We start from the raw sequence: 64,437 nt of genomic DNA, 5'->3' as shown, positions 1-64,437 counted from the left end.
AAATTCAGACACAGCTCCGTCCACGCAACACAGTGACCCCAAAAACCTCAGCGGCATGGGCTCATCTCAAGGCCATCTTTTTTTGCTGAGTAAGTGGAGCCAGTATCAGATGAGATGGCTGAAGCTTTTGCTTTAGGATCACGATTCTATGCTGACTTCTCTGCAGCCTCTACCAGCTTTTGGCCTTGAAAGCATACATGGGTGACACTCTTTCCTTCCTCATGCTGATCTACAGATCAATATGAACCTCTTTATTATCTAATTATAGTTGCAGGGGGCTCTTCGCAGCTTGAGAACATTTGTCTCCCTGTGATGTTAATACAATCAGGCACAAAGATCACTTCATTAAAAGATCATCTATGCTCGACCTTATTTGAGCTAAAAAAATCACTCCTTTTTCATACAAACTGCATGGAAAAAAGTGCAAAGCTGGATGATTCGCTGTAGCCCAGCGAGCAGAGTTCAGTTCCAAAGAGCAGCTGGAGGCGGACCTGTCACTAAATAAATGCAGCACTTCCACCATGATTCAGATGGAAGATCCATCCACTGCACAGATAAATGGGCACTCTGCAATCATATACGGTGAGGAAGTGAGGAGTGCATTGAATGTAAGGTGCAGAGTATCTGTGGCAAAACCAGAACAAAGTCTAGCTCTCCTTTACTGTAAAATTATGTCTTTTTTTTTTCAGTCTACCCCCTTCACCTTCCTACTACATATCCCTCCTGAAGTGCAAAATACAGGGTTTGTTTATTTATAGTGCAGTCAGATAGACACTGTCCTCAGAGCAAAGAGGCTCTCAGAGCAAAGTAGCCGGTGGTCCAGAGGGGATGTTGTATGCAAAGGAGGCTGAGAGTGTCCCAGCAAATGCAGTTCTAGGTTGGTGCTTCACAGTCACCTGATAGATGTAGCTTCCAGCTGGTCGCCAAGTGAATATTACACTTATACGAAAGAGCACATCTTCAGTGGTAAAGACTAAGATTAGAGATTAACAGCCAAGAGGAATCAGGTAGAGGAAGGATTTGAATTTGAAATTCTGTTATTGCTAGAAAATGCTTTAGCCTCTTGAGTAGGATATACAATAAGGGGGTAAGGGAACAGCACAACCAGCTTGCCTTCACTAGATTTTTTTCAGATCTAACCTATTTTTGCAGACATCATCTGAGGACACCTACCCTCAAGGCCTGTGGATGGAGAACAGTTTCTTTGTAAATTCTGCAAGGAAATCAATGCAGCCTTTGGACACGGTAGCATGCACAGATAATCTGCAGGCAGAGCACAGCCTTTGCTGCTGTGTCCCAGTACAAAATGGACATCTTAAAAATCCTCCATAGAAACAATCTTGCCTTGCCTACATCTATATTTCTACCAATACTAACCTGTGTTCATATTTCCCTCTACAATACAAATCACTCATCTGAAAAATAGGAGCAACACAATGTTCTTTTGAAAACCTCAGGATGAAAGTAAGCTATTACAGCACTCTCTGTGCCACTAAGTTATTAATAAACACACGAAGTTCTGAAATCTTTTTAGCAGATTCTCACTGCAAAAACCCTGTACTCTAGTACATGCTAGAAATTCAGCAGCAGGGAAACCAGAATCCTTGGTTCGTCATGTGTAGAAGGTTCTGGACATGAATTAAATACACCTGCTTAAGATCAGAATTGCTCATATAGCAGCACCATAATGCAAGTTGCTTTCACCTTATCACCCAAAATAATTTTCAGGAACTAGTGATCACAAGAAGACTCAGGGAGATACAATTATAGGTCACCAGGTTGACACTGGCCTCAGAAAACAAAGATTACTTGTACAGCAGGAACAAGATGAAAAGCTATAATGGAGCACCCTAGTGCTAAAGAAAATAAATTGGCAAGAGGTCTACCATGCAGCACTGGAGAAATAGCTATATCCCCAAAGAATGGTGTCTTGAAACCTCCTTGGTATCCTTCTGGAGAGGTGAATTTTGAAAAGACACTAAGACAGAAGGATTTGAGGGATCTCATTCCAGCCCCCAAGGATCAGAATCAGATGGCAACTTCCTGCAACCAGTGGCTGTGGCTCCCAAACCTGGAGTGCAGCACACATTGCTGACTTCGTCTGAAGGCAAGAGCTGAGACTGGAGCACAGCAGCAAAACAGACTGGAGGGAGCTGTCATATGGCCGGGATGCATCCTAGTAAGAGTAAGAGAGCAAAGCTGGACAGACACCTGTAGCCAGGTTCAGAAGTGCTTTGTACGTGCATATGGCACATGAAGGAGGCAGGGGAACACATTGAGAAGGTGCCATGCATGAAAAGAGATAGAAAAAGAAAAGTTAGTGCTCCCATGTGGGGTCCTCTCTCCAGAAACCATCACATCTTTGCTTTCTGCTGACCAGTGAGGTGGAGATGGTTACAGCAAGAGCCTCCATACATTCAGCCTAAGGCAGTTTGTAAACCATTCCTTGCTTATTATCCTCTAAGTGTAAATTGGGATCTCTGCATTCTCAAACACATATGCAAAAGCAGTGGGACAGCAGTTGTACAAGGAGCCAAATGTGCTGAAGGTAAGAGATACCCAGCAGAGCCATGGCAATGGTAAGGGAGGAAAGAGAAGACGTTGGATATAGCACATAGAGCCAGGCCAGCTCACTTCCAACACATCTCTGCTAGTTAACAGTGGTGGCATTTCCCTGACTCTTCACAACAAAGCATGAAATTCTGGAGCTGCTCAAACACCAACCAGCAAAGCCACTGTCACTCAACACAATGCCTTCCCTTTAAAATCTCACAGAGAAGTATCACCCAGTTGAAGGGATTGCTTTGTTTTCTGTTCTATACACGAGAGGCAAAGTATGTGAATACATTTTGCGCCCAAAGGCCTGCTGAGCTTGAGATGAGTGAGACTATCCCCAAGTTCTGATAATAAATATAAAATATACATTTCATCCTAGGGTCTAACAGTCAGCTGGTCAGCAAATGAGCCTGTTAATGATCTCAGGGCACCAGTAAAAAAAAAAAATCATACACACAGCCTATGACACCTCATAAAGCACTAACTACTTCTTGCTCCAAATTAAAACAGCATGCAAAGACAGGAGAAGGGCATAACCCATCTATTTCATATTTAAAAAATTAATTCGGAGGATGTCAGTGTTTGTTCTGTACCACTGTGAAACTGTGGGCTTGTATGGGAGCATCTGTCACTTGTGCACACGCGTTGACATGTTCACAGACATCATCACCACAGAAGCAACCTTTCCCAAAGGAAATGAAGAAAGTGAGAGCCTGACTCTGGGTTACCAAAAAGTTCCTACCATATTGAAATCAGAAAAAACAACTGCACAGGGAGTGAAGGCTGTTTACATCATCATTTCGATAAAACTTTTTCTATATGTTAGTCTTGTTTTGCTGTAGGTGCAGCTTCCCAAGGATGGCTGCACAGGCAGGCAGGAAGGATAACTATGATACTCCACCCTGGATCCCCATACCTGCACCCTTGATACAGACAGGCCAGATGCACCTTTCAAGGTGCACCTTTCAGCATTCTACAGGAATGCTGGCAGAAGTGACAAATTTGGCTTCAATCAGCCCAATGAAAAAATACAAGACAATGGAACTGTCTGATCTGGAATGCCTGACTGCTTATGAAAAGTTTGGTGTATTAGAGAAATTCTATAGCCCTATGTTGTGACTTCTTTTTTTTTTTTTTTTAAATGCCCTCAGCGAGCAATGCAAGCCTGGGTAATCATTGCTTAAAGCATTCCATTAAGGAACTACAGCTCTAAGACACCTGGATGTTACCTAGAAACAGCTAATGGGTATTAATACAGACTGGTTTATACACTACAAATATGGACAAGCTCCATTCATAGAAGCTACAAGAACTCTCTATTACCAAATAGCATTTTGAGCTGATGACACACAACTGAATCCCAAAAGCCACAGAAAGTCCAAGAAAGAACTTCATTTTTTTCCTTTCTGCAGTACTGTGCTGCTCCTTAGGATCTGGGTGTGTCGGTTTAAATGAATCCTAAGGGAATGTTCTTGATATGATTTGCTCACTTCTCATACTAAATTATATCCTTATCCATTCGATTTGATCCCTCCTTGTCTTGAAGCACTATTTTTTTCAGTTACTATCTAATCCCAAACTGTGTATGTATATTTTGAGTTATCTTTCCATTCTCTCTCAGTTCCCTGAATGCCTTTAATTCATGCAGGGAGCAATTCGTGCTCTACAGACATGTCTGGTTTGCAAATCCCCAAAAGAGCGTAGAGGAACAGCATTCACAGCAGTCATGCAAGCTTTCCTGCACCCTATTGTCAGAGCTTTTAGAACCTGAGCAACCAGGCTGCCAGTTCTTGGCACACCTGGTGATTTTGCCTCAGTATCCTCTGTGCAGTCATTGCTATCCAGAGGAAAACTGGTACAAGGAAGACATCAACTTCTGCCCCATTGGCTGGTTTTATGCTGTCTCTGAGAGCACACAGGAAATCCCCAGAGATTTCAGAAAATCTTTGTACAATGAAGGCTACAGACACAGGCAAGTTATCTTCAGATGCATTTGTTCTTCTAGGATTTGGAAGATGGAGTTGATTGTTTCTTTAAAGAAACATGGCATAGTGCTTCGACTAGGTGGCCTTTAAAGGCCCCTCCCAGCTCAAACTATTCTATGACTTAAAGCCAAACAAAATACAGAATTGCATCCCAACAATTCCGGTCACTCTGCAGCCACTGAGTGAATCATAGAAGCATATTTTCTTCAGTTTCACTCATCCCATAGGAGCAGTTTTTGTACCACTCTCAAACCATCTACAGCCTGGCCCAGAGTAATTTTTTAAGACTAGATACTGGCAACCTAGAGGTCAGATTCCATTACGAGGAAATTCCTGCACAAAAACTCCAGCAGTTAAACTTAAGAGAAGGAAATAATTTGTTTTGAATACCTAACATATATTTCTCCACGTAGCTGTGATTTGTCTTTCAATTCTCTTTACCCCACAGTAAATCTCTGAAACTGCCCACATCTTTTCTGTGAATAACTAGATTTCACTGTCCAGAAGGTAAAGCTGGTCCTGCCTTCCAGCACACACTGATTGTGTAAAATATATGCATAATTTTATGTTCCCTTGATTTCCAGTGGTCCCCTTGGGTCTGTGTTGTTCTTGTGTTTCAAGTTACATTGAACTGTTGGTAGCAAAAGGTTTTTCTCTCTTAATGTTTGTTCTTTTTCACATGCCCTCTGTTTCATCACAGTTCTTACTTCTGAGTCATCATCAGCTTTAAGTTAACAGGGATTATACACAATCTCATGTGCAGACCTTGGGCTATGAGTCATTCAAATGCTAAAGCTCCCATTTCCTGAGGATTGCAGAGAAATCTCTTGCAGACAAGCTACAACCCAATTACGTATTGTCTTGCTGGACTAACCCTATTCCTTCCACATTGATTTTGTCACTGCTGCCCAAAGGGAACTTTGTGACCATTTGCATTTTTAAGTATGTCAGTGTGTGTGTGTCTGGGAGAACTGTAAGTAAATGTTCATTATGTAAAACAGCTCATTCTTTCTGGACTGTGAAAGAGATATAGAAAGGCTGTTCTTTTTAATAATAAGCTTTGAAACCTCATCTGTTTCCTCTCCTTGCCTTTCAAAGTCATTAAGTGGAATAACTGATCCTCCATTTCTCCAGAATATCTCGATCTTTGTCTGTTTAATGTCTGCCTCTCACATATTCCTGCTGCCTGTGAGACACTTAATGGAATTCCCGCTGCTCCACTTCTCCTCAAGACTAATGATCATGTTCTCCTCGTGTCCCAGGGAGCATCACAATAACTTGCTTTTTTCTTCATTTACTCCCACCTCCTAAATCTTTTGCCATAAAACTTTTGCACTGACATACCCTCTCTATATGAAGTCTCATCCAACTGAAGTCCCTCAAAAGTCTTTCAACTGCCTTCCCTGTGAGACACCAAAAGTAAACAACTTTCCCCAATTGCAAAGGGAGGATAATCAAGAGGCAGAGAGAATGAGTAAGTGGCCCCAAATGAGTCTTCTGCAGAACTAGGAATAAAACCCTACTGTTGCTGTCCTCCGCTAGTGAACCAGATTAGCTCTCTTACATTCTTAGGAAATAAGACAATTAAAAAAATTTAATGGAGCTACAGGGGACACAGCCTGTTTCTCTGTTCAACTTCCGGGTTGATTTAGTATTATTAGTACATCACTGAAGATTCCACCTGTTACAGAACACACCTCATCTAGAGTACCTTCTTTATCTCCCAAGAAGCCTGGCCACCAGATCTCACAAATTTTTGAATCATCCCTTTTGATAGAGCCACAGGTCCCTTACAAACAACATGCAGCAAACCCAACCAGCTTAGCTATGCATATGGTCCCTGCAAGGGCAGGTGTCCTCAAGTTTTCCATGTTTGCTAGCCATCAAAAGTGCATTCAGATCAGGGCCTTCTGTGCTGCTCTGCTTGGGACCTAAGAAAAAAAATTTTCTCCCTGCCACCCCCTCCTTTTTTAGTAAGTAAAGGGTCCCTAAACATTCTGATACAGCTCCTGTAACTCTTGTGAAAAGTCACAGAGTACAGGGGGCTATTTCTTCACATTGTGGATGCACTGACTCCATGGGGAGAGAACCTTTATCATTTGACTACTTGCATTAGCAAGCTGGAGAAGGAATTCTCATACATCCAAGCCATGTAAAACTCCAATAATCAGGTATTAACAGCTCTTTTACCTTCCTTTACCTAGCATTATGTCTGATCCACATGCTTCAGGCAAAAATATCTGCACCACAGTTGGTCTCCTCAGGGGCTTGTTCTCCCTTTATGCATTGTCTCAGACAGCAGATAGAAAATGTTTCTAGTTATACCCTACACTGGAGGTATTTCTGTTTTCTGTTAATATCTTGAAAGCTGCAAGATTCACTCCCTTCTGGAGGAAAAGAAAATGACAGTTATTACTGCCTATTATTGCACATTAAAATAGGAAGAAAGGATGAGACAGAGTTGGAACTCAGTAAGATTGTGAAGAAAAACAATCCTTTGGTTTGATACATTTAAAGCAACAGTAAATACATTTCTATGGTCAACCTACTAATTCCATCATAGGCTTCCCAAAGTCTCATAGGAGTGCATACAGTTGACTTGATGCATACAGAGGGGTCCTAAAAATTAGTACACCAGTAAATATATATATGAGTTTGAGTACTTTTTAGTAGTGTGAAATAATTCATTATTTGGTAACAGCAAAACGTACTGTGAGTTGCTGGTAAAAGAGGTTGTTTTGATGGTCAGCAGTTGAGACTTGTATTGGTGAAGCATCAAAAAGCTCAGAATTCATTTTACTATGTCTTAGTCATGCTGGCTTTGCAAAGTTATTGGGAAGAAGCAGCAGATTAACTTCTGTCCAACTTGAGTCACTGAAGTACAATAAGTATGGCCAGAGAAAGTCAGATGAGTGAAGGTTCTATTATAAGGCACTCAGCTCACAGATGCACTAAGGTTATGCCTCGTCCATAAAAACTAGAAGAAGGGACAGCTTTTCTAGTTCCTGTTTAGTTATTTTATTTTCGTAAATGCAAGTACTATTCCAAAACACTAAAAGGGGGAGGTTAGAGTGGGATAATAACCTTTCCACTTAATCAAAACTTGCTACATGGAAAAATATGATTAAATTTTAAGCTAAGCTATGTTCAAATGTTTTCCAAGTAATTTTCTTGTATAGCAAAAAGTATCTCTGCCTCTATTCCAAACTTTTACGCAGAGTTCAATGTGTTTTTTCATCCTTTCGAAAAGGTAAGAGAGGCTAAAAATCACAGCCTTGTCTTTTTTAATGTATCTATTTTAGTTCTCCATATTAGATTATGACAGTATTACAAAAGAAAACTATTCTGGTTTCCTTTATTTTCTTTAGTATGTGTAATCCATTTCTCTAAAACTTTCAGGTTCAGTAATTGCAAGAAAAGAAGAGTCCAAACTGGTGCAGAACTTCTCCCAAAGCTGCCTTCAAAACAGTGCACATAAATCCTATATATATAAACACCACCACCCAGAAAGACAAGTCACCTCTTGCAGAAAATGCTGCCTTCATTTACCAGCACCTTTACGTGGTGGAGGCTTATAGAGAGAACTGTTCTTTTCTATGCAGGAGTTCTTCAAAGCATTTAGAAACACAAGTGTGGGTGGGTCTCCAGTCCCCTGCTAGTACTAGGAACATATTGCTTTTTAAATAATCTTTGTAACCTGCATCTTACAAGAGGGACAAGAAAACTCAGAGGTTTTCCACATCTGATATTCTTAAGTGCTGCCCCGCACTGCACTCCATTACTGTCCTGGTAGCAAGAGAAGAAGAACGAAGACAGAAGGGAAAAGGAAACAAAGCTGAAGGTTGGGTGGAAATGAGTTTTTCTCTGTCACAAACTAACAGCTAAAGTCAACTGCTTATTTCACAAGGTGGAACAAACCTAAAACCACGCTGTTGCTTACAAGCACAGAGGGAATATCTACCAATGTATTTGTCAGTTTAACAAAATACAAGCCAAAAGTCTTCTTCCCAGATTATCCCCAAGCCACATGAGATCACGAGGGAACTCCTCCTTTACCTTCTGTCACGTTCAAGTGAAGAATATAAAGATGGCCCCTGGTTGTAGAATTCACAACTGAAATAGATTCTCCAGTCTTCCACACGTAACTGCTCTTCCTTCCTCATTTTCTAATTCCAAAGACCCTGATCCAACATCAGACAGATAATTCTGTCAAAACCAAAACATCAGGGAAGTTAGGAAGATGAAAATCTACCCTGGCAACTAAGCAGGGTAGATTTCCTCGCATTGGAAATGTTTTCATGGTATGTGTAACACTTTTATGTCACATTCTAAGGACAGAGATGAAGCCTTACTTTCAGAACTCTCCAAACATGTTGACACCATACTATTGACCTGACATTCATTTCAAGTTGACTAGTATCACACAAATCACAAGTCTTCAACTATGTAACGTTTTGGAAGTTATTTTCCACTACTTCTGTGGCATTTTTACAACTGTCCAAGAGCACAAATTGGGTTTTTGAATACAAAAATGAATGAAACCAAACTTGAGAACTGTGTTAGAGTCAGGAGACCCCACTATTCAGCGACAGAGCAACCACCTTCATTTGCTGAATTGATATGGCCTGGATATTTCATATTCATGATACATTGTCACCAGAAGAGCCTGATTCTTCCTCTATGACTCCCAAAACTAGTATTTTGTCCTCTCTGTGGAGTATTCAGAGATTCATGCTATGATCCCAGCTCCCTCACATATTAATTACACTTCCTGGTATAGTACCTCTGGATACTTTCCACCTCCCAATGTCCACACTGGAAAATATTGGTTTTTAGTCCACACTCCTAAGGAAGAGAAGAAGGAAGAGGACCTGCGGACTAGGCAACACGTGATATGGCTGATGTGACATGACAATTAGGCTGTTGGCTGGTATGCTCAGCTACTGGGCCAGCCAAAGAAAAGGAGAAAAGGCTGAACTCTTTATTTCTTGTGTGGTGTTTCCTGTATATTTGCTTTTGAAGTGGACAACTAACTCCTCTAGTGCTTCTGAAGACTGGCAAGTACTGCAATTCAAAATGAGTATTCTCAATGTGAGTCAGACCTACTTAACAGTAAATCAGACTTTATAACTAAAAAGATAAGCTTAAACTAGGTGTAAGATCTTTTCTAGTCATTGAATAAGAACCTCAAAGCTGGCCCTTTGCCAAAGAACAAGTGCAAAATCAGGCTGCTATTTGACAGACCCTAAGTAAGACAGATCAGAAGCTTCTGATAACTGATACTCAGAAGGTTGGGCAGAATGAAAGACACTTTACTTGTCTTTTAAGAATTTGCTTTCACTTGTTTTTAGTTATAAATTCACATTCCTCTCTTCAGTACTATCAACTCAATTACCACACTAAGCCTACCTGTACATACTGTGTTGTACAGGCAGCAATAAGATCTATGCAGCACTTCTCCATGAACTACATGTCTATTGCTTGACAGAAGCAATACACTTTGGAAATGTGGCCAATTGGTGCAAAAGAAACAGAAAGCCCTAATCCTTGTTTTGATTTGCAAAGTAAATTCTATCTCATCTGAGGTCTTTACCAGGATTTTCTCGTCATCTCTACAATATGGTAAAAATTATTTTATTGGGTTGTTGTGAAATTTAGAGTTTGTAAAGAATAGCATAAGTAATTACACTCTGCTTCTGTAGAGGAATTTCGATATTCTGTGTTCATATTGTAGGCCCAGGAAAGGGGCTTTAGATTGTTTCTCTTAGGTACTGCATAGCTGGTCACCTGATTTTAGCAAACACGGTTCTGAAGACGACAAAAAACAATTTTTAAAATATTTTTATTAAACAAACAAACAAACAAAAATGAAGTGTAAAAAACCCCAAACAAACCAGTCCATGCTGTACTCCATAAATTGGCCTTAAAAGACAATCGAAACACTGATCAAATATTTCTTATTTACAGTTGAGAAATATAAAATGCTATAAAGATCTGCAAAAATCACTTACTCCCAGTCATCTGCATTTGAGAAACCCTTTCAATGAACTCACCTGGGACAGGATGCAAGAGAGGGGAGAGCAGGCTGCTGTCAAGGGAAGTAGGGGCAAAAAGCAACTGCTGTTTCCCACAGGGGAGCTGTTGGTCAGTACGAAGTGCAGATATTCCACAACATTTTGGAATTACAGATCATGATTTTTTCTTTTTTTTTTTATGATCTTAATACCATTTTTTACAGTATGTTTATACATTATCATAATGGAATTAATCTGGTTGTAACAAACAAGCATGTGTGAAGGTGTCATTACTGTCTCTCTCATCTGTAATCAAATTTGAGTATCTCTTTCTAAGAAGTATCTGACCACTGGATTGCTCTCCTGGTTCCCAGTGTTAACTATTATCAGTTATCTGTCACAGGTGTCAGTGCACAGTTAGTACCAGGTGTATCTGCAGTAACTGTACTACTTAGAAGTCTAAACAAATCAAAAATCCCAGCACATGAAACAGGAAAAAGTATAACAGAAAGGGACAGACTTAGAGTTGCTGCTGAGCTGACAGAATAGAGAACCTGTAATATAGAGATGACCATAATTACTGATTTGGGTACGGTGTGGCAAAATCAGCACACGTGGCTCTGCTGTGTGCTTTAGATTCTGTTGTGCATTTCAAACTATTACTTTGTGAGTCCCTGGTCTAGAATTTCCTCCTGTTCTCCCCCCCCCAGTTTGTTTTTTGTTCGTTTGTTTTTGTTTTGGGTTGGTTGGGGTTTCTTTAAAAGCATGAAAATAGTGACTTTTTCCTTTCTGTAACCATAATGCTAAGGGGTTACCTCCACTAAAGATTCAGTATGACCTGGTAACCTCAGAGACATTTCTGTCTTCCTTCCCAGGCAATGTAACAAGAATTTCAGGCACCAGAGCAGATTCTCATTACATTTAGTAGTGTTTAGCTGAAAGCAATACCAAGGACAAGTTAGATTCAGTGTTCTTTAAAAAAAAAAAAAAAAAAAAAGATGCCTTAAAGCTATTATTACTTCCCAAACACTTCATTTCAGTCTTCTTTTCTAGTTTTGAAAAGTCAGATGATATTTATACCAGCTGGAAGTGTTTCTGGGATTTCTGCTCTCATTTGAGAAAATAAAGATGGATGTACTGTCTTCTCGTTAGCATCTTTTTTTGTGCCCCATCTCACAGGGAGATCTCTTCCAAAACTTTGGTTGTATAGTCACCATATATTACCCAGTCACATCATGTCCAACTGCAAACAGAAGAAACAGATTTGAAGGGAGCAGCAATGAATTCAAGTTATGTCTTACATGTGTTTAGCACTTAGAATACACAGCAAATTTGGAAATCCTTATCATGTAACATGAATGGATTGCACAGAGCTTATTACTAAGCTTCTATAAAGCACAAAAGCAAACTTAAAAATTTCATCTTCCTATAAACATATGTGCAATTTATAAATTTTAAAAAGTACAATCTAAAAGTAGGAATCTGTCTGTTATTGAAGCTTCTTTAAAACCATCTACACCATCAGCTTAAGCCTTGGAGTCAGACTTGTAATGACTCAGCCTGCAAAAGATGGCTAAAATATTTATTAAAAACCCTCTTGAAATCCTTGAATTTCAGCAAGTCTATATAGAGAAGTTTAATTGAGAAGATTAAAACATCTTTTCTTAAACAATTTTAGTTTTCAACCCACACAAATAGCTGATCAAGAAATACAAGCTTTGTTAAATGCTATTATAGTAAATTATAACAATCCACCATCAAATGAGCAGCCTCACTGGCTGTTTTGAAACACACTAGAGGACACATTTTGCCTATGTAAACACCTATGTTATGTAGTAACATAGTATTTGCCATCATGAAATTACACACCTGGTTAACTTTTACGATAGCAAATAAGTAATTTCATGTGGCTCTTTTCTGACTCAATTCCTTTAGTGTTTTCTAAGCCATGCACTCTAATCTATTGCTTTAAGAAGTACTCGTGCTCTCTCATTGCACCTTTCAGTTACAGATGAACTCTAAAGCCACATCATATCTTTACGGTACTCACCAAATCATCAACATCACCACCTTCATCTGTGGGAGGCAGAGTTTCATTTTTACTTTCTTTTGGAGCCAAGAACTGAAAATACAAATGTATTTATGTGATACTGACAAAGCTGAGAGCATTTCAGGCTATTTTAACAGAATGTCTCCTCTCTGTATCAAAATAAATCCACCCGTAATTAAAAATCACGAAGAAAGTTTTTTCTGGTTTCCCCTCTCCAAAATCATCTTAAACTACAAGAAATTTCCTAAACTTGCTTTTAAAGGATTTTATGGTGAAATGTGTCAAAAACTAGACAAAAGGATATGGTTCTTCAGACAACATATGGTTAAGGCTGTATAACACCCTACAATAAGGATGCTGCAAATATTAGCCCCTAGGCTCAGGGGGAGATGGGGAAACTTCACAGAAGAGAAATCATTTGAAATCTACTAAGTTCACAGAAACAACCTCAAGCATAAAAAGTTCTTGAGACATCAGTGGCTGGAGCCTGGGATTGTACACTTTCCCCTACCCATCTGTTTTTGTCCGCTGTCAAATACGGGATTCTGGGTTAGACGAAATTTTGTCCCCTACCGTTTGGCCATGTTTATGTTCTTAAAAAAATATAATTTTTAAAAGTAATATTGTATGTAGCTACAAAATACTCAAGGATAACAAACTGGTCCCCACTGATATAAATACATACATGAGCTGACCAATGACTTCAGATATTTCCTATGTACAACATTCTAGTTCTGTGTAGAGCACAGAACTAGTTCTGTGTAGAAGTTTCCCTGCTTAATTCAATTAACATTTAACAAATGAACAAAGACATGAATTAAAAAAAAAAAAAAACACCCTCAAACATGCAAGATGGTTAGAATGCCAGCCTTTAAAATTAGAAAATTCATTACATAAAATTGTATTGTTGTAGCTGCTGATACAACTCACCATATGCCCTTCACTTAAAGTATCACATTCATAAACAGAAGAAAAAGGTATGTTGCTCAGACACTACAACAACTGAAATCAAACATATAGACAATACCTGGAGTACTGCTGCCTCTGAATTATTTTTCCCTCAGCCTAAAATAAAAAAATTAGCTAGAATGGTAGGAAAAAATACCAATACTTGACTCCTACTTAAAAAAGCATCCAGTTGTCTATAAGTTTTAGTTACAATCTTTTTACCAATATCCTTAATATAAAATAATATTTTTTCCTTATTAAAATACACCTGAACAAACATACAGAGTCAGGAACAACCCTGCCCAGGATAAAAGACAGATGCAAAGCAGAGGAGGTAGAAAAGCCACATTCCATGACTTTGAGTTCCATCATCCTTAAGAAACAACCTCACTGTAGGTCTAGGTGATGGAAGAGAACAGCTAATTAGAAAATAACCACATTAAACAGGTTACAAATATCCTGCTTAATGTAACTCTTTTATGCAAACAGATGGCTTCTGAAAGCAAACTGCTGTTCAGCTGAGGACCTGAACTGTAACAGCCATGGAGCTTGTGTAAGAGGCCATGGGATACCTACCAGCACCACCAACCTCTGAGACAATATACCTGTACTGTGAAAAGCTTAAATGCTATTTTAAACAAATAAAATATTCTGATCCTTCTCTAGAGGACTCGTGACAGCTTCAGACACGGGATAAAATACCGTGACATTACCCACTGCATCCCACCTGTGGGAAAGAACCAGATATCATATGCACTAGGATGAAAAGCAAATACATTACATTTGATTAACACCAAAGACAGAGGATGCAGACAACCTCTGCCTAGTTGTCTCAGAAGCCAAAGGTCAGACCTTTCCTACATCCTAAAGAGCAACATCCAAGAGGAATGTAGAAAGCTCACTCCACAGACAACACACATGCGGAGTTCAACTTATCATAGAGATTTTGTAGCTGAAAAAAGAGAATGTGACAAGGACAGAAGGAATTAGAATTTCAAGATGCTGTATGTCTGTGTATTTTTTTTGTTGGAAAAGTTCTTAATCTACTAATCTAGTAGTAATATAAAGCACATACTATGAAACTAAAAGCTAATGACATTGTCAGCTCTCGAAGGTTTTTTGTGCCAGATCAAATTTCATTTTTACACACTTAATTAAGAGTCAAATGGCATTTCTGAAAGCAGCACATTTTTCAAAGTTTTCAAAATTAGCTTTCTCACACTAAATTAGGTAAAGAAAGCTAAAAGCTAGAGAAACGTATGATGAAGATTTGCAATAAATTGAAACCTGAAATTTCCATCAAATGCTGAATATTGAAAGTTGGGGTTTTTTTCCAAAAACCTATTTTACATTTATGCAAAAGGAAATTACATATAATAGCTGTGCTGAAATCCATTATCTTCCTCAATGCAACCAGAAAAAGCACTTGACATTTCTGCTCTTTTAACCTATCATCCTTATGCTCTAAAAAGAGTACCTCCACTATTACAAAAAAAAAAACAAAACCCAACAAAACTATCTAAAATCATTTTCTCAGTGATTGGAAAACATGCATGGATAACCTACCTTGGTACAGATGAAAAAAGCAGTTTCTAAAATACAACCATTCCCTGCTTATTAACTAATTCATGGAGAACCTACTTCTACCCACTTCTGGCTATTGCTACCTCAAGCAAAAAAGAAAAAGGAAACTTTTACATGTTACCTGTCTAATAAGCAGCCTTCCTTTCTCCTGCAGACAGCAATCCTATAAAACCTGAAGTCTTAGAGCCTAAACAGTCCTGAAACTACTCTCAGGTAAGAACCAAGATGTAAGAGAAAAGGCTTTTGTGTCACATAAGACCACACTGACAGCCAACCTCGTGACCTACAGGCTTGCACATGACTTATTACAGAGGTGAAGAAAACTTGCCTCTTACCCTACTGAGGGATATTTGAAAAATCCAATATAATCTTTTAATGAAGGATATTGTCTTCAGTACAGAAAAAAAAAAATTAACCACTTCTGCAATCTACTACAGACCTACGAAAATGCTGACTTTGTATCACACAGCAAACCTGTGACTGGGTTTAACTGGACCAAAGAGGACTAGATTTTAGATCAGCACCATAACCTCAAGATAAAATTTTCTATCCCTGCACATCTTCTTCCAAGAATATGCAGTCTTACAGTTTAAGTAAAAAGTCATATGAGCCCCTGATGGACAATGGCAACTTAGCATTCTGGTTTTAGTTTGGACAATGTGTGGGGAGGTGGCTATCTAGTAAGTAGGACTGCCAGCTGCCTAGTTAGGAAAGAGATGCAACCCAATTATTCTGGAATTTAAGGTAAGTGCCATGTTAGAGAACTCTGCTACAGCACTGATTTCTTGCATTCTCTCATTCCCCCAATTTAATGGGAACATATAGCTATTGTATGACCTTCAATCAATCACAAAATAGTTTCCTGTACTGCAACATGAGGCTGATTGTAGGATGATGGTAAACAGAAATGTTAATTTGAAGTCACTCTATAAATGCTTTGTTTCAGCTTAGTCTGGCAGCTGTAAATTAGTCCTTAGTACTTTATATTTTGTGTTGCATTCCTATGCAGGTATAGTATTTTTTAGTTACCACAAGCTCACAGTTAAGACAACAGTATGCTGTAAGGTCTTGATGGCTAGTAGAGATTTCCTTATGGAACAGCTATTTCACACAGCATTAGCATATTTTTTGAGCATCAATGGTAGTTTCAGACTAGAAAGTAAAGCTCTCAAGAAGAATGTTGTCTTAAGAAGTTTCCAAGTAAATTCATAGCACTTGAAATAAATAAAAAACCCTGACACTCTTTAAAACCACCACTGGGGAAAAAAGTTGCTCTGTACATTTATGTCTAATGAAAAACAGCCATTAGGTCCTTCATGTCTAGAAAAATCATCATACTTTGTCATTTGTACCCTGCACACATGCTCAGCTTTCTGGACTCCTAGTCTGTTGGCTTTCCATTTTCATGACATTTCTGTGCCTTCTTCACCTTGAGGTAAACTGTTAGAGATGAAAAAAGCAGTTTCTAAAATACAAACTTTTTCCGCTCATTAACTAATTCATTGAAAACCTACTTCTACACACTTCTGGCTATTGCTAATGGAAGGTCTGAAAGCTGCAAAAATCAATGTGGCTTCTTTTATAAAAGCTACTTCTCTGCAAAATACTTAGTGATTTTAGCCACAGGTTTACCTTCAGGGAGTCTGTAATACGAGGACCTTCTTTCTCCTAAACTAGCAGCCTGATACAATAATCCCCATCTTACCCTCTCCACACAAATACAATTTTTGACAGCAGCTCTGAATTCTGCTTTATTCCAAACAGAAGGCAGCATTCTGCCTGTTAGAATTCAGTCATTTGTAACTGTGACATCCTTCATTCATCACTGCAGTTACTGAAGTGCTATGTATCTGTAGGAATTATACCTGCAAGTACTCCAAAACTCTCATTTCCAAAAGGATCTAATATGATCACAAATAACACCAGCATCACCTATGTCATCCATCAATCACCAGGGCTGCATAAAGTAGAAAATATTGGTATCATTGCATATATTATGAAAACTAGCCATAACAACCTTAACGGCTGGAGTTCCCAACAAGTTTAGACAATAAAAAGTATTTGATTTTTGAGCTCGTGCTACCCGTGAGAAGACATTTCTTTCTATGAAGTTTAAATAGTGATCTTATATGTGTAAACAGTATACTGCTGTTCCACTACATAGAGTTGCTGAAGTTTCTACTCTTTGTAGAGGATATTTTCAGATAATGTCAATACATGCTACTTTCTAAAGACCAATTAAAGTAAAACGTCATTATACATGCTAAAGAATTATTTTTGCTCTGAATTGGGGCAATTTCAATCGTGTGGCAAAAGGACACTCTTATTCCTTCATACTGATCCTGTTTCATTCATCTAAAGGTTTATCCACGTAAGAAAGTCTTCTATTCCACAGCAAGGTCTCTATACAAACAGATGCTCATTAAAAAAACGATACCTTTTGAGCCTCTTCGCTGGTCACTGAACTTTCCTGTGCTTCATCTTTACTGATCAAAGAAATTCTGTCTGAAAAATGAAAAAGATATATAAAAATATCATTAGAAGGCTTCCCAAAAATGCACTTAATGTTACAAATGAAAAACGTGTTCCAAATTCCAACTTCTGAATGTGTCATCATTACCAGCAAAAAAAAAAAATATTGCTCAAAGGAAAATGTGACTTGCATAAATGAGTCAACTATGATATAAACTATGATATAAAAATAAATTAATGAGCATATTCATAAGCTTGTGGAAATATCCATTTAGGAAGCTGCTAATATTATGACAATCAAACTAATGAGACACTGAAATCATAGATCACAGATGAAATGCTGAAAATCTATTAGAAATTACACTTTTAGTCATTCACAGCATGCTCTTAGGTCCTTAGAAGAAATTAACTCCTAGCATACAGACACTTATGCTGTGATTACCTCGAGTCTTAACTACCAAAGTGCTGGTCCTGGCCCATCTGGCTCCTTGCTTGTGCCAGTACCTCCATCCTGTGCAGTGAACCCGCCCTCTCCCACTCCCCCCAGAAAATCTCCTCACTACTTGGCCACACAAATGCTTGTGCCTGAATAAGCAGCTGTGGGCGTGAGAGCAAAGAACTGTAGATTCCTAAAGGTTCAGCAGCAGCACAAATGTAACACCCGTAGAACCCCACGGCAGTTCCATGAAACAAGTGAACTTGTCAAACAGACCTGCCTTGCTCCTGAGCTACTAACTCATTAACTTATATCCATCCTCTTTTGGTGACTGCAGTCACTCATGACAAGGCCCAATGCGCACCACATTTGGTAGAAAAGAAGGGATGGGTCATGTGGCAAGATCAGGGAAAACAGGACTTCTCCTCCTGGTAGCAGCAAGTAAAACACAATTTCAGCTGCCTACTGAGAGCAGTTGGATTATGCATAAAGCACCATGATTTCTTTTCACCATGCTCTCAAAAAGATACCATATTTAATATGAAAATATCATGTCTCTGTCTGTGGGGTTTTTTCCCCTAAAAAATATACTCCAGTTTGTCAAAAACTTGGATTCGTACTACCTAAAAATTATTCCAGCATGGCTTTGAAAGATCTAAGTTTCCTGCTTTCAAAGTTTATTGGTTTCTTTTTTCTAATTTCTTCAGAGAAGGTCCCTTATAACACTACTGAATATAATATTCTTGTCAGTGTTGTCTTGTGCTGGTTTTTTTGGGTTACCAAACAAATTCCCATCTGTATTTTGCAAAAGGTGGATGAAGTAGACATTACAGTGTGCCTGGAGTTTATCACTTTGAAAGGTACTATACAAAAGCACATCACTGCATTTTATAGCATGCACTCTTAAGAGTTACAGCTGGGCATTTAACACATTTTCTTAGCATTGGCTCCAATTAAAAACATGAGTATGATGTAAAAGATTTTTTTTTAGTCTACTGTGTTTCGTATTTGTGAAAATGTTCCTTTATTTATCACTTCCGTAGTCTCTGAATGTCTTTTAGAATGGCACTGCCTTGTATCTCCCAGTTTAATCAGGTAGGTGTCATATTACACATTCTGTCTTTTAGGTTACTTAAATACAAAATGATCAGTGACATATTTCAATGCTATCTATGACTTTTGTGAAGCTTAAATTGGAAGAATCTTTTTAGATCTTTGTTGCATGAGTTTCTTCCATTTATTCTGAAATTCAGCTGAAATTGTGTCTCCTCCTTACCCCGTAACATTTAATTTGTCCCTCTTCTTCCACAATTAATCTACCATTGCAACAAGACTTGGCAAGGCATTATGAATATTGCTGATATGAAACTATTAGTGCAGAAAAGGAAGCTGCAACATGAAAGATTTTTTAGACATTTTTAAACAGGCTGCGGGAATGAACCATATCAAAATACTGCTGTGGGGTAATTTAAGTGTCCCATTGCTAACAAAGTTTTCCTCTTACATAACGGATAAATGGAAAATACAACTAGAAATTGGTGTTTTTTTGGTTTTTCTTAATGCCATCCTACCTTGTATCATGATCTCCCAGAAATCAGCTAAGGCTTTATCTTCCAGCTTTGATTTCAGGGCCCGCAGAAAGTCATTAAAGCACTGCACCTTGGACAGCTGAAAAAAAAAACCGCAATGGTAAACAAGAAATACTTGAACTACTAAAGAGCACTGCAAACTTAATTCTTCATGAGGCATCTAACACAGTGAACGCAAAAGTCACTACAGAATTTGGGTTTTATCTCTATTAAAACTACAAGTTCTAAGGAAAGGTGAGCCACAAAAACTGCCTTTCAGAAAGCTAGAAAGAATTCCTTGTAAATAGCTTTATTGAAGAAGAAAATTGTAGGATTGCTTATTTTTCTTACACCAGCATCAGGTCATAGGCCTTCTGTTTTATGTTTAAAAGAAAATGAACAACAGCAAATAATACCAGAGAAGCCAGTCACCATTCCAGTAAGAATAAAAGCCTGCATAAAATGCAACTCTTTCTAAATTTTCAAACATACTTTAACCTAAAAATCAATTGTTTTTGCTGCAGCAATAAATTATCAAGTTTCTAATACAGCAAACAGGCCTAATTTAATTTGAAAGAGATAAGAGTATTCACATATTAACATTACCTTCATGGCCTCCTCTCTGAAAACTCTGATACAATCGATCCCTTTCATGTAGTACTGTGAACCTTTATTTTCCAGGAACTGATCAATGCGGTTTATCAACTGCTGACTCACTGGAAGACAAGGAGAAATAAATAAATAAATCAAAGGATGCACACTTTCAAGAAAAAAAAAAACACTTTTCTTTTACATGTCTCTTTCTATTCCACGTGCATCTAAATAGTTAATCATACCCACAATGCCTCAAGCTACACAAGTTGATTATTGTTATCTCAGCTACTGAGAATTACTTCAGACTCTGGAATAGCTAGATATACTAGGAAAAACCCCAAGCATGTCCAAGACAAAAGCCTTTTCCCTGAAAGCCAAGGAAAAAAGCGCTCGTCTCGCTTGTTTGATAAAAAGTAAAACCAGAACATTCAGGATCCTAAAGCTTAGGGAGATTATGTTCTACAACACCAGCATATACCCTAAACATCCTTTGAAATAGATGCATATTTCAATAAAAGCATTAAATTTACAAGGAAGGTGTAATAATGTCAAAACAACATCTGTAGGGTGATTGCAGTTAAAAGACTACCTTATTGTTATTGACATTAGAGTATAACTTGTCTCTGTACAGGTAGTTCAATGATTTTTTCATCAGGGCAACACTGTTTATCATTATAGAGATAAGTATTATAACCTGTGCCTGCGTGACAGAAAGAAGCAGAGGTAAACAGTGAGACCTGTACCAAAAAGAAGGGGAACACCAGTTTTATACTTATGTTCAGCTCCTAAAAGGTAAATAGCTGTAAACCACTGCAAACAAGACAAGTAAAAATGTCACTCAAGAGCTCTGCAAGCCCTACTAATTCCTACTGGATTTTATTACTTTACTTCACATTTAATTACAAATGAGGAACTGTCCAATTTTACCCTCTGGCAGACACCTCAGCCTGGGAAAAGACAAATGTGAGGAGGATACAACAGTGATCTATAAACTCAGAAACATTCTGAAAAAGATGAATAGGGAGTTGATAGTTCCCTGCCTCTCTCAAAACAAGAGCCAAGAGTTGGGTTAAGAACTAAAAAAAAAAAAAAAAAAAAACACCAAAAAAACCCCCACCTCTTTAAACATAAACCAGTTAACCCCCTTCACCACAGGTTGCTGTCAGATGCTTGAGGTTTTAACAGCTTAAAAAATGTTTGAACAAGTTCTTATAATTCTTAAAAGAGGATCTCTATCAATGGAGATTAACACTGATGTTGCCATTGAGGAAGAAAATTCAGGACAGCATTCTGAACAAGTCACAGCATCTGCCTGTCCTGTTCTCATACTATTAAAAACCAATTACTGGATTAGCAGAACCTTTTGCCTGACCTACAGCCCTTCCTATGTCCAGATGTTATGGGCACAGTTGTCATTGCAAGTCTTTCAGCTAAGGATACATCAACAGAGAAAATCATCTGCCAGAGTGGTGGAAGAGAAGAAGAACTAAACACATGGAGACATTGTTTAAGTACTGTATTCCACTCTGCTCACTGTGAGCATACACAGCACAGGCTGTTACATTATTTTCTATAAAATGCCCAACTGAACTGAATCTGAAGGACAGCATCTCTGAAAAGAGCAAAACAAGGCATGTTTGATATTCTCCCACTAGTTTTTGACAATTTTTAGAAAAGGAGGCTGAAATGGTTCTGCTCAACAACAGCTATAGCACAAGAAAGTGTGTTGAAGTGCCTACTGCGCCAGAGGTGATCAGCTCACTCTCTATTTATTTCACCAGTAGCTGACAAACTAAATTGAAGCCTCACTACTTAAGCTCCCCAAGTTAAGTCAGTCCATTTTTTTCATGGTTAATGATTTTCTCATTAAATGTTCTAATTTCTTATGAATTGCACTAATAAAAGCAAGTCCTGCTGGTGATTTCAGTGGTGGTGGTGGTTTTTTAAACACTGCCTTTTCATTGATGTGTTAAATTAAAACCCCAGGCACTATGAGGGTGCAATAGAAGTCCTTATTGTCAGAATGATTCCAGCGCATACTGTTTGAAATTATCAGACACTCTACTACTTCTTTTGCATTTATTTTTTTAAAATCCCTTTCCATTTGATTGCCCTGGCAGCCATCAGAAAAAAGACGTCTTGCTACTGACTGTGAGCCGCCTCCTTTTGAAATTTGTTGTAAGGAACCAGAGGAAACCTACAGTGTTTTTCTAGGCATTGAAACACCATAATATATGCAGCAAACAGGTTACATGGCAACAGTATTTTAAGTCAGATTCCTCTAACATCTTGAAACAGCTTGGCTAAAGTTGGTTCTGTCCATTGGTCTCCCTTAAATGATAGGCCAATGAATCTAGAATAGAGAAAATTCCTGTGTTGTCGTTAGACTACCAAATTATTTCAAGGGGTCAAAGACAATACCAGAGACAGTAGATAAGGATTATAACTGGAAATTTTCAAAGTGGACTCTGTTCCTTTACACTTCTAGGTCTGAGAAGTTTGTTGATTTCCTGCTGTCTTTTCAATAGTCTGAATCTTTGGGTCTGGGTGCTGCAAAAAATAGATGTCCCTGTTTTTGGAGCAAGGCATATTCTGCATAAAGATGTCTTTTCAACTAAGCTGTGATAAGCATTAACTCTGATGTGTCCCAGACAAATTTCAGGCATTGAAGTTTTGAAGAGTAGGTCCTTGAGTTACAAACTGATAGCCTATTCAGGCCACTGCTGTATAATTATAACTTCTTTTCCTTCCCCCCCAACTTACTTCATTCCACACACATATTTAAGGAAGTGAACTAACAGACTTCTACATTTTGCATTAACAGGAATTCCAGTACTCTTAATAACCACCACATTCTGCAGAACATCCCAAGAAATTTTAATCTCCTGTTTCCTCCTTCCACCTTGCCTGACTGGTTAGATAACAAATGTAGCTATTAAAGGTTGAAGAATGGCAGGAAAAAAAAAAATCATAGAAGATCTTTTAGTTCTAACAAAATTTAATCCCTTCCCCGCTGGCATTCAGATACATTTGCTACTCTAAAATACATTCAGTAGTGCTGTCATTTCTTGTGAAATATGTCATGAACAATTATATTCACTTGTTATCTCTGAACAGTTATAGTACAGAAGTGTAGTTATATTTTCATGTTTTTTCAGTTTAGTTCTTGGTCTTGATTACTATGCCAACCAGATGACACAATAATAATAGACAAAACTGTCTATTATTACAGTCCAAGTTCAATTCCTTGGGGATTTTTTCCCCCCATACAAAAATAGATTAGGTTAAGAAAACAGTTCTTCCTTAGACAAAAGCCTCCTGTTGTTGTCAATCATTTGATTTATCTGCTGGTGGTGGTAATGATTTGTATTCAGGGACAGTGCTTAAACTAAGAATCACTGACAAATCAGTTAAAACATCTGATAATTTTAAAACACTGCTCTATAAGTATCACCTTTTTATAATTGAAAAGAAGAACTGAACTGAAAACTGTCCTAATTTTTGAGGACTTCATCTTTAAGCCAAGAAATACGAATTTTAACATTAAGACCTGCTGAACTACTCCAATATCCTATGACATGCTGTTCAGTTTTGAAATGATCTCTCTAAATAGCCTGTGGGTATGGATCATAATGATTTAAACTGGATGTCTGAAGGAATATGATCCCAATTCCCACTCAAAACAGGTCACTGTGGATCAGGTGGCTCAGTGCTCCACAGACTTAAGCTCTGCGTAGCTCCAAAGATGGAGAGTCTCCAAGTTCTCTGGGCCCCTCTTTCTTTGTTTGAGTACCATCATTGTGATCTTTATTATCTTTTTCCCATAACATCTAATTCAAATTCTGTTTGTTGCAACTCAGAGCTTTGAGTCTCACCCAGTTGCTGTGCCCTTCAAAGTCGAACCTAGCTTCATTTTCTCTGTGAAGCAGATACACAGAAAACTTCAAAGTGATTCTATATACTCAAGTATTTGGTTTGCAAATACTCTTCTGATGACTGAATCATTTTCAAACCAGTCATTGCATCTGGCCTACCTAGCAATAGAGCATGAATAGTCTCGGAAACACACAAAAACATCCAGTAAGATAAAAATGCAGACAAACTGCAAAAACATGCCAGCAAAAAATGAAATTAAATATTAGCTTTTCTAAAAACTAACTTAGGTCCAGAAAGGTAATTAACTATACCTATTTCTACAGAAAATCTTGCAATAAAGTATCATCTTTGTTCTCATGCAATTACTGACTCCTTTAACTATATTTTTCTAGAAGTGCCTAAGAGTAAAAACATTAACAAAATTTCTATAAATATAAAAATGAGAGTTTGGGACAGTTTGTCTCTGGACATTTTTTCTTATGTCCATAAACCGTTGAGTTGTCACTGCAGATTTCTCTCCCCGCTGACAATCAGTAAAATAAAAAAAAAAAAAAGCTTTTCAACTACAGGACTTCTGGCATCATGTTCTCAGACAGGAGTCCTGTAAGATGCAATGAAATCTGGCCAATAAACTCAAACAAATCAAAGGAAATACTATGCATGTGTCAGTATCTTTTTTTTACTCCCCTGATCCTTCTTCTACAAAAGCCTATGAAAATACAACCCACCACATCAGACACGATCTGCTCTCCAGAGATGCAGACATGGATGGAAACATCTAAATAGTCCAACAGGATGAACTGGTAGTCATGTGGCTACTCCTCTGGCATTAAAAAGACGGCAATCACTCACAGCATTTGAGAATCCTCTGTGCAGCCACAGCAATGAAGAAACTCATTGTACATCCTCGGGAGCAATGATTAGATTCTACTCAGGTAAACTAATCTATTTTATGTGCATTCTTTGACAAAAACATCAGCAGGTATTATCAGAAGACATCTCTTTGTGATGACTGTGTACTTGTAACCTGCTCAAAATAAGACCTGCATAAAATGACATCTCTCTGGCCCTGAATGCAAATAAGAAAGTAAAGATATCTAGAGGGGAACACAATTCTAGTTACATGAACATCAACATTAACCACTAAGTGACACCATATAACACAACTCATCATGTAACCCTTAAGTAGGTCCCTACTGTAATAAACTACAGTTGTCAGTTAAAACCAAAGTCAATTACTGTTTCAGGAATTGAGCTGCCAGTCTCAGAAAACCTATCCCTAAGATCCTTAACAATTTAAAAACCTTTGATTTTCTAAAAATATGCAGGTACATATTAGTGGCCCAGTTCTAACTAACACTGAATGCATCATTTCTCCTGCTCTGGTCTGCTGTGGGACACAGCATCAAGCATGGACCAACTTGCACTTAGGCTTCTCCTGGGAATGGCACAAATCCTGACCATCAAATCCCAGTGAGGGCACAGCGGAAATGTATTGGTACTCGTTTTTGACGATAAATACACCATCAGGACTTCCTACAAGCTGTTTAAAAAGAAAAAAAATCCCCTTGGCATCCTCTGGTACTGCTAACTTTACAGTTTTGGTGAGAGACTCACTGTGGACTGAAAACGATGTGTGCCATTAACCTGTTTACATAACCAGAGTGCAATACACCAAGCCATTAAAAACATCCCTGCAATGTTTTATGTATTAAGCTACCTAAAAGGCCCTAAAGCATAAAAAGGATCAGCCAAAAGAAAGAGATAATATGCAGAGCATGTTTTTATTTATAGTGGCTCCTATCTGTCCTTTAAATGGGTGACTGCATTACATTCTGTTTAACTACACCTTATCATTATAGAGCAGATCACACAGAATAAAAGTAAATTGCTCAGAATTTCAGAACCTTCCAAACATGTACTGCAGTTACCTATCTTGCCCAGCTACCAAGTGAACATATTTAAGCACTCTTTAGTTAAGCCATCTCCAAGGGTAATCACTATACTCATTTCTGCCTTAAAGCTTTCCTACATGATACAATTTATTACTGTAATGAAGTAGTCAACTGTTTCACAGTGTCTGTATTCTAATATGTTGTACAATGCTTTTTTACTGCATCTTAATATGTTTGAGATTTAAGAACACAATTCCAAATATCTTTTCAATAAACAATTTCTTCTGGATCTAATACAAAACCCATGTAAAAAGCTAGCTGGCTGGCTTACAGGTCTGGAACTTCTGGAGAGAAATGGCTGTGTAGGCTTTAACAGACTATATCGCAAGTCAATATACTACTCAACACACTCCTCAACTATGTCTAAAAGGACCAAATGCCTTAATGAAATACCTAGCACCTTACTCAAGCACCTCTGCAAATCTTTCTTTGAAAAGAAACATGACTTTAGTGACTATTTGGCAGATCAAGTTTACGTTGCCACAACCTTCAAACCACCCTTTAAAAGATAAAGGACCCCATCCATCTTGTGCATTCTTTTTAAGATACCTTTGGATTACCTATATCTCTATATAGCTACTCTACTAGGGAAATACCATACAAACAAATGATAGTTCCATTGCATTTTCAGACTTAGGGCATGCAAGACGGTGCCTGACCTGTGCTTTGTATTCTTCCTCTCCTCTGTAACAAAACCCTGTCTTGCTGTATCCTGAGGATAGAGTCAGTGCACACAGAGCCTCCTCTCATCTTTCATACACACATACTACCTGCCTATAACACCCGAAAGTCACCTTTGCTTTCTTTTGCTCACAAGCAGTAAGAAATGATTTTTGCATGTAAAGATTTAAATCCCAGGCATCACAGTCTTTTTTTTTTCTACATGGAACAGAATAAGTAGACTGCAGAAGACAGGTTTCTCACCCTGTGCATACCCAGCAGCCCTCCACACCAAGCCAGAAAGATCCTGGGAATGAGAAGCTGAGATTTAGTTGGAATGAGGCAGTCAGTGAGCACCAAGGGATCTTCTGTTAGAAACATCTGTGGGGTTGCTCAGGTGCCTCAGTGTAGCTGTCTAGTGCTGTTTCACTCAAACACAGGTACCTGAGACTTTTAACTGAGGAAGGTGAGTATGGAAATGGGAATTACGAGAGACACCTTTCTTTGCTAAGTGGCACTAGAAACTAACCTGTAAATTCCAGAGCACCTCACATAGCACTAATTAATCAGATTGCATTTACTGAACCCTGAAGATGCCACCAATATAATTAAGATATAAAACAAAGTCATTTACCATCTTTGAAGTCAGTGTTTTTCTTCCTCACCAGAATTCGGAAATCTTCTGCTGGGTTAACACTTCCTACCTACAAAGGTACAAAAATGATACAATTGTCTGCCAGTATCCATCTCTCTCTTCTTGCAGAGCAACAAGAATCTTGGTATTTCTTTTAGTTTTAATATGGAAACAGAAGCTCTACACTTCTCTGCATGCAGACTCATAAAATGTAAGTCTTCCAATGTGTGTTAATGCACAGTACTCCCAGCAAAGGTTAGTTATGACATGAGCAAGATGAACTTACACTCACTATGCTGCACTGTTACCAGTCAGCCATGTTCTCTGGTGCTGAGAGGACACAAGGACAGTAATTCAGATTACCTGCTAGTTCAGCTTTGAGACCTTCTGCAGCACAGACCTCTTAGACCCCCCTAATCCAGCCAGATGCCTACTGAGGAGTGGGAGCTTCCACGCACATGAGTACAGAAGCAGTGATGTGCCATTCGAATAAGAAGCCCAAAATTAAAAGCTTGCCCTCAAGTCATCTACCATTTCTGGCACATCTTAAAGCCGAAACTCTAAATGAGCATACAAGTGCAGAAACCTTAGAAAGGAACTAAAACCAGGTCAAATATAAATTAACACTTACTGAAAAACGGATGCATTAACTCTAATTAAAAAAAAACCCACACTGCTTAAAATTTCCTATCAGGAATGAAAATTCTCTTAAGTTTTTTTTGAAATTTTTATGCTTTGCTGTCAAAGTAATTTGTGGACTTTTCAGTAAGCTTGCTTGGTCTCATCATCTAAATCTGGCAATGCTACTTTTCAGGAAATATCAGAAATTTATATTAGGAGTACAGAATATTGAAATTGTTTTAGATTTTAAATCTTCTTTAAATATCAATAACGTATTTTTAAAAATGAACTTAAAGAATAGCATGGTTGAAAACAAGGGAAATTATCTCAATACGAAATCTTTTTTTTTCCTCATCATAGGAAAAAAATTCAAATAAAGGAAGGGCACAGTCATGATACAGGTTTCACCTACCTACAGAATTAAGTTAGATCTAGCAGCAAGATGAAGCCAATTTCTGATTTAGAACCCCAACTAATGCAGAGAACAGTGTCTAAAATCTCAGCAATATCTTTAATTAACTATAAAGAGGCAACTTCTATGTTGCAGATTATATGAAAGACAGCAAGAACAAAATTCAACCACTGAACTCCAATTCTGTTTTCTTCAGATCCTCAGGCTTGCCTTTTAGAGTTCTAAACACCGGGAAAGAATTCTGTCCTAAAATATCCAAGACTGACAGAAACCTATGCTAACATATGCTTAAAGGCAGAGAAAGTTGTCTTTATAATCTCTAGCAGAGACTCAAATGTACAAGTAGACAGTATTTCAGGTTTCAGCTAGAAACCCTCCTTTAATCAGGAATTCTGCATATTCACTATAATAGACTTAGAGAATTAATACTCCCCCTTCATAACCAGATTTGTAAAAATATGCTTACAGAGGTAATATTGCCTTCAGCAAGTTTTAGGATGCTAAAGCTCTCTTCCTCATCTTCAGTTTTTGGCTTCTTAAGGCGGGGTTCATCTTCGCTGCTGCAAATGAGAAGGACAAAACTGAATATAAACACTTGAAGTAAATTGTCCTGTCTACTAACTAGGGAGTCAGTAAATTAATGAAATATGCACTAAACTGTAACTTCATTACATAACTGTTCCAAAACCAACACTAAACCATGCCTCATTTTTCCCCATAGACTGTACAAAGCAGACAGTAGAAACAGAGATCAAACTTTATCTTAGTGTAAAGCAAAGGCATCACTTGTTGAAGGTATGAGATTATTCGTGCTTATTTCAGGTGTAAATTTACTTATACACACCTTCACCTTTTTAAATACAAAATACCTCCAATCACTTTATCTGGAACCTGTATGTTGAGTTAACCTTAATAATTTACACTATATATACATGACATTTGGTGTTCTCACCAGACTTGCTTTAAACATGAAATGGCAATGAAAATATAACATTTAAGTAAGCAATTAGTTTACTCTTCAGTCACTACCTGCTAGTTCCTGTCTTGGAATTTATAGGTAATACAAACCTGTTTACACAGTGGTTTTTGAGTCTAACAACCCCTATTCTTCATCAGCACATGACAGCTTTATAAGATTCCACTTACAGTCATCAAAATCTGCTAGACAAGCCCCAATTAAGCACATCACAACTCTCTTATGACATTTTAAGCTACATCTCAAAATGCTTTCCAAAGGACTATTTGTTATTTTTAAAAAGCTAACTGTGATTTTAGGCTTCTTTCTCGCTTTTTCCTTACAGATAACATATACCAAAGTGTACATTCATGTTAGGAACTTAACTGTAACATGGAACATATTAAACTTTAGAGCACATCTTGGCAACAGGAGAAAAATCCAGATAATCACAAAAGGGGAAGAAAATCAGATACTACGTTCTGTGTCACATAATGTGACAGGTTACTGATACAGAAAAATTGATTTTAGTTTAAGAATGACTGAAAGCTACTCAGCAATCAAAACAGCAGGATTTGTGTTCAAGGAATCTCAAAACAAAGTAACAAGTTCTTATGAAAAATTCTACTACTGTCGGGAAAAACAGAAACTGCTTGAGGACACAGGGACAAAGCCAGAGATCCTGGACAAGGTGCCACTTTCTATTCTACAAGGTTAGAACTGATTGCAAAAATTACATTGCACGTTACAGAAGCAATCAACTATTGGAAAGAACTTGTACAGTCTTCCTTTTTGCTTTCTGTAGCACACTCCTCCCCTACTTTACAATCAGCGTCTATCTCACTTTATTTCTGTAGTCTTCTCATCCTTTACTCTATTTTGTCACTACCGAAATGAAATCCCTTCTCCTCAGCAACTCCTGTCATTCAGCATAACCTTACTTATCACTCCAGGAGGAATGATGACTTTAGTTATGCCTCAGGACAAGGATAGGATACCTTGCTTCATTCTCAACTCCGCTGACTTTCTGACTAACCTTGAACAAGTTGCTTGATTGTTTTGAACAGCCTCTGTCTCTCTGTAAAATGGAGAAACTGATACTTATCAACATCAGTGAGTTTAGAACTTCTACTGAAACCAAAAATCTTGTATATTGACATGGTTTGATAGAAAGTGCAGAGAACAATGAAAACTCTCTTTTAGAATATTTTTCTCCAAAAGGTGTGTGGCAATCAACTGGAATGTCCTGAAACCTTTTTCTTCCTGCGTTATTTTTACTGATTCAAAATGCTTTGGGATTGTAGGAAGGAGAAAATAAATGATGACGCTACATTTAACTGCCTAGGACCAGATCTACAGTTGTCATTAATCAGTGCAGCACAGCAGAAACTAATGAATCCATACCCATTTATACCAGCCAAGGATCTGACATTTAGAATATGCGCTGATTAGCGGTATTTTTAAACTGTAAAACGTGCAATTACTATTTGACAAAAATTAATAAAATACAAGATTAATTTAAAACACCCACTTCTACATTAATATAGAAGCTTCTCACATGCTGCAAAGCTGGATGAGGTAATAGCCTCTCCACAGCCAACCTAAGAAGGAAAAAGTAAAATGCTTTCTTTTTTACTGGATTTTTTTTTAACTAGAGAGCTTAGCAAAAGTGATACAAATGAATGCTGAATACTGAAATCTGTATTAAGGTATGATGTCTACAATTATGCTGCCTTAGTCTCATTAGACCTTAAAAATTAAGCAGAGAATAATCTGGTTAATATGATGATAGGAGACACAGATCAGTTTTAGGAAACAAAAATAATGGTCAAGAGATCTTCTAGCCAACTTTTTCACAATACTTCAGCGCGAACTGCCTATGTATGATAGTTTTAATAAGTTGAATCTCACAGAATACAGAATTTAGAATCACAGAATGGTTTGGTTTGGAAAGGAACTTAAGTATTACCTCATTCCAACCCCCTGCCATGGGCAGGGACACCTTCCACTAGACCAGGTTGCTCAGAGCTTCATCCAGCCTGGTCTTGAACACCTCCAGGGATGAGGCATCCACAGCTTCTCTGGGCAACTTGTGCCAGTGCACAGTCGCAGAGTGACATACTTGTCTTTATCAAGTGAATAAGTTATATCACTCAACTTTTCCCCAAACACAGAACAAAACCATACAGTTAGCACTACTGTTGTAGCAATGACAATACTACTGCTCCCATTCATTACTACAGCAATACCATTTTTATTTGCAATGTTTTAAAATCTTATTACCATTCATTCTTCTGTTAATAGTTGAGTCTGTATTCTTTCACTGCCTTTACAGATTTTTTTTAAGAATCATTTTAATGCCCTACAATTTCTATCTCAATTACTCTCAATTAATCTCAATTTCATAGCTGCTTTTATCATCTCTCTAAAGGAAAACAGTTTTTAAGCAAAATAGATTTCCTTCTTCCTTGTAAAATAGATGCTTTTGGGAAGATATATTTTTAAGCAACTACCAAGAATAGGTCACTGCTTCTTGTTTAAATTCTCTCTCTAGCTTGCTTGAACCCAAATTTGCCCCCCCCTTTCATTTTTTAAACAAAGGGTTCTATGCCTTTTTAAAATACACATATAAATGTATGTATGTACACACACAGAGAAACTGGGGCACGGAGTAAGGAAAAGAGAGTTTAATCAGTATGAATTCACAGACACGCCAAGGTAACACAGGCACACACTGAAATCAACAACAACAAAAAGTAAGGTGTTTCCCAGTCTGTATGGAGAAATGTGGTCATTAATCTTGAGCGGCAAAGTGAAGAGTCTTATGTCATTTTTTCCCAAAGATAACTGGCGAGGAGGCTCTAGCCAATCCAAGGTAAAGGATATATGACAGGCAAGCTAAGCAAGAACTCAAAACACCTCAATGACGTTCCTAGTGCTGAAATGACTGAACCAAAAACGACAAAAAGAAGGGAGAAGGAGCTAACTGAGAACACTCCAACATCCCAGGGGCCCCACTAGTTATATTACAGATCTCAACAAATTAAGTTCTAAGAAGCAGATTTTGTTTGAGCAAATTGATTTGGCTGGGTAGCAATGCAGTAGCAATTCAGCATTTATTCTTCCTATTTGCAGCACAAATAAACTAAACACAGTATATTCAACAATAACAAAAAATCCTACCTCGAAACTGTTCAAACAATAGGTATTCCAGGAAGAGTCCATAAGTTTGATTTTTTCCAAGAAAACCACATTAATTGTACAGCTGATAATAATGAAGCTGCTTTTCTTGTAATTGGTATTCAAAATGAAAGCTACAGAATGACCTAAATCAAGCATGCTAAGATGACTCCACTTTATGGCTAATTTAAAGCTTCATGGCATTTATTCTAAACTAAATTAGACTCCCTTAGTGCTGTTTGAACTACTTTATAACCACCAGTAGGACAAACTGTCTGATCAGAAGACAGTAACCAATGCAACAGGTTGCCCAGAGAGGATGCACAGTCACCATCGTTTTCAAGATGGTTTTCAAGACCAGATTGGATGAAGGTCTGTTTAGACCTCACAGGTGATCTTGCTTTGAGCAGCAGGTTGTACAAGAAACCTCCTGAGGTCATTCCAACCTGATGGATTTTGTGATTCTGTGACAGGAAATACAGACATATGGAAGTTACAAACCGGTTGCTGGTGTGTCTAGCACTGTAACAGTATGACCACCACTATTCACAAAATACTCCAGACACACTGTGGCACCACAATATTCTCCATCCATCAGCACCTTTTCCAGTGTGTAACTCATTGATTTTCTGTTAAAAAGACTCTGAGCCTGCTTCATCCAGCAAAAACAACTTGAAGTGTGAAAAAAAAAAAAAGTTTCCAAAAAATCCATAAAACATCTCCAACTTACTTGTCTTTGAAGATGTCTTGAGCAGTCTTCTCTTCTTTTTTCTTGCCAACTTCCTTCAGGGGAAAAAGTGCTTTTACTCTTTCCAGAGGAGCCTGACACCTTTCTTTTACCACAGAGGGCATCTCCAGCATCTCTAAAAGGTGCTGCTCTATTGGCGGCAGTGGCTTGTCAGGGTGAAAAGCCTTATGCTGCAAACACTGCAAGAGACAAAACAGTTTGAGCAAAGTAAAACTTTCAAAAAGTAAAACTTTTATGTGCTTTTAATATAATGCCCATATGCCTGACATCATATGGTACATGCAAAATATCCTCCATATTAAAGAAACTACTTTTGTATTGCTAGAAAATATTCCAGCTCACGAGTGCATTAAAAGTGATCAGCTGTTTAAGGAGATTAATAATGATATTAAAACAAGAATACTGATGCAGATGAGTGTTTCCACACTCACTGGAATGAGTTCTACGAAAATTATTAGGAAAATCCCAGGAATGAAACAATCACCTGCAATTGTTCATATTTTTAACTTCATACTACCTTTAAAATGCAGTTCTATTACTAGAATAGTAATGACTATTCTAGTCATTAGTAGTGACTAGAATAGTCACATAGGAAAGATTTCTACACATTCCAAAATTAGGCAATGAGATATATCTCAACCATGTATTCCAGTTATTGTCACAGTCCATTGTCCCTCAAAGAAAATTTTTCTTCTTAGTAAGTAAAACTTGGTATGCACACAGGAGAAACTTTCACCAGTTTAAGAGCAAATGCAAAGAGAGAATGCTAAATGTGCACAGGTGAGGCACAGAATATATGTGTGTTTAGAACTCAGCTCTGAAAGGCGAAGGGAATGAAGGAGACTGACAAATGTACATCAAAGTTGGAACAGATGGAAGGAGATACAGAGGAGGCTCTTTCACCAAGTGTGAAGTCAGTGCACACACACTCAGGGAGCCAGAGGGCGAGAGACGAGATTAATGAGGAGGGCTACAGAAATTCCATTGAGAAATTTAAAAGCAAAGTAGGTATCTTTACAACTTTGTGAAGTATGGGATAGCATTAGAGAGGTGTGTGCATTTACAAATATATACACAGATACCAGAGCATGCATACACATACATCAAAACATGTGATGCACATGGGAGAAAAATTTTTTCCACTACCATTGCACTGGGTGCATTAGACACCAGTGTGAAGGTAACTATTCAGTAAACTAGGAATACAGTAGATTTGCTCCCTTGTTGGTTGTCAGGCATGACATTAATTCAAAAAACAAAATCAAAGCAAGTAAAACCCCCTATTCACTTTGAAAAGCTGCCAATAAAGAAAATCCAGACCATATGCTACACATCAATACTAATGTGTTTTCATGCTGCCATTAAGATTCCAATCCATACTAGAGAACATAGTGTCCAAAGGAGGCAGCTGTATAAGGCTACCCATTTGGAAACACTTGTAATGATTTAAGGCATAATTATTTTGAAAGAGAGTAAAAATGTTGCTGGAAGCTGCAGTAATGGCTCTTCTGATACACCCCCCCCCCCCCCAGTATTAAAAAAACATTAGGGAATTGAATTAAACTGACAAAGCAAACAACCTAATTACCCTGTTGTGAATATGTTTTTCAGGCTTTCATATCTGAAATCTTTATGTGTGCAGCTGTAAGAGCTGAGCAAACTGCCACAAATAGCCACAGTCTCCGCTTGTACCTGTTTTTAAAGTAGATGATCTGAGATAGCAGGTACCATCAAAACTCAGATACTAAATGGAGATAAAGCTAAACAGACAACCTGGGGTTTCTAAACCCACACAGTCCCCCTTGACCTTGCTTCCCCTTCCTTCTGTGCCCAGCAAGAACTATTCCTACCTTCACAGGCTAGAAGGCAACCCACACTATCATTGCCTTCCAGACTTGCCGTTCTGTTCACACATGTTGTCACCAATGCACCGGTTCCTCATTGCTCTTCTTAATTTCCTTACATTTACACTTTAGAGACATAGCCAGCTTTCAGGAACAGAGGTCACACTAAGATACTGGTCAACAGATGTAAAAGTAGGCTTTTCACATCATTAATTCCATGATAAGGAATGGCACAAATGCACAAACATGCAGAAATTTACTGCAAGAGAGCATTCTGCCTTGTTTCCTTTTGAATCACATCTAGGAACATGCTTTTGTAGAACTATATTTTAGCAAATCTATAAATTCTACTGGAATCTGATAGTACTTAAAGCCTTAGAAGATGGGAGAGAGATTCAGCTATCTAAAAGATAAGCATTTAGTCTCTATCAGTCACCTACTCACTCTAAAAAACCACAACTATCATGTACTTTTGATCTCTAAAATAAGAAGGATCAATCACTTGGCCCAAGTTCTTTTTCATAATTATGGAGTTGATCTGGACAACTCAGTTTACACTGCTAGCTGGCTTTTGAGGTTAAACCTGTGTGAACTGAATCCCAACACAAATGTCTTCAGAGTTCAGTTTACACCCAGTTTGTGACGATTTCAAAATGACCTCCCAACAACAATTCAACCAAAGATAAGATTACTTCTGAGGGCTGAAAGCCCTCACAGACATCCATGAGCAACCTCACCTCCCCAGTTGCTCTGGGTTTTGAAAGAGAATATTCACACAGTCCAACCACTTATAAACCAGCTTCATCCTCTAAGGTCACTTACCCGTGGTTTAATGAGAGCCATGATGGCACGTTCAGATGGAGACTCTGCAACCGGATTCCATGAACTATGAAATGCTACAGGGCACCATCCCAACAAACCTCTCCCCATGTCTGTCTCTGCCCAACCACTGCTGAACAACTTGTTTATTTGGCTAGCAAATAAAATGCACTGCATTTCCCAAATATCTTAGGTGCTTCAAATCCCTGTATTTAAGAGGGACAACTTAAACAATAACGTTGGAAGTCTGTCACTACAAAGCTATGGAAGTTCACTTAGGCTTTTCTGGAAGCAAGGAATAAAAGTTGAAACTCTGGATATAGGATATTCCTCATCTTCCACTCCAGCAAGCAATAACAACTACTTTCCACCCACTCTGTCATTTCCTAATGCCTACCACTACTTCTAGAGATATAATTTAGCGTGATGTTTCTGTTTAAATTCTGGCTCTTGTCACTTATCATTCCAAATATCTTCATGAGGCAACAAAGCAAGGAAATGAAGGAGGAGTTCATCCTTTTCTTCAGAGTTATTTTTTGAAACCATTTATAGGTCCTGTTCAGCCCAATCAATTTACTGGCTATAACCAAAAGATGGTGTATAATTTTTCTTCATAGTTCTTAAGGAACCAGCAGTGGCACTTGGCCTAAGAGCAAAATACTAAAAATCCGGAACATTTTTGCAGCAAAGAAAAGAACAACTTACATGGATTAATAGTAATTTTGTACTAAGACACACAAATGGGGCTGCACGTAGCCAAAAGAAAGCACTAAGAGGACTAGTAATTTAGGGCTTTCTAAACAGCAAGCATTGTGGACAGAAACTGTATCCTACCTTGTACATTCAAACAGTCAATAAATACTTTTCCCATCAATAGCATTCACCCTTACAAAATCCCATTATCCTCTAAGGAAACTGGTGAGCTACACAGTTACTCTCTTCTAGCAGCACTTGACTCAAATGCTGGGACAACATCATCATACTGTTTCAGAAGACAAACAGCACACCTATAAAATCCTCTCTTTCATTGATAGGTGGCATCCACTAAACCAAAAAAATGCAAAATTGCATCTAGCAATATAAGACAGGAAATTCTATCCCCTATGTGTTTCATTTACAAGAAAAGCCATATTTGTTTTGCAACACCCAAGCTTAACAATTCTTCCTAGAATAAGAGTTGTGCAGAGGTCAGTTCATTTTAAGCTCTTGCCCTGCAATAACCTTCTACTGATCAAATCTTGCATTCAGTTGCACACTTGTCTTGTCAATATGACTGGCAGAATTTGAAGAGAACACTGAGTTCTTCAGGTGTCAATCAGAGTAGGATTTGAAGACTGGGCTTACATGTGTTCCTAAAACACACAATGACCTTCAGATCCTTTGGTTCTTTTGACAGTACGAGGTAGCAAGGGTTTGGGAAGTTAAGGTAAGTTTTCTTAACTTAGAAAGCATCTTCTTCCTACTTGTAAACTGAAATAAATAATTCGGAATTGCTGAGATATGATGAACATAGTTGCTATAATACCATTTTTGGTCAACTTTCAAAGAAGAGTCACACATTCAATATATCTCCATGGTTCTGTATACCACACAATTCTGCAGCTGCATAAATTGCAACATAATTTTCCTTATTTTTAAATTTGCTGTGTCATTTTTTGAACACTTGAATTCCAATGTATAATTAAGTCTCTCATCCTCACAGTTGCAATGAAAGTCTTCATTATATGAAAGGATGTAAATCAAAATGTAGACAGCTTGATACAATAACTGCAAGAAGTGTAAACCATTCTGCTTGCCCATAAAGTGCATCAGCTTAGACACCCAAATGGAACATTTTAAATGTCAACAATGTTAACCATTTACTACTGAACAAGTTCACCTCAGACTGACCTGGTTTGAAATCACTGCTAGATGCAACAATGCACAGAAAAGTGATAGGACACAGAATGAGAAGCTAAAGAGATCCATGATTTTCAGCTCATTTTTCTCTTTGCCCAAAAGCTGAAGACAGTCTATGTCCACACTGTGATCACTGCAATACAGTCTGAAGATTTAAGTTTTTATTTGTCTAGTCTAAGTGCCTGTGAATATCACTGATGCTGCTGCAGAGACCTCAGCACGGGTATAATTTCTCTTGCTTCCTGGGAACTGGGAATTTTAAAAATAAATCTATGTCAGGGACAACATAAAAGTCACCAGCTACCCCATACTTAAAATGCAACAGATTTTATAGCTGCATCTTCACAGTGCAGATCTTTCCAATGTGAATCAGAGAAAGACAGAAAGATGAAAAGTCTCAACAAAAGAAGTTTTTAAAAAATGTCAAAGAGTTCACCTCACCTGATATAACCTCTGAAAGTGAGGGTTTGGGATTTTGCTGGGCTTAAACAGGTCCTCAAAAGTTTCTCCATCTTCATAAACCAAATTCATAGAATCAATCAATGAGTCAACAGCAGACAACTGATCCACTAAGGCAGCAATTACATACAAAGAAAAATTAAATACATTTCCAGATAGATGCATTTCTTGAAACAATTTATAAATGAAGATTCGGTTCACATGAGATCACAACATGAGATTTTTACCAAGTCATTACATGCCACAGAATACACTGCAGTTTTAGATGTACCAATAAAGACTGTGGATAATGGACAGAATAATAAACCCCTGCTGTATTTAAGGACTACAGTGTAAAGTCATAAAGCCTTTTCTTTTTTTCCCCAAGACCTCAATTATTGTTGCCTTTCTGCTTTAATTTTTTTTTTCTTTTTCAAGATGTTTTCATTTGCAACAGAAGGTTTATAGGCCACTTAGAAAATAAGGAGAACAGTTGGTTTGAAAAACTAAATGGCACAATATAAATTTTTAAAGTTATGACTGCAAATTAACACAGTTCGCAATAGCCAACTACTGCTTTGGCAAGACAGGTTTTAAATTTGTTCTTAAACTGCTGGTTACAGGCAAGAAAATAGAAACTGTTTCAGAAACAAACCAGCATGCTATGTATACTCTGATGTGCAGGTGCCCATTTAATGGATCTCATAACAACTGAAAGAAGGAGGAGTGAATTTTAAACTACATCCATTTAGACTCATTGCTATACAAAATTCTCAGAACAGTGAGTCAAGTTTTGTGTGGCTCAGTGTTCTATGGTTCTCCAAAGATGCCCTCCATCTGAATCTGGACACCAGTAAGCGCATAGTTTAATAAACAACACGCCACAGAAAATACAGTCTTTGCCTTTTTGCACTGTATTAACAGGCCACACTGCAACTGGCTGCAGGACCAAATTTACACCAATGGAGCAGCTGCCTCTGTTCTAATTCTAGCCTGATAATCACACACTGTAGATCCCACAAGGTTTGGCCATTTAGTCTCAAAATTAGTTCAAAGATCAAAGGATACAGAGGAGTAAATCTCAGATCTGTCACAGAGATCCTGTGAGACTGATGATCCCACAACCAGAGCCAGAAGTCATTTAACAGAACAGTTTAAAGGACAGCCTGCAAACTTCAAGTCTGCTGAGCTTGCAACTTAAAGCGGCAAAGCTTGTTACACACTTACACTTCAAGATGACATCACCATAAATGATGCCCAAATGGCTGGGGTTTTTTTCCCCCAAGGCAAAATAATGACATAACTTATGTTTTCATTGGACAGAGCATTTTCATTGGATAGCGCATCTTAGAAGACGACAAGAAGGTTACTCTTCCAGTTGACCAGCAAATACCTCACCTGTAGGAATGTATTTTTTATTGTTTTTCAAGGATGAAAATATGTACTGTCTTAGGTCTTCCATGTAGGGTAGCTGCACATAGATGAGACACTGAGCAAGAGGAAAGAAGAAACAACTAAGCCTGAAGAAAAACAAACATCTGTATCCCCAGAGTGCCATATCAGGACAATATAAACATAAGAAAAATCTGAAGACCTAATGTTTGTGTGTATTAAAATATTTAAATAAAATATTTACAGAGCAACAGTTTTAATCAGAATAAAACACACCATTATATTTTATAAGACACTGATGGTTGCACTCCTCATTTTTCTACTGGTGGAATAAAGACCTGCGAGACCATCTGATCCCTTTTTCTTGTGCAGAGTTTCAACCAGCCATGCTTTAAATAACCCATATATTGGCGCTTTGGGAGGTTTTATCATAGCTTACTGTGTTTCAAAGTCAAAAGCTGGTTTTGGTTTCTTAACATTCTCTGCCTCATTTTTTCTTTACTGAAATACCTCCTCCAGTTCATGCCACCCTAAAAAATTCCTTTCTATCCTTTATGTTTATACCCTTCACAAGTCTGAAGATTGTTGTGTCCACCCCCACCCCCGTCACTGCTCAGCCATATACATATTTAGCTCTTTCAATAGTCTCTCGTAACTAAGATCAGTTGAAACATATGCTGCAAAAATTCTGACATACTGTGTTGCTTCTGGGTCTCTCAGAAGGCTCTCTGCAGAAGGGTAAGAGTGAAAAATTACCTCATATGCTTCCTTAATATACGGAAAAGCTACTCCAATCTGCGGGTTGCTCCTTCTATCATAAGCATAGCGCACGATAGCTACCACTTTCAACTCATCCAGTGCACGAACAAGGGCAGAAAAAGCAACTGCTGCATTCTAGGGGGGAAAAAAGAGAGGCAACAGAACCATGCAAGTTCTTATTCATCTGCTGAAATACGTCTTTCACAGTGAATTTAAAAGCACTTATTTAGTCAAGACTAGTTCCCATTTCAGCTGTAACTTGAACACAAGCATTTTTCACGTTCAAAAACTGAAGAAGCAGAAAGGTCAAATCTCATCCTGATAGTGGATCCATTCAAAGCTCAGTAAACTTCAGATCCAGCACATTCCACCTTTTTCACCAGAAGAAGAAGAGCTCTCAGAAGTATTACAAGAGAAAGAGGGGGGAAGTCAGACTCTGAAAGGTACTCATTAAAAGCACCACAGTGAACCTTTTACCTACAATACTTAAAATAATTTGGAGGTCTGTTCTAAATAACACAGGACAGGACACACTGTTGCTCTACAGGAGAACGGACTTAAGCACCAATTTCAGGTTCCACATGCCCTTGCACAAACATAATATCTACCAGTTGCTCATTATTCATGAGATACTGTATTCATTTGGGATCTAATCCAACTTATTTTCATCCTAATGGGAAATGGAACAAGACTTCTGTAAACTGCATTAAAAGTATTTATTAATGCAGAAAGACAGGACAATCTCAAGCGCCACTACTATTCTTTTCCATTCCACAGCAAAATACCTTCAGCATTAAACAGCATTTAAACGTCAGTTCACCTTACCTCATCACCTTTTGCTGCAAAGACCTTCAGAACCTGGTTGCCCATGTAGTAATGCCTCTGGATCTAGATACAAATGGTCAAAAGTTAGCCTGATGTAAAGAAAATGTCACTAATGCAACTGGACCAATTAAATTACAAAACAACTAACATCAAATTTTGTGGCTTCTCACTTGAATAATTACTGTGCACAGAGGTTAAAGCCTTGTATTTTAAAGCCCTGTAAGCCCATATCTCCGTTTATCACACAATATTCACACAATATTATCACACATGGATATTCAATCATATTGGGCAGGATATTCTTATACCTTCCTTCTGATGGGCAGGAATGAAAGACTGTGGTACCTGCAGCTGTTACCAGTCTGAATAATACTGCAGTAATTCAAAGGTCAGTGTGAAAAACCACAGTAGTTAATACAAGACCCAAACCCAAATGACACCACATCTATGCTATTCATTCTTTCTAGCAGAGATACATCAAAAAGGAGCTGAAAAAAGTCGCATCCTTAACTAATAAATCTTCCTTGACAGCAACCTGGAGTATACATAGCTATGCTGGCAAAGAAGCACTTCTGTTAGCAGAAGTTTATTCTGTTCATGAACATGGCTGGCTCAGAAACAAACAAACAAAAAATAGTTTCATGAAGGGACATCACTGGCATAGTTGGAGCTACAAAGACTGAGACACAAACACAGGTACCCTGCAAGAGTGGAAAACTTGTCACAAAGACTGAGCACTACTATGAACACTTGTTAAAATGACCTCTCTCTGTTAAATAAAAAACTCTTCAAATTACAGTCTCAAAACTAACTTCATTATATTATTATTTTTTTAAATTTTTTTTCATTCATTTCATCTTTTTATTATACCTTCTTTATTTAGCAAATTACTGTAAGTTTGTTGAAGTCAGTGACAACTTGCACCAGAGCAGACCTATTTACTGTGTTACAGCACGATTCTTCAGCTCAGATTATTCTACCTACAATCATTCTCTGCCTTCTGTCTTTAAAAGCTCAGGAAATTTTATGTTCAGTATAGATAAATAACTAGATGTGTGTATCACTACACCTTTTTTGTTTGCAAAAAAAAAAATTCCCTTTGTAACATTTTCAAGTATTATTTCTCAATTTACATGGCACGGCTTATAAATTAAAAATCAAAGTTTAAGCGCCCTCTGATCTTCTTTCCTGAGGGATGTGAATAACTCAGGAAAATAATATGAGGTGGTTCTATTTCTTCTTTAATTATGTATTTGGAGCTGTTCCAGTTTTTCTAGTTAATAATAAATTATCTTTTCTCCTAAGTTTTAAAAAGAAACAATTTTTATAAAACATATAGTTGAATAGTGTCAGTTTTATGATTCCAAACAATAAAATTTAGGAGCCAAAACTTAATGAAAGCATCGGTCTTGAAAATTCCAGTTTTAGTCAAAAAAGTTCCTGATATCATTATCTATACACTTAAATTTTAATTCTGCAATCACATCTGAATAATTTTATTCCACTGAGTTATATGCTTCTACTATTGGTCATAACTACTCACACTCCTAGCGCCAGGACCAGAGCACACTTTAGGATATAATTTCTATCCATTATGAAATCCACAGACAAGAAAAGTATATACTAATCAAAAGCAATCAATATTTTGTGCATTGAAAAATAATAAAACCAAATTGTTAATTCTTCGATGCATATTTATGTGAACCAAAAATATTCCTAAAATTGATGGTATTCATACAGTTATTAACTATGTAGTTGCAGGTATTACTGCACTATCTGACCAATGGTGGGAAAATAAAAACCCAGGTGAAATAACAGCTCACTTACAGGAGCATGATTTACCTCATCTGTTTCCCTCTTCGTTTCCATTTTCAATAAAAGTCAGATTTCAAGTCAAAAGAGGAGGCCAGCCTCCAGCATAAGAAAACTCTGCCCACGGTGAAATACATCTTACAGATTTAAATGAAGATAATAAGACTAAGCTGTAGGCTAATGACGTATGAAGAGATGCAAGAAATTGTCTCATTGAAACACTGGATTCAGACACATTTCCCTTTGTTAGATCCAGTTTCTGGTGCAGGATGTAGCAGTTCTCAACACTTCTCTGGCTCTGGCCAATTTAGGGCACGTAAGCTGAAGCCCAACATGTTTCCTCCATCAATTACTTGCAGTACACAAGCTCCCGTGTTTCTTAACAACTAAGTTCTCAAAGTCCTCAAGGAACAATCAGGTTACACTTTCCATTTAGGCTGGCTTTGTATTTCAATAAATCAACATAACTTTCTAGCTTCTCAGTTAATAATATGTTTTTGACACTGCACTGCAGTAGTCTAAGCACACATCCAGCAACACACAGGAGTCTCTGTGCCAACTGTACTGCAAAGTAAAAAAATGTTTAGCTACACCTGTTTGGGACTAAGCTCCCTCGGACACTTTCTATTTCATTAGCATATTTCCTTCCTGGTTAAGGTAATGATTCCTCAGCCTTTATCAAGGGTTCTATTTTGTTCAGGCATTGAGACATGTCAAAGAGCAGGAGGGTTGGGAGCTGTCAAAACAGAAGGCGTAGAGCTGCCCTATGATTGCATTTTAGTTTTGATTGGTGAAGAGAACTGGGTGCAGATAACTCCAAGAAGACTAAAGTTTCAGTCACCTTGTGCTGAAATATCCAGGAGAAAAAAAGAGAGGGAGCAGCTAACATTCCCAGCAATTACTTGGCACTTACATCTCTGTACTTTCTCCTCATGTGTCCTGCTTCAAGAATAGTTTTGTTAAGCCTTTGTCTAAGGTTTTCCTAATTCTTAAGTCCTGGATTTCCTGCAGGAAATCACCTTATGCTGGCTAACTTTTATTAAGGTACTTGCTCAATGTAAGTTTCTTACAACTGTCAGGGAAAAAGAATAGCAAAGTCACTACCCCAAGTACAGGTAAGTGCATACAAACACCAAGCATCTCATGGAAATACGGAAAGTTTTTGAACGATATTATCTTTGTCTAAATTCTAAGAAGTCTTCGTGACATTTAGGGTTTTTTTTAATGGTAGAAACAAGAAGAAAGTTATGGTTCACATACTAATCCTTATGAAACTGAGGATGAACGAATGGACTCAGTTCTCACACTTTCTTTAACAATAATGTTAAGGGAGCAGCATCTTCTGTTAAAAAGAAGCCAGACTCGTGGCTGGACAAAGCCAGAAAGGCTGCTGCATGAGCTGAACAGAAGACAGACCATGTTCTGCTGCAGGTCTGGCATCAGCATTTAAGCTTGTGAGATGAAATGAGACCACAATACCTCAGTCTTCACTTTTCAGAGATCTGAGTTCAGTGGCTCTGGCTTCATGCGAGGGTCCAATAGCCACATTTATGAGCTTCGCTCCTTCACAAGACCACATACTGCTTACATGTACTAGACTCAGCAAGTAAGTCACCCCTGCATACCTGACTGTAAATGCCCAGTTCCAAGTACTGAAACCCAGTACAATACCTTGACTTTAGTGAATTCAAACCAAAACCTGGATTATTGAATAATCCAGGAAGTTGAATAGGAAGAAATTTAGTACCATACCTGAGACGATCTAGTGAATCCCAAAACAGAAAAACATTTTCCTTCTGTTTTGTATTTCATTTGCTCTTCATCTTCCTTGGAAAAAGGAACTATATCACTCCCATACCGAAAACCTGGAGAACAAGAGAAGAGCATCTGGTAAGCATATGGGCCTATGATTTTAAACACCAAAATTAGCTCTCTGAATATTTTAACAATGCATTCATGCCCCACAGCTACGTTCCACACATGCTCATCAAATTACTTTCCCTGTTAACAAAAAAACCACACACCCATATACGCATTATGTACTTCATGAACAGCAGCTGCACCCCTTGTACATCATTTTATGTAACACAAGCACCCTCAGAGAGCAGGAAAGAAAATAAGGGAACCGAACATCTTGCCCAAAGTTACGCTCACAGAATAGATTTCAGCAAACAGATTGCAACTCCCTGCAAGTATAATATGAAAAACTTCAAACATACCACAGGAGATGACACCTGAAAAGATTCAGGGAATAAAATGTATTGACACTGGAAGCAAAATACACCCTCACACAATGGAAAACCAAATCACTCTTGTATGCAGAACTGGTCTTCCTATACATTTCCGTGTTTTACTTCCCATGCCTTACACCACAGGCATATCTCCACTAAGCAGGAAGCTGTAATTTCTCAGAGGTATCATCTGTTCCAACTGCTTATTCCCCTACCTCAAGCTCCAATAACCTCACTGTAACATCATCACTTTATTATACGGCCACAAACTAAGGATGATATCCTCAGGTGCGAGGAAAGCAGAAGGAACAGAGGTAAATCCCTGGAGGAAAAACCTACAAGCAGATATATTTTCCTGCAAACTGAAAAGCAATCACACAGGTAGAATGAAAGAAATTTCACTATGGGTACCGCAAACACAAAGGATTCTCTAATTACAACATTTCTCAAAAGATCTGCAAAAGTCCAGGAGGCATCAGCAGCTCTTTAAGCATAAGAAATATCACACCACTGACAGGGAAATTTTTGGCCTCTTTTGTTCACACTAAACTTTTATAACTTCTTTTTTACTACTATCCCACAACTACTTACTAACATAAGCAGTCAGCAGATTAACTGAGAACAGTCACAAATGCTTCAAAATATATTCACTATAAGAAGTGGATTTTTTTATACATAGTTTTGAAGTTATAAAACATAAATAGACTATTAGCTTTTAACTATCATTTCCACTTAAAGAAAATCACACTGTCATTGGGACTTTATCTGATACTGCTACAAAACACCTCTGTGAATACTACAATTGAAAAAGATTAAACAAAAAACCCAAGTATTTATCTTAATTTTCAATTTATGTTATTCATCCAACAGCACTTTCTATACTGTTATCTGAATAGTTCTGCCCTTTATAGTTAATACACTTGCCCTACTTGTGTGGGATTCAAACAGCAAAGGAAAGGAAAAAAACTAGTAACAATACATCTATACAATTGCAAAAAATTAAACTGATTTGCTTAACTCCATTTTAAAAAATAAGTACATATTTCCTGCTGTTTCTGGGGTCTTAGTCTTCTAAGGAAATTAATCTGCTCAGAAAGAAGCTGTAGGTTCTAAGAGAAGTGTTCTGCATGCCACTACTTCAGATTGAACCTCTTAAAGCTAAAAGACTCTTGAACACTAAACCTTCCTTTGATGGTTTCATCTTTCCAATTGCAGAATAACTAGAGCAGTTGCTCACCTAGAAAAAAGCAGCGCTATGAAAGCATTTGCGTTATCAGTACAGCTGGAGATCTGGAAACAGAACAGAGGTAGCAGCATTACTCACTACAAAACTGAGGTATGGACCTCCACAGAGTATAGTTTAGGAAGCTGTAGTGCCTCCCAAGTTCCAGCTGGTGGTATTACTATAATTCCTAATACTGGCAAAAGTAAGAACTTCCAAAATATGTGAAGACAGACTCTCACATAACAGTTGCTGTGTTCCATCAGCCTGCAGAGCTTACATTCTAAGATCACAGCTAGGCATCAAGGTATAAACTAAAAGGCACTCAGGTGACTTAAGAGTACAAGCCATTATCTTCATTTTGTCTTCAGGGTGCACATAAAGATGCTGTACCTTGAATAGTATCATCTTTCTGAACCTCTGTCTCATCATCATCATTCAAGCAGTAAACAGTTTCTTTCTGCACATCATCTCTTCTAAGGGTTTTAGCATCCACAACTGTCCAAATTTTTTTCACCTTCTCTTCTGTGACCTTGATATCAGAATTCAAAGAAAAGGAATGTTTAACATTTCAGTAGGATACAGAGTACTTACCAGAAAAGGCAAAAAAAAAAAAAATCTCAAACACAGTGCTGCACTGTTTTGCCAATAAGGGACCAATAATGACAGCCCCAAATACGCATCTCTGGCTGCTACCACAGCGCTTCCACCACACTGTTTCATCTGTATGAGACCTAACACATGAACTGTAGCATATTTCTGACTGCATATTTCTCTTGGTTATTCATTAAACCCTTAGATTAAGTCATTTGTGGAAGTCTAAGTCACAGGATAACAGGTAACTTGCTTGTTATGTATTTTACTTCCTATAGCCCTTTCTTTTCTCTCTACTTAAGTGCAACTGATGGTACAGTTAGTGCATGAGAAGAAAAGTGTAGAATAGGCAGAAACAGTAAAGACAGAATAGATTACATCAGCAGGGTTGCTGTATGACCTCAGGCCAGTCACTCAGTTCATGCTGCTTACTCTCCCAAACAGTTTACTTTCTGTGTAAGAACCTTTGGGAGGGGACTCTTTCTGCATATTTGAACAGGTCTGGCACAATACCCTAATAAAAAATTATGAATAAGTATAAATAGAAAGCTGATCTCTTTCAAGGCTAGTATGCTTATCTGTCAAAAATCAGATATATTTCAACTTATATACCAGACTCCTAGTCCTGGGTTGAAATAACAAACCAATTAATCTCCATCTCACCAGATCCAGCAATACTGCCACACTATATAGTTACCTATTAACTATTCTATAACTGGACATTTACACGTTTTATGTGTTTAATTACACTTACTTCTTCCTAGCACTGTGTGAAGAATCCATATAAAATGTAAAGGAAACAGATTGGGCTCAAGCTCCACCAAAGAGTACAAGAAAAACAAGCTAAAAAAATACACCTTTTTTTTTCCAAGTCTGAAATAACAAGAGATAGGATTTGAAACAATGGCTGGTAAAACATTTTAAGCCACCATTTTACGTACTCATGTGCAAAATTCTTCTCATGCCTGGGCCTTAAGAGATATATGTGTCTCACTGGAGCTGCAGACATATCAGTGATGCTGAATGTAAAGCTTCAACAATCACAGCATTCTTAATCAGGTTCATCGACTTCAATACCATTAAGTGTCACAGCATAGATAGCAATTACTTCTATTTCTGTACATTGTAAATTTAAGTTATTTAACATGTATACAGTATGGTGAAGTTAAAGTTGCTGTGGGAACCACAGTTTTAGATGTACTGGCTTCTAAGCACATAGAAATCTCTACCCTAATTATCTGGTTGTTGTTTTACTTTTTATTTTCTTAACTTTAAGGAAAAAAAGATGCAGCTGCACCTAACTTGCTGCCAAATTACATTAAAATACATGATTTTATGAACTTACTGCTTTGTAGGCCACAATCCTTATGGACAGATTAGAACCAATAGTGAGCTGGCAAGGCCAAGGCATAGGCCTTCTTTCAATTTTCTTAAACATTGAAAGACGTTCCAGACTCTCTCTAAAGGAAGGAATCAGGAAAACAAATGAACTCTGGTGAACTGTAATAAAATACTATAGACAATACACTCTCTTTAAGGAAATGCATAAGTCCAACTGTTTCAGCTTAGACTGCACTAAGCATTAGAAAATAAACTGTATCATTAAATGTTGTCACAAAAGAGAATGAAAAAAGAGGTGGTACAGTAGATTATACCCATGTTGAGCCTTTACGGTGGGTGGTGTGACATTAAGGCTCAAAGACACTGTGTTAGGTCTTGTGGTGAAACTACACAATTGCTTACTAAGCATCTTACATTTATCTGTTCTCATCCAATTAGGATATGTAGCTAAAACTGAAGAACACAAATTAGAAAAGGGTCTCTAAGTGGTAAAATGTTTTCTACAGTGAAGGTGAAGAATTCAGGTTCAAGTTACAGGATTTTGTTTCTGTAGAACTTAACTTTTGACACTTTTTTTAATACAGTACTAATGAACTCATTATTTTAAGGATATTTTGTCAGAATGAAAGAAGTTACTTTGATTATTTCTAGCCCAATCAGCAGACATAGAAGTTCAAAAAAAACACACAAAAAAGAACTGTAATGATTTTATACTAAAAAGTGTAAACTTAATTGCACAGCTTTAAGCAATGGAGTCCAAGAATTAAAAATTTACAGTAATTTATAATATATCATTGTGAATTCAAATAGGTTGACACCTCAGAACAGCTTTCAGCTCGTACAAACTATATTGGCTATTTTGCTGTAAAATTCCAACACAGAGAAAGCTTTTTTATTGCATGAAGCACAGCACAATGCTGACCTCATCTTTTTCACATTACGATAAAACCCGAAATCTATCTCTCTCTTGATTAAAGCACTTGTCTGGCAGAAATCAAGATCAACTGCTAAAAACTCCAGTACAAAATTCATTCTACTTTTCAGGTTTCTAAGGATGAGCAGGGTTTTTTTTAAATTCTAACAGAAGCACAATGAAAGGGGAAAATGCACTGGGACTTTTATAATGAGATAAACACTGAATTTCCTCTTTTATTTTCTTTCCTTAGGTAAAGGAAGAAAGGGAGGATTTTTTTTTCTAGCAATAAAGACGCCAATATAGGATTTTTAAAAAGAATCTGTTACTACATCATTAAAAGTACTGCAACACATAGATTCCAGGATGAATGTGAAAATCAAATACGTAAGTGCCAAATGCCTAAAAATATCACTTAAGCTCAATTCATTAACTCTATCCTTTAATTTCTTATAGAATAAAAATGCTGCCTGTTATCAAAGACGGTTCATAAAAATCAAACCCTAGTAAATGTACATTTCAACTTGTATTTTAAGAACATGTTCCTTGTCCTCTGCTCTCCATTCCCTTCCCCCAGAGGCAGGGGATATTCCTGTCCAGAATATCACAACTTTAAAAAAATCACAACAAAATTTCCTCACTTACTTTCCTGGCATGGTTAATTTATTTTTACAAGTGCTGAAATATTTTTACCAGCAGGAATAATAACTCTTGGAAAACGAAGAGTGTATCTGAGTTGGTCAATTATCATGACAGATTTGCAAAGCTGGCTTCTTAAGCTTGATAAGCAACTTAATTGGATCTAAAACCTCACATATTCTTAAACAACTTTTTCAACTAAAGCTTTAATCTATTAGCCAAATGCCTGTTTATCCAGAGATTTTGGATTTCCCCTGGAAGTATGGCACAAAAACAGCTTATACAGCAGCAACAGCCTGGGATAAAAAAAGTATAAAGAAGAAGCCAAGCCACATGGTAGCTTCATGCATATGGATTATCCTAAAGGATAAATGGTCCAGGAAAGATACCAATTTTCTGTGCAGTCTTTTGATGCAATGACAAAGCCTGCTTTTTTCTAGAGACTCAGACTGTTCTCTTGACTAGTATGGAACACATATACAGCGATACATATTTCTTCACTAATGCACAGTAATGTTCAAGTAGCAGTTTAACTGGCTGCTGAGGTACAAAGCCCATCAGCTGAGTTGGGTGAGGAAAGGAAACCCCACAAATAAAATGATGAATAACAGCATGCAAACCTACAGGTACCACCCTCATGTAAAAATTACATTGGATAATCACATTACAGCTATGGTCTGCTGAGCTTCCTGTGGTCTAAAAGACCACACTTCATAACTGCAGAAAAGAAACTAAGTCAGTAACATCAGACTTCAATAAGGCATGTAGATGCATTTTGCCCGTTGCCCAGCTGAGACAACACGATGTGGAAAAGTCTTGGATATATCATTAGCTATATTTTTTTCAGAAACACACGAATTTTGATTCTTTCATTGGGGAAACAAGAAGTGAAAAATCATCTTTTAATTCTTGCATTAGGAATGCTGCTGAAAAAGTATATTGTTTGTCACAGTGACACAGCAGACTGTGGTTAGAGAGCAAGATTCAACAAACATTACTCAAAACATTTGTGGGAGTTTATCAAACCAGCGAGCTAAAAGAAGTCTGAGACCAAGGAACACAGGCAACCATGAAATGCAAATGTTCTAGCTGTACTGTGTCACAAATTTCATCTCTTTCCATAACATGCTTTTGAAATGCCATATATATAAACATTACCTCCAAAATCTTCCAACAATAAAGATGGAAGAAAACCGCTTTTTTTCTTTAAATATAGATACAGAAAATTCATTTTCCTCTGAAATCTGTAAGCTCTTCTACTTATTCTAAAGCTACTGAAGAAGTTGTATGAAAGGGACTAAGTGTACAATAAGTTATAAAATCCACTGACTTCAGTGAAACAGTAAGTCAAGGGATTGATTACTGAATTAATTTCATCTTTCAGAGAAGAAACCAGAAAGTAAATTTATAGTACAATAAACAGGATTAGCCAAGTTTACCTGAAAGTATAAATTTCTTCCAGCCCTCCTTCTTCATCCAAAGTATGCATGAGTTTCCTCACCACATCAATACCCTGTTTCTGTTGTTCAGTTAAACTCTTTATTGGAAATGAGTTTCTGTGCATATGAGAATGTACACCGGCAGTTGTATCTCCACTTGCGTCATCAATACCCACTTGAAATGGCAGACTAAGAACACAAGCAGAAGCAGTTAGTTTGATTTTTTCTTTATTAAAATAACCAATCAAAACAAAACAAAATTTTTATCAGGATCAATAATTCTATTTAGCTGCAGTCAGATGTACAAAGAGCCACATGGCCTGGAAAACAAATGAAGTAGTATTTTGGGTCTAGTTGGCATTGGTAACATCTTGACCAGAGTGATGCACCGTTTCTGGGTATCATGCATCAATAAAGGCATCCACATACAGGAATGGATTAGATAGTAAAGTTAATGCTGATTAGAAACCAAGATCTATGAAAAAAGATTCAACAAAATAAAGCCCATAGGGAAGCGAATCAGATGGCAAGACAGCCTTACATATAAAAGGCTGTTGCAGAGAAGAAGGAAACAATGAGTTCTTCATATTCAGCCTGCACTGCAATCACATCATGGAGTCAAGTCAGATATCCAGAAACCTCATAAAGGTATTTCAAACCATAATCTCTAAAATCAACTGCCTGAGGAGAGAAAAGAGTCTCCACTCTCACGGCAAATCTTTACCGGAAGATTAGACAAACACTGGTCAGCGATGACACGCATAAAGCTGACCCAGTCTGAAGTAGAGGATTGCTCTAGATGACTTGTTAAAGGCCATTCCAGGCCTGTGATTCTGTATTGGCTCCAAATGCCAGCAAATGGGACTGCAGTTCTCTGCAGTGAGGCTATTGGGTATTTCTGGAATAAATGTTACTCTTTGAGATTTTAATAGCTTACAACACTTGGTGAATTTCTGACTGAAGATGACACATTTTCCTGCACTTCATGAATCAGACTTAAAAATTTAGCCAGGGGTTATAGATAAAATGATTTTGCTGCTCTTCAAAATACAGGAGAGTTAACTAGGTATAATAAACACAGAAAAGAAAGATGTGTAAGATCCTCTACTCTGTGGCCCTCATAATGCCTGCAGATTTTTCAAGTCTTTTATCTGATTCAATTTTAAATGAACCACATGATGCCTTTTAGCACATTTCCACAAAGTAAAATAACTTTACCACTGTATTATGTTTCCAAAAAAGCAGCCTACAGATCTTTACCATACTTCCACCTCATTAGTCCTCACGAAACTTATCCATCAAGAAACATAATAAGCAGAGTTAACAATATACACAACAATGTCACATAAAGCAAAATTAAAGATCAAGCTTCAGCAAAGTGTTAGGTACCTTTTTAGGAAGCAGCATCCGCTGATAAATAGAGAAACTGTATTTTAAAGCTATTATAACAGCAAAAAGTTTCAAACCTCTGATACAAAAAAGTTAGGCAACTTTCACTATACAATGCCTAGAGACTACTGTGATGAGAACTGCATAATACTCAACCCTACACAGTGCTCAGTGTGTGCTTGGCACCTGATAACAGGGAGGAAAAACTATATGCCAGAAGTTACAACCAAATCTATAAACAGGGTATAAGAGATGGAAGCATAGGCCATAATAAAATGACAAGGTTCAGCAAGAAATTATTTTTAAACTAGTACCTCGAGTATTTTACATTTGTACATGTATTTCTTAAATCATGCCTTGCTTGTGTGGCTGGGAGATAGTGTGTAAATCTGCAGTCAGTGCTGTAACAGCAACATTTCCCTTGAGCTTCTCTTAGCCAAGGGGTTTTTTTTCTTTGCTATGTTACAAAGAAAATGTAAAGATGTATCAGAAATCTCACAGAAAAAAACTGCGACATTAACTTGAGGTATCAGCATCTGTGCTAGCCTGCACAACAAACAGGTATGGAAACAAGGGAGCAGGAGCTAAATACCGGGCCTCCAAAATGTAGATGTAGTCTGACTGGCTGGAGGATTCATGGTGTTGCACCTCCACTGCCTCCAGTGCCAAATATGGCTCAAATGAGCAGTAGGGTCATGTCAAGGCACATTACAAGCACACCTGCTTTTGCTGGGTACACAGAACCTGACATTTTTACTTTCAGCCTCCCCTAAGCACAGGCAAAAAAAGATTTTTTGTGGAGGATCAGTCCATGATTTTCAGTCATGTTTTTCTACCTAATCTCTCTGTTATCTTGCAGATGGGTTGGCAAATGGCTTCAACGAATTTACTAAGTTCAAGCATTTTTCCTTACAGAATGCTGGATCCAGGTAAAAGTAAATACTAAAATGGTCATAAGTAAAACTACGGCTTTAACTTTCTCCTGTGACATTATTTGTTATAAACAGCAAACATTAACATTCACACAGAGTTTTGCTTTTAAACAAATTTCTCCAGAAGGCCTATGGCCTATGTTACCATCCCATGCAACAGCTAATACAGATCTCAGCATCAACACTGAATCTTCAGATCAATGCCCATACCATGACAATCAAAGGACTCGTGCTATAACATGTAAGACAACGTTTTCATTTTCCAAGCCCATTGTTGTGAATAAAACCCTTCTCTTCAGACTTGCTCTTCTACTGACACCAGAATCAGGCTATAAATATCTGCAACACTACCTCATTAATTTTTCCCAGTAACTTCCTTACCTAAAAGGATCTAGGCTGTTGCTGTGATAAACCCACTGTTTCTGAGGCTATTTCTGGCTCACCGTTTTCCCTTTCTCTGCTTATACAGATCTTTTGTCTCCCATTTTAGACTGTGGCTCTAAGCTATAACCATAAGTGGAGAAGAAGCCATCATCTTAACATTTATTTGTACATCACTGAATCAAGAGGACTTGGTCCATAACTCGATTTCATGGCATGTATCATTGATAGAAGTACTTATAATAATCATATTACTTACTGGTACACCTCTACAGAAACCATACACCAACAGATCACCAGCTCTTTCAAGATCATTATTAAGAAAGCATAACAGTTTCCCTTTAAAGAAATGGCATCGTGTATAACAGTCACTTTCATACTTACAAGAACTGAAGTGAAATTCCTGTTTTCTTCAAGTTAGCTATGATAATTTCCAGCTGATCCTCACTGACAGGACTATTAAGGTCTGTAAATAGTTCAATGTGTCTCTTCTCATATTTCTTTCCTCTTAAAGTACAAGAAAAAATACATATATTGAAAATATTATCTATAAGGCCTTTTGCTAAATATTTCCTTACAAAATTGATACTTTACCAAAGTAATTAACTTGTAAAAGAAAAAAATCCAAACAAATAAACCTACTTGGTAGTAGCTATTCTATCATAGGTTACCATACTTATGATAGGATTTTTATCTTTATATGATTCCCCCTATTTCCTCCTATCCCCTAAAATTGAAGACTCTACTCCTGTGACTGTATAAATCACTAACTACATCTAAATGAGTGGAATTCTGCCAATTTTCACCATTGTAGATAAACTGCTAACAAAATATGTTAGGGTTTTTTATTGGTTATACTGGATATTTCCTTCGCAGCTGTAAGTATGTTCTTGTGAAAATGTATTTTAAATTACTGCTGCTGGTGGGGATTCCATTTCAGTACTCTAATTCAGTAGATTGAATGGATAACAGGGACTTTCAAGACCACTTAATACACTAAGAAGTAGTACCAATACACATCAGGAAGGTCTGCCAGTGACAGAACAAAATTCAGTTAAAATGACAGAGTTGTGACCTGCATGTTGTTGCATAAGGGTGATTTTCTTGAATTTTTACCCTACAGTATTTTCTCAGCTGAAGGCAAACTCCATATCAAAGGTTTTAGCGTATACAGGCAACTTCCCACAAAACAACAAAACCAGTTGCTCCATAGATATTTAAGGTTATACTGCCATAAGTACAGTGATTTTAATTCACAACTCAGTTTTAACCATTAAATTGATAGAGCTTTCCACACTGATTAGACCTTATTCACAAAAATACAAATTGCATCACTAAGTCTCACCTTCTGCACTCACGATTAGATCATACAACCTTTTCAGCAACATGTTCAAGCTTTGCTTTGAGAGGAAGTACAGTTACCTTCCTTTCCCTGGACCATTAGTTCACTGAGTGCTAGAAACACCTTTCCAGCCTAAATACATTCACTGACAACTTCGTAACACTTGTCTCAATATTTTTTCTCACTTTAAAGTGTTTCGTCCTACAAGTTCATTTCCCGTAGTCTGCATATTTACAAACTTAAACCTTACCTCCAACAGGCTTCAAATTGCTAGGCTGAACAAAGTCACCTTTCTTGTTTAATTTGTAGCATATGCAATATAAATTTGATAGCCCTTTCCTAAGCATTTTAACATGCGAATTAATGCTTTTTGAAAACAGATTACAAAGAATGTGACAGAAAGTGAAGACTTTGTGCCTTCTATAATGGCATTAATAGGCTCATGACTGTACTACAAAGTTACCAGTCGCCTCAGAAAGCTCTCAGATTGTCTAGAGAAGTCAGATGTCTCATGAGGACTCTTCAGAGATAGACTCCTTTAGTGTGCTGTTTATTTTTAATGTTTGGTTCTTTTAAAAAAGCATTTTCCATATTTACACATACTGGAAAGATAATACTGATAATCAGATCAAATCAGCTTCAAAGTGCAAAGTCAGAATTCTGTAAAAGGCTTTGAGTTACATACTCACATTGTTTCCTTCTGAAGCAAGTCCATACACACAATAATTGCATCCAGAACTAAGCAAATTTAAGAAAAACGTCATTTAGAACATGAACCATGTCACAAGTGTTTTTTCTTTGAAACAATGTAATGTTTTCACTCCCCCCCAAACACTGACAAACGCGCATTTTAGTCAAGGAACACTCTTTTGAGATAAATACTTCTAAAGTGACTACTGTGCAAGAGGTTCCTGCATAACTTGTCTGTTTTGCGATCTTATTTCTGCCCCATTTACCTGATGAAACAGTTAAAAGACTGCTTCAGATCCCAATCCTTCAACTGTCAATGACAGGCTCAAGTCCAATGAAGGAACAATATAATCTTTAGAATGTTCCTTTGAATCCACCAACAAATATATGACACCAATTTCTCCCGCAAGTTTTCCTTCAAACCACCTGTGTCTGATAAACTTTTGATGGTTTCTTCCTCATCACAACTGGGAACATGTGAGCCAGCTGACTGGCTGCACACTTCTCTGAAACAGCTCTGACTACCTGAGTGGAGCTCACAGCAAGCATTTTATGGCCAGAAAAAGGGAAGACAATGCAGGAAACTGAACTGTATGTTCCTGAAACACACAAAGGAACACCATATAGATCACCTTCTTTTAAAACTCTACACCTCGTGCAACTAACAACAGAATACATTCAAACACGAACAACATTCAAACCAGGAAGTGATTCTGGCAATGTTAGAAGTACTTTATACATTAATCAACCTGATAAATCTCTATTCTGCTTTGTCTGAGGTAGAGTTAATTTTCTTCACAGTAATTGGTATAGGGCTGTGTTTTGGATTTGTGCTGGAAACAGAGATGATAATATAGAGATATTTTAGTTACTGCTGAGCAGTGTTTGCACAGAGCAAAGGCTTTTTCTGGTTCTTGTACCACACTGCAAGGGAGGAGGACTGGGGGGGACACAAGAAGTGGGAGGAGACACAGCCAGGACAGCTGACCCCAACTGACCAAAGGGATAGCCCACACCACATGGCACCATGCTCAGCACATAAAGCTGGAAGAAAGAAGGAGGAAGGGAGGACATTCAGAGTTCTGGTGTTTGTCTTCCTAGGTCTAAGGTCTGATGGAGCCCTGCTTTCCTGGAGATGGCTGAGCACCTGCCTGCTCATGAGAAGCAGTAAATGAATTCCTTGTTTTACTCTGCTTGCATGCGTGGCTTTTATTTTACCTATTAACCTGTTTTGATCTCAACCCACGAGTTTTCCAGCTTTCACCCTTCCAATTCTCTTCCCATCCTGCTGGTGGGGAGCGAGCGAGTGGCTGTGTGGGGCTGAGCTGCCAGCTGGCCTTAAACCACGACAGTCTGGTTTCTGGTATTTCTGCTGATAGATTGCATAAATAATATTTTTTATTAAAAAGCATAAACCAAATTCTGCAATGCTATTTTTAAAAACACATGGCTTATTTGAGGCCTAAAATTATATTATCTTTGTTCTCCTTAATTAGCAGAACACTTCATAAAAGCAATTACTCCCAAAGGCCAAGACTCCATCTGCTAGCCTAAAAGAATGTCAAAAAGCAGCTAATCTGCTTTTGGACAAACTTACAACCACAAATTAGCTTAACTTTGATAGTAGTTAAAGCTTGAGAGGCAAATCTGAGCCCATTTCACAACACTGGCCTCCTGTCTCCTACATAGCTGAATCTGTTCAAGAAGTGTTCTACACCAAAAGGATACAGTCTGCTTGTTCAGAGCCTGGTTTAATCACATCTTGAATGTCTTCCAGCAGATCAAAATCTGGCAGCATTAGTGACCTATGTACAGTAATGTTTTGGTATTGGTCTCCACTGGCAAGACCATTCCTAGTACCATGAGTGCCGAACAAAACTACAGCGACCTCATCTTTACTCTCAGCAAAAACCTGGAGACACAGAAAATAAAAAACAGGTAAAAAACACAGGCAGATTCATACACAGCTATGTTAGGCAGATTTCAGCAACCTGAACTAGTGTCAAATACAATGGATTTACTTTTCCTTACTTTCAGTGCTAGCCTCTCAAAACATCATCTTACAGGGAGTTCACTAAGCGAGACATAATTCAACTAACACATTGACAGGAGGAGACCTAGGAAAAACAAGTAAAATTGGCTGACTTAGTACATGAAATGAGTCTTCAGGGTGGTACGTATTAGGAATGTGGGAACATTTTAGAGAAAGAGAATAGTACTTGTTTTCCCTAAAAGTTTCCACTGCCCTGAAGAAAAAGAATGACCAATCCAATCTCATGCAAAAAAAGTACAGCTGAAACAAAGAGTACTGTTACTCCTGCATAAAAAACAGACTAATTCTTACTCATTTCTCATTTATTTCAACTATTAGTAAGTGAGGAAAATCTTTCATAGATGCTATTGCCTCTTCTCCCTTTTTAACAGCTTTTTTTTACACATATGAAGTCACACATACCTGTCGTTGCACAAACTTTGTCATAATCTTCTTGGCTTGTTCAAGTGAGGACTCTTCACCAGGGGAAGAATTGCTCATTGTAAAGCCCACATCCAGGCACAGCACTGTTGCCACCTGGAAAGGAAAGACAATACTGAATAAGAATGAAAAAGGGCCAATATAAGCATAATTAAAAGGTTAAAAGGGTACATACAAAACCTGAAAATCAAACTGTATCACTACTGGTTTCTTTTACAGTAACTGTTAATATGACACAATGGTGGAAGACAGAACTGGTATAACTGCATTGAACAGAAAATTATTTAATCCTGTACCTGTTCCAGACATTTCAGTGGAAAATACAAAAAAATCCTTCTTTACTCCATCTGTCCAGGGGGCAATTTCTGTGCAACCCCCCAAATGTATTAGGGATTTAAGGGCTCTTCTACACTAGGAAATTAAACAAAGATATTTTAGTTGAAAATTGCAAGGATGAATTCCAATTTCGGGGTTTAAATCCCCCAAGCTAGCCTATGTGTTTGTATTTCTGATCATCACTTTAACTGATTTACACATAACACTGCCCAAGTCTTCCCCTAAATTGATTTATGTACCAGTATACGAATACAGTACAATTGCTTCTTGTCGCTTCTCTTGTTCAAGTCATGGAAAGTTCCTCTAAAGTTCTTCCAGAGAAGAAGAAGAACTTACCTTGATTAATCTGAATAATTTTATCATCCATCTGAGTGTAGTTGCAAGAGGAATTCAGCAAAATTATGTCCAGCACCACCAAGGCCAGCTCAAATTTATTGTCACTGATTAAACCAACGTTCCCTAAATATACAATAAAATCTTGGTGGGCTGCCAGTGGCTTAAATTACACTGCCTGCAAAAAATTATTGTTTGGCAGAACACAGGAAAGTTAGGTATTACTTAGATTGTAACCAGTCACCTTCTTTTAAAACACAAAATATATCCAATTCCATAAGAAGCGAAGCTACCAAAAGGACGTGGGCAATAAATCAGAAGACTGTCAAGTGACACAAGATGCACAGTCTGCCTTTGCAAAGCAAAAGGGATGAACATTAAAAAAAGGTGTTGGTCTAAGCTCTTTTGCATATTGCCTTGCAAGCAATTACAAGTACCTTTTCAAGCATCGACCAAAAGAACACGATACATTGTGCACCTCCCCTGTCAGCTTAACAAACACTGGTTTAACTCCCTGCATCCTTTGAGAACAGGGAGGAGAAGAGAAAGAAAGAAAGAAAGAAGGCTGAGGAGCCTGAGTTGTCCAGGAGGTTATACTCAGTCTTGGCACTCTGTTCCTCACTTTGACTTCACCAGTGGCCTGTCTGGGAGCTAGGAATGAATGCCTCTGGAGTCAGCTAGGTGTGCAGAAGCTCAGAGTGGAATAGAGGCGGTAAATGAGGCTGCACTTCACTCTCACAAGAGCCTTGTTGCTGCTTACCTGCCAGCCTGGGGAATTACTCTATCAGCAACTGCAGAGCCTTGTTTTGTTGCTGTCCTGCCTCAGGACACACAATGGCTGGCAGCTGAATCAATCCTGTTGTCCAAAACAGGTAAAATTCCATTCACAGCTGGCCAGAAGACAGCAAAGAAACCAAAAACAGCGCAGGAGTGAAGAGCTGCTGTTTCGCTTAAGAAAAAAGACGATCAAGTGGCAAGTGCTGACATGCTCTTCTGGGAGGCAGCCATCTCCCAGCTCGGTGCCCATTCGGGTACGTGGAATTCTCCTTCTATCAAGGGGAAAGAGGAAGAGGAAGGAAGAGGGCCGGCCTCTCTTTTGGTAATCCTCCTCTGTACATCTCTGCATCTGTTATAACCTCTGTGCTTCTTACCTCTGAGCACCCGGCAATGCCGCGTTCAGGTGACACTTTTAAGATGCTCAGCATGTGAGTCTGTAGGACAACACTGTCACACCTGAGCTAAACCAACCTGCTTTGCTCAAGCTCTGATAAGGGCGGACATGGAACAAACCTGCCTTTACCTCTGATCTCTCCGTGCCGAAGAAGTTATAATAAAGAGTTATTATAAGAGAGAGATGGCTACAGCAGCACACACAAAACCTGTGCTTAACAGGCACTAAACTGCCCTGTATCAGAAGAGACCTTAACGCAGCTTTCAGCAACAGGGTTCCTTAAACATAACAGGCACACAAACCGCATTTTCAACAGTTCTACTGTTATTTTAGCAAGAGCAATGGCATTTACTGCTGCAGGAATACTGCGTTCCCTTGGAGCTACTCAGCTTTGCACTGGCAGCTCGGAGGGCGGCCGGGGAGGAGTCATCGGAGTGAGGGATGGTGTTCCAGCCCCGGCGGCCCCCCGTTCCCCTGCCCAGCCCTCCCCTGCCCTACCTTTCCGCCGGGCGCCATGGCTGCTGCCGGGACGCGGTGCGCCGCGCTCAGCGCTCCGCCCGGCAACGCGGCCCCCCGGGAACACGGCGGCGGCGCCTCGCGTTCCGCGGCGGAGGCAGCGCCGCCTGGCGGCGGGACACGGGAGGGCCCCCTCAAAGCGCCACGGCGGCCGCGGCGCTGCCTGCGACTGTGGGCATAGCGAGCAGCCAAACATAAGCCCGGTTTGGGTGGCCTGGGGTCCCCGAGGAGAGGTGGTGGCAGAGCAGGTGTCAGCGCCAGAGGGTCTCCTATGCTGCCCTGCCCTGGAGCGCCTCCCGGCTCACCCATTCCAGTTTAACCACAGCCAACAGCCAAGGCCCCGCAGCTGCTCACTCACTCCCCAATCAGCGGGATGTGGAGAGAATTGGAAGCGGAAAAGCGGGGAAACTCGTGGGTTGAGATCAAAACAGTTTAATAGGAAAAGCAAAAGCCACACACACAAGCAAAATAAAACAGGGAATTAATTCACTGCTTCCCATGGGCAAGCAGGTGTTCAGCCACCTCCAGGAGAGCAGGGCCCCATGGCTACTTGGACGGATAAATGCCATCACTCCAAACGTCCCCCACTTTGTACACTGAGCATGATGTCATGCGGCTGGGAACACCCCCTGATCAGCTGGGGTCACCTGTCCTGGCTGTGTCTCCTCCCAACCTCCTTGCCAGCCTGGCGGTACAAAAAGCAGAAAAGGCCTTGGTTCTGTGTAAGCCCTGCTCAGCAATAGCAAAAACATCTCTGTATTATCAACCCTGTGTTCAGCACAAATCCAAAGCACAACCCTATGCCAGCTGCTCTGAAAAAAATTAACTCTACCCCAGCAAAAACCATCATAGCACACCACAGAGCCTGTCCCCAGGGCTCTCTAGCCTCCTCCTCATGGAACCGCAGAGTCTCACAGGACACAGCCTGCTGAGGGAACAGCCATTCCTTGTCACCACCAGGACAAGGCTTTGGGCTGGCTGGAAGCGTCTCATAAGTTGCATTCTGCCCATGCAGATTTCAGCAGGTCAAGATTGTTTCATTAAGCAGTAGATTTCCCCCACCATTAACAACAGAGAGAATTTCTGAACCACACTGCATCCAAGCTGTTTGATCAAGCTGGAACCCACTGACTCTAAAAATCCAAGTATAATACATGCTATATCATGTATATCTTGGTGCCTGTTGGATATTAAATTATCAGAGATGTACGAGAACAGCAAATATTTCATCACATATATTGAGTACTTCTTGTTCTGCATTACTTTCCCTGTGTCCTTTGAGGGTATCGTTGCTAGTGTTCTTTCACTTCTAGGTATATCTCAAAACTCACATTATTGTCCATAAGTATTCTCAAAACAGAGCACAATGTGGTGATACTACTATAGCTACAAAAGAGTAAATCTCACACAAACACTCCAAAAGCCTTTTACCAGGAGAACAATCCTGCAAACACAAGTGTTTCCTTTTTATATTCAGAGATGTCTGAAAACAAAAATCCCCTTTCCCTCCTTACTACATGGCCATGCTTTGGGAATATTGGTAATTGAAGGATTCTCTCTTCAAGGTGCTTTGCATATCAAAGGAACAGAGCAGCTTGGCAACATGACAAACATTTTAGGGGAAAATGGTATACAAAAAACCCCAGTCAGCTACTGCCAGAGAAAACCATGCATTGTCTTCCTGAATATCTCTAAGGAGATTTCAGATTAATCAGCCAAGAAAATCAGGTCTGCTTACTATTGTTATTATTCGTGATGCTATCTTAGTCCAAAAACCCTTCCTTAGGCTCACAACCAGGTGAAACTACAGTCCAACTGATTTCCAACATAGCTTGCAGTCTAGGCACGAGACACAGATGTGCTCACACACACGAGAGGAACAGAGAAACAAGAACTGATCAATTTAATCAACAATGGTTTTTTGCACACCAGCAGAAAAGCATTTTGCAAGGCATCATAATCAATGAACATTTTATTTTTATGCCACCCCAATTGCTGATACAGAATATTGACACAAACCCCTTCATAGTCCTCTCTGAATCCTAGATTTGACATAAAAAGCTGAATCTCAGGCTTTGGTCCAAACTCTCACAGCTAGAGCAGTAATTGCAAATATTATTCAAGATAACCCAATTTGGGCCAGGAGTGGGAACCTCTGCTTTGCAGGAGGTTTGCATGCCCAGCCCAGGTACCAGCACCCTGTTCCTTTACAAAGTCTGAGCAAAACTACAGATACCTGTAACCATCAGACTCCATCTGTGATCTTCTTATCCTTTAACTCTCAGTCTGACATAAATTGGGGCTTTTAGCTCTCTGGCAAAACACACAAACAATAAATCCAAACATTCCCCCTTTGCACTTTTGTGCTGTCAGATTTCCTCAGAGCTATTTCCACCATTCAAAGGAAAAACTGTCTAATCATTCCTGAAACAAACCTTAATCCCCATTTCCTTTTTCATTTACAAGTCTGCACAGAGCTCCCTTATAGGCAATCAACAGATTTGACTAATCAACTCCATCTGAGGTCACTGGAGCTTGGTTAGCCTGGATGAAGATTTGAAGTTCTTTGCTTGCAAAAGCTTGCCAAAAGATGCTTGTGATTAATTGGCCATTTCCATTTTATAGAATGTCAGTCTCTGGTTATAAATAATAAATGTGTGATATCTCAGAGGACTCAGGATCCAGGGTGATCAGCTGTAATCTCATTTGCACCAAAGCGAGTCAGACCTCAGTTCCAGTTAGGTTCTCACTCCTTGCTCTGCTTACTCCTTTTTGGGTTATGTCTCCCCCAAAAAACAAGCCTGGATGAAATAAGCACACTCTTGGGAAGTAGCAATGAAGGGCTTGCCTTGTGTTTAACTTCATTCTATGCCTTTACAAGGCAGCAAGGAAAATGGCTTCCCTTTATTTTTTTTTTACAAGAAGGAATGTATTATCCAGACAGTTATAGCTGAGACCCAGCTGCTTATGGCAGCTCTGAGCAAATGTGAATGGCTTCAATGTAAAAGTAGACTGATGACTTGGCCTTTCTCCTTCTTTAGCCACAGGGTAAAACTTTGGATAAATGCCTGGTGGAAAGAAGAATACCACAGCCATATGGGATCTTGCCCAATATCTTTATTGAAAGAGTTACGTGAAGCAGAACTTTCTACAGAAAAATAGTTTTAACTTTGCAATCATTACCTACTCTTTGCCTAGGTTCATACATAAAAGTGGACACTAACTGCAAACTTAGGAATTATGAACTGAATTCCCTACAGAGATAAACAAAGCAGGGCAAGGACACTGTGACACTTTGTATTTCCATCAGTACAAGCTTGGCAGCAAGCTGAAAGACAAAGTAGATGGGAAATTGGCACCCAAAACAAAGCAAAACAAAGCTTGGAAGCATATCTGTTAGCATCTTCCTGCATTGGGTTTCGTGAGGTGCTCACAGTTGCCTTCTCCCAAGAGGTCTTT

The 64,437-nt window shown here is 38.3% G+C and overlaps 1 protein-coding gene across 1 annotated transcript; it reads right to left on the bottom strand.

The window, feature by feature from the left end:
* Nucleotides 1–10,365: 10,365 nt before the first annotated feature.
* XRCC5 (X-ray repair cross complementing 5) lies at nucleotides 10,366–61,034 on the bottom strand. Its single transcript, XM_027734797.2, has 21 exons — nucleotides 60,961–61,034; nucleotides 58,605–58,718; nucleotides 57,878–58,061; nucleotides 56,149–56,197; nucleotides 54,502–54,624; nucleotides 51,416–51,604; nucleotides 48,429–48,543; nucleotides 46,883–47,021; nucleotides 44,789–44,901; nucleotides 41,225–41,287; nucleotides 40,397–40,534; nucleotides 39,647–39,737; nucleotides 38,252–38,379; nucleotides 33,231–33,427; nucleotides 28,832–28,925; nucleotides 27,333–27,402; nucleotides 20,220–20,329; nucleotides 19,617–19,713; nucleotides 17,575–17,642; nucleotides 12,606–12,677; nucleotides 10,366–11,798 (listed from the first exon to the last, which is right to left on the bottom strand). Exons 1-21 carry the CDS (start codon nucleotides 60,976–60,978, stop codon nucleotides 11,784–11,786), a joined length of 2,187 nt encoding a protein of 728 aa, XP_027590598.1. The 5' UTR covers nucleotides 60,979–61,034; the 3' UTR covers nucleotides 10,366–11,783.
* Nucleotides 61,035–64,437: the final 3,403 nt, after the last annotated feature.

Source organism: Pipra filicauda, unplaced genomic scaffold (genome assembly GCF_003945595.2).
Source record: "Pipra filicauda isolate LSUMZ 115617 unplaced genomic scaffold, ASM394559v2 scaffold218_size1660888_pilon, whole genome shotgun sequence".
NCBI classification, from domain to species: Eukaryota; Metazoa; Chordata; class Aves; order Passeriformes; family Pipridae; genus Pipra; species Pipra filicauda.
This window is presented reverse-complemented; position numbering and strand designations above follow the sequence as displayed.

Coding starts and splice junctions, on each gene's coding strand:
- XRCC5 (XM_027734797.2), bottom strand. Junction 19,714..20,219: donor TCAGAGAGGAGGCCATGAAG/GTAATGTTAATA, acceptor TTTTTTTTTCAG/CTGTCCAAGGTGCAGTGCTT. Junction 17,643..19,616: donor CTGGGAGATCATGATACAAG/GTAGGATGGCAT, acceptor TTCATTTTTCAG/ACAGAATTTCTTTGATCAGT.